This window comes from Diabrotica undecimpunctata, chromosome 1, assembly GCF_040954645.1.
Source record: "Diabrotica undecimpunctata isolate CICGRU chromosome 1, icDiaUnde3, whole genome shotgun sequence".
NCBI lineage: Eukaryota > Metazoa > Arthropoda > Insecta > Coleoptera > Chrysomelidae > Diabrotica > Diabrotica undecimpunctata.
The window spans coordinates 93,074,595-93,146,683 of record NC_092803.1 but is presented as its reverse complement, the minus strand read 5'-3'; the positions used below and the strand labels follow the sequence as shown (position 1 = coordinate 93,146,683).

The 72,089-nt window shown below is 33.6% G+C and overlaps 4 protein-coding genes across 4 annotated transcripts; 1 reads left to right on the top strand and 3 right to left on the bottom strand.

Annotated features, from left to right (window-relative positions):
• Positions 1–19,586: 19,586 nt before the first annotated feature.
• Positions 19,587–20,204, bottom strand: LOC140433737 (uncharacterized). The gene has a single exon (XM_072521715.1). The coding sequence runs from the start codon at positions 20,202–20,204 to the stop codon at positions 19,587–19,589; it is 618 nt and encodes a 205-aa protein (XP_072377816.1).
• Positions 20,205–33,701: 13,497 nt separating this feature from the next.
• Positions 33,702–34,094, top strand: LOC140433727 (uncharacterized). Its single transcript, XM_072521705.1, has one exon. The coding sequence runs from the start codon at positions 33,702–33,704 to the stop codon at positions 34,092–34,094; it is 393 nt and encodes a 130-aa protein (XP_072377806.1).
• A 4,802-nt stretch (positions 34,095–38,896) lies between these two features.
• On the bottom strand, positions 38,897–39,571 carry LOC140433722 (ATP-dependent DNA helicase PIF6-like). The gene has a single exon (XM_072521701.1). The coding sequence runs from the start codon at positions 39,569–39,571 to the stop codon at positions 38,897–38,899; it is 675 nt and encodes a 224-aa protein (XP_072377802.1).
• Positions 39,572–47,444: 7,873 nt separating this feature from the next.
• Positions 47,445–62,422, bottom strand: LOC140433712 (uncharacterized). Its single transcript, XM_072521691.1, has 4 exons — positions 62,411–62,422; positions 62,277–62,363; positions 47,676–48,312; positions 47,445–47,617 (listed from the first exon to the last, which is right to left on the bottom strand). The coding sequence occupies exons 1-4, from the start codon at positions 62,420–62,422 to the stop codon at positions 47,445–47,447; spliced, it is 909 nt and encodes a 302-aa protein (XP_072377792.1).
• Between the last annotated feature and the right edge of the window lie 9,667 nt (positions 62,423–72,089).

The window sequence follows — 72,089 nt, the reverse complement described above, 5'->3', positions numbered from 1 at the left end:
TTAGGCAGAGATATCTTTATAAAATTTAACTTATCCATAAAGGGAAAAAAAGTCTATATTGGAAATCATGAATTAGGTTTTAGTAAGTGTACCCAGATTAATGAAATAAGTATAAATGAAATTGACTTTAAATCACAATTAAATGTTTTATTAAGAAAATATGAGAAAATTTTTGATGATGAATTAGGTAAATATATAGGTGAGCAAGTTCATTTAGAGATGGAAAAAGATGTTAGGCCAATTTTTCAGAAACCACATCAAATCCCTTTTGCATTTAGAGAGAAAGTAACGGCAGAGTTGCTTAAGTTAGAGAAAGAGGGGGTAATAGAGAAAGTAGAAAATGATTTGTGGGGTACACCATTGGTACCTGTACTCAAACCTAATGGTAGGGAAGTAAGGGTATGTGCTAATTATAAAGTAACAATTAACAAATATTTAAAAGACTCGAATTATCCACTTCCTTTAATAGAAGATATTTTTGCTGCTTTGAAAGGTGGGGAAAAGTTCACTAAACTAGATTTTAAAAACGCATATAATCAGTTAGAATTAGATCCTGAAACATCACATTTACTATCTTGGAGTACACCTTATGGAATTTTTAGAGTTAAAAGACTCCCATATGGAACAAAACCAGCTTGTTCTATTTTTCAGTGTATAGTGGAGAAAGTTTTGCAGGGTTGTAAGGGCACAGTCAATTATTTAAATGATGTAGTAGTTACAGGGAAAGATAATAAAGAACATTTAGAGAACTTGGCTGAGGTTCTTAAGAGACTTTTAAAAGCAGGATTTAGGTTAAATTTGAGTAAATGTGAATTTGTTAAAGATCGTATTTTTTATTTAGGACATAAAATTTCAAATAGGGGGCTGGAAACGGATAATAAAAAAGTAGAAGCAATTGTGAAACTGCTAAAACCAAAAAATTTGACGGAGTTAAGATCATTTCTTGGTATGATAAATTATTATTCTAAATTTATTCCAAATTTGGCAGATAGGGTGAATCCATTATATAAACTTCTAGAAAAAAATAGCAAATATTTATGGACAGATAATTGTCAAAATTCATTTGATGCTATTAAGAAGGAGATAACTTCGAGTCATGTGTTAATGCATTTTGATCCAAATAAACCTATTAGACTAGTTTGTGATATTTCAGAATACGGGTTAGGTGCTGCATTATTGCATGTATTGCCAGATGGATCACAACGACCAGTCTGCTTTATATCAAGGGTCTTAAATAAGGCAGAGAGAAATTATGCAATGGTTCATAAAGAAGCCTTAGCAATTGTTTGGGCAGTACAGAAGCTTTATCATTACTTAGCAGGTAGAAAGTTTGAAATTTTGAGTGATCATAAGCCCCTGCAGGCACTTTTTGGTGAGTTTAAAAGTCTCCCGAATATGGCCTTAGCAAGGTTACAGCGTTGGGCATTGTTTCTGTCAGGATTTGATTATGTTTTTAAATGTATTAAAGGAGCTGATAATGTGCAGGCAGATGCTTTGAGTCGACTTCCTCTAGAGAAAACAGTAAACGAAAAAGAGGAAGATGTTGATTATCTACATTTTATAGAAGGGTTGACTCCCATTGATACCCTCAAGGTAAAGGTAGAAACCAGGACAGATCCGGTGTTAGGTCGTTTGTTTAACCATATTAGGTATGGATTCCCAGAGACAGTAGATAAAATAATGAAACCATTTTTAAATAGAAAAGAAGAACTATCTGTGGAGAAGGGGGTGATTATGTGGGGATTTCGAGTAGTAGTGCCAACAAAGTTAAGAAAACAATTGCTGTTAGAGTTGCACAGTACACATGAAGGAATTTCTAAGATGAAAGCAAATGCACGTGCTTATTTTTGGTGGCCAAGTTTAGATACAGACATTGAATCTTATGTAAATAATTGTAAAATTTGTTTAGGGTTTAGAGCAGAACCAAGTAAGCTAAGTTAATATTATGTGAAAAGGGAACATGTATGTTTGAGAGGGTGCATGCTGATTTTCTGGGTCCCATAAGAAATAAAATGATTTTGATAATCATTGATACTTTTACAAAATGGCCAGAAGCATTTATTATGAATAATTTGACCGCTGGGTAGACTATTGAAAAATTTAGAGATTGTTTTGCTCGGTTTGGTTTACCTAAAGTAGTTGTTACAGATAATGGCCCTCAATTTTCATCAGATGAATTTTCAAAATTTTTACATAATAATGGTATTAAACACTCTACATCACCACCATATCATCCAGCAACAAATGGTTTTGCAGAGAATTTTGTTAAGACATTTAAAACCGCTGCTTTGAAAGGATTGAAGGATGATTACAACTGTAATAATTCTTTACAAACTATAATCAGTAAGTTATTGTTTCATTATAGAAATTCAGTACACTGTACTACAGGTGTATCACCCTCCAGTCTTGTATTTAAACATAAAGTTAAAAACCGATTAGATTTGTTATGGACATGTAGTGAGAATCAGAGTTCTAAATTAATTGATAATAAATTAAATAGTAATGGACGAATTGAAACTTTTCAAGTGGGGGATAAAGTCCTTTGTAGAGATTATCGTTATCCTAATCGTAAAACATGGGCAAAAGCAATAATAGATGAACTTTTAGGTGACAGGATATATTTGTGTAAGTTAACACAGGAAGGTTTAATTTGGAAAAGACATTTGGACCAGATTTTGCGAGATAAAGGATCTGATTCTAACTACAATAGTCTTAATGAAACCATTGTAACTGATATAACTAATAATAATAATACAATTAGTAACAGTGTTGGGCCCCTCTCAGCTCTAAGAGAAGGGGAAGTGTTAAAACAAAGTGATATTGAAGCAAGAAATTTTGAAGAGTCTGGTAATGAAGTAGCAAGTGAAGTAGTGGTTAGTGAGGTTAATGAGAAACCAGAGACCAAAGAAAGTGTGACAGCAGTTCCAAGTAGGCCAAAAAGAAATGTAAAACCACCTGTGCGTTTAAACTTATAGTGGGGAGGTATTGTAGTATATTATAATAGAGAAAAAGAAGAGGAACTCATAACGCATGTCAATGTCAATTATATATAAATATTTCGACCGTTAGTTAAAAATATAAGTAATATAAAACCAGGTCTAATCCTTTATATTCTTCCCTCACATCACACTAGTAACCAGATACCTAGACTATTAATTGATGATCTGGAACTGGAAGGTGTGGACACCTTCGTCTACCTGGACTCGCTGCTGACCAAAGACAACAATGTCAGCGAAGAAATTAAAATAAGAATAGTGCTTGCCAATAAGTGCTATTATGGCTTGAGGAAACATATGGCCCCAAAACTACCCAGAAAAATTAAAGTTATCATATATAAAACACTAATAAGGCCAGTGTTAACATACGGGTCTGAAACGTGGTCACTTATACAGAACGACCAAGAATTGCTTAAACGTTTCGAGAGAAAAATTCTAAGGAAAATATATGGAGGAATCCAAGAACATGGATAGGATATGTAATTAGGCGAGATGAAGATGCAACGATCAGAAAAATTTTCGACCGAAGAGGACCAGTGCGAAGACGAGTCAGAGGAAGACCAAAACTTAGGTATCAAGATAACATAGAGGATGATCTAAAATCCATTGGAGTTAAAGCATGGAGAAGAGTTGCCAGAGAAAGGGGCGAATGGAAGATTGTTCTGAAGAAGGCTTTGACTCATAACGAGCTGTAATGCCACTGATGATGATGATTAAATTGCCATTAAAACAAAATTTACTAGATTTGGATTTAGGAGATTCATTTTCTGTAGCATTAAAACGCCTTGAGAACTTAGAAAAAAGATTTAACTCCAATTCTGAACTCTACTGTCAATACCAAAAGTTTTATTGATGAATATTTAGCTCTAAAGCATGCCAAAATAGTAAGTCTGAGTCTGTATGAAATAGTGGTTCTGTATACTTCATGGCTCACCACCTAGTGATACGTGAAGACAAGAAACCCACAAAATTAAGAGTTGTCTTCGATGGTAGCATGAAATCAAAGAAGAAAAAATGCATAAATCATTATTTCTATAATGGTGCTGTAGTCCAAAAAGAGCTCTTTGATATTCTCGTCCTTTTTACAAAACATAAGTATGTCCTTTTGCAGATATTAAACAAATGTACAGAATGGTTTTGGTACATCCAGATCATTGCCAATTACAAAATATTTTGGAAACAATGGAGGAAACAATAAAAATAAAAAACGAGCCTATATCGTTACTCAAATTTAAGGTGCTTCGAGTTGCACAAATGGTACTCAAACAATTTACATATTTTAAATGATATTCCTTAGAATAAACAAAATTTTGATGAAATTAATCTCAGCAAAAACGATTTGACAGTAAAGACGTTGGAATCAACTTATGACACAAAAACAGATAATTTTAAATTGAATTGTCCAAAAGTGGATGTAAATGAATGTGTAACTAAAAGACAAGTTCTGAGTTTTATTTCTAAATTTTATGACCCTTTGGGATTAGTAGGCCCAGTTTTAGTCGCTGCAAAAGTAATTATGCAGAAACTTTGGTTAAATAAGATTAAATGGGATGCCCAGTGGTTTACTTGATAATTGGAAGAATTTTGTTAGAAGTTTAATCAGCATGCCCACAGTAACTGTCCAAAGAAATTTATACTTTACTGGTGCCTTTCATATTGAAATAGTTGGGTTTTGTGACTCCTCCTTGATTGTATATGGAGCTGTAATTTATGCCAGAACTATATTTGGAAATAAAGTACATGTAAATTTGATTTGTTTCAAATCTAGGATTGTTCCTATAAACAAAAAACTAACTGTGCCAAGACTTGAGCTGAACAGTGCTTTGTTGCTTTTAAAATTGTCTCACAAGGTTTTTGAACTATTAGAAGATAAAGTCAGCAATGTATTTCTATGTTCAGATTCAAACATGCTTAAATAAAGTCCGAACCTTTAAAATTGAATCCCTATGTTGCTAATAGAATTTTTAAAATTCAAGAAATGACATCTTAATTTAAATGGTTGTACATAAACACTAAGGAAAATTCAGCAGATTGTCTTTCTCGGAGTTTTAAACCTCATGAACTTAACTCTAACAGCCTTTGGTTTAATGGTCCTAAATTTCTTTCAAATATTGAATTTTTGCATGCTGAAATTCCATTTTCTATTCCAGATCATTTGCCTGAATGTAAGGTTGTCACTTTTGCTAGGGTCAAACCAGAATCTTTTTTCATAAAATTTTCTAGCTTAACAAAACTTCAAAAAAATAGTAGCTTATTGCCTACGATTTGAAAATAATACAAAAAATAAAAATAAAAAGCTTATTGGAAGTTTGACAGTTGCAGAACTGGATAATAGCCTTAAAATCATTATTAAGCATGAACAAAGTTTTCATTTTTTTGAGGAAATAAAATGTCTTACCAACAACACAGCAGTTAAGTCTAATTTAAATTCTTTATGTCCATTCTTGGACTCTGCGAGACTGTTCGATGGCTTAATCTGCAAATAAGCTAACTCCACTTTTTTCGTAATATCGTTTTATTTGTGTATTGCTTTCTTTACCCAGCTATATATCAGTTCACAAACTGCTAATTCCTAATTTTTATCGTAAGCCTTTCAAATAGTCTGCCCAAAAACAAGCTACCTCCATGCATAAGACCCCCACTACGGTAAAAGCGCCAACCGTTAGAAAGTAGTTTAAACGTGGAATCGTGCACAAACGGTTGTTATCAAAACAGTCGCTTTATGCTAATTATGTTTCGGACTGGTGTTCTACATACAATGTATTGCCTGTATCGGTGGCAAAATTTAATAACATTTTAGATACGGAAAACATATCATTATTTCATCCTTAAAAAGACGCCTGCGAAAAATGCGTGTCATATAAATTGGGTTTTGTATCTGAAGATGAATACAAGAAACACACAACAAGAAAAGAGCAGGCTCGTGCTGAAAAAGAAAAGCATAAAAACTGAGAAGCTTACGCATTTGCAGTTAATGTTAAGGCTCTGCTAGAGCACTAAAATCTAATGTATCATCACTGTATTACAAATCTAAAATTAATGTGCATAATTTTTATGCATTGGATTTAAAAACTTAGGAAGCATACCGCTTTTTATGAAATGATACAGAAGGTAAAGTTTCCGCTGGAGAATTTGATTCTGTCATTTCATACTTTCTTATAGAAAAAGTTCTACCACAAATTTTGGACACCACAGACAAAAAAGTAGTAATTTACAGCGACGGATGCGCAGCTTAAAATCGAAACGTTACGGCCTCAAATGCTTTGATAAATGTGGCGATGGCCAGGAACATCGTTATTGAACAGAAGTACCTTGAAGTAGGTCACACATAGATGGAGGTAGATTCTATGCATGCCTCCATGGAAAAAAAAATTCGAAATAAAATTATTAATGTACCTGCTGAATACATTGGTATTTGCCGAAGTGCTCGCAAAAATCCAAAACCATACTACGTTGAATATTTAGCACATTCATTCTTTAAGTCGTTTAATGATGTCAAATTTCTTAAATCCATTCGACCTGGAAAAATGAAGGGGAATCTCGAGGTAATTTTTTTTTCTTCGCCTTTTACAGGTAAGGTAGTAAACATTTTTAATTTTTATTTTCAAGGTTAATGTAATCAGAGCCCTGAAATATACGTATTTTATAAAGTAAATTTTGAAGAAGAATGGTAGTTACTTCCCCAACGGCGTGAAAAAATTACTAATCCAAAGGAGTTTGCTTAGCTGCCAAACTTCCATTCTGATAGATTGCCATTAACCATCAGAAAGTTCCATGATCTTCAAGATCTGAAAACCTCCATCCCAACTGATTATCATTCCTACTACAATAATCTACCTCATAAATAAACATGTTTTTTAACAATCTAAGTTTTTATACCGTAATATTTTATTTTTTCTTGATACTTTTGAATTTAAGTTCATTATATTAATTTGTTTTAAAAGATTTTCAAAAAAAACAGGCTAACTCTTTTTTCTATTTCTTACTGAATATATAAAAAAGCTAACTCCTTTTATGGCGCAAAAAAAAAGATTTAGGTCAAACAAAGTTATTTTTGATTAATTATTATTAACACCAAGCATTAAAATAAAGAATTAAGATTTAGTAATTAACCGTAAGTATAATTATTCATGAACTGAAGGGTTCTATGTTCATCCTGAAAAATTTGCCTAAATGGAGTTGGCTTTTTTGCAGATTAAGCCATCGTGTTCAGAGTTGGTGGTAGACTACATAACTCAAATATTTCGTTTAATAAACAACATCCGTTAATAGTTCCCAAAAACAATCATATCACTGATCTTTTAATTCACAGAGAGCACTTAAGACTTTTACATGCAGGTCAAAAACAAGTTTTAAGTTCATTAAATCAAAATTTTTGGATTGTTAGTGCTACTAAAGAGGTTAAAAAGATTTTGCACAAATGTGTAACCTGCTTCAAATTTAAGGCCAAGTGTAGTGAACAGCTAATGGGATCTCCCCAGAGCAGAGGTTGCGTTCAGCGAGAGTTTTTCAGAATGTTGGTATAGACTTCTGTGGTCCATTCCAAATTAAACAGTCACGTATTAGAAAGTCTGTAATGACAAAAGCATATATAGCATTGTTTTTTTGCTTTTCTGTGAAGGCAATTCATATGGAGTTACTCTCTGATCTAACAACAAATACTTTTTTAGCTTCTTTAAAAAGGTTCATTTCTAGAAAGGGTAAACCATCCAAAATATTTTGTGACAATGGTGCCTTCAAGGGAGCAAACAATCAAATACAAAAACTTCTAAAAGACAATGTCCAGTTAAAAAATTTTTGCCTTGATAAAATTGAATTTTGTCTCATCTCGAGTTATTCTCCAGTATTTGGAGGTCTATGGGAGGCTGGGGTAAAGAGTACAAAACATCATATGAAAAGGGTGATGGGAAATAATATTTTAACATGAGGAGTTCAATACTTTGATTACTCAAGTTGTAGGAATATTAAATTCAAGACCTCTCATGCCAATTAATAGTGATTTAACTGACCTAGACTATCTGACCCCAGGTTACTTCTTAATAGGTGCTCCTTTGACAAGTTTCTCTGAAACTAATTTAACAGAGATTCCTCAAAATAGATTCAAATTTTGGAGGTTGTGTGTTCAAATGCAGCAGCATTTTTGGCAAAAGTGGTACCAAGATTATTTAACGCAACTTCAAAACAGACCTAAATGGAGAACGTCGTTGCCAAATTTACAAGAAGGTATGCTTCTACTTGTTGGAGACTGAAACACCAAAACATATTATGAGGCAAACACCAGTAGGAAGAAGGTCAAAGGGAAGACCCAAACTTAGATACATGGAACAAGTGGAACAGGATCTGAAAACACTTAAGATTACCAACTGGAAAAACAAAGCAAGGAACAGAACAGAATGGCGGAAAATCCTAGAACAAGCCAGGACCCAGAAAGGGTTGTCGAGCTACTGATGATGATGATGATGATGATGGTGCTTCTACTTGTAAAGGAGGACAACGTTGCTTCTTTTAGGTGGCCTATAGCAAGAATTATAAAAACTATCCCTGGTAAAGACGGAAAGGTAAGAGTGGTGGAAGTAAAAACTAAAAAATGGAACATACTTACGCTCTGTCACTAAAATTGCTGTTTTACCCATTAACAATGAATAAATTTATTTTTTTTTTTAAGGGGAAAGGGGTGGAGTATCTAGTTTTGGTATCAAAACCAAGGCCCCCCAGCATGTTGGCGAAATAAATTCTTAACACAGTATATTTTAACATATTTTATGTTTTGTGTGACACAATGTGTTCTATGTTTAACTTGAAATTCCAACGCCTGCGCATTGTTAGAAAAAATAAAAAGTTCGTTATAAAATGTCGGGCAAAAAGGGTGACTTCTGGTCAGTCCAATAAAAAATTGTAATTGTTAGTAGAAAAATATAAATTAAGTTACATAAAAATATTACTGGCTCTTCCCTGTGGGAATCCAATCAGTTTAGCGTCCTCACCAGCGAGACTTCTTTAATGTTATAAAATTCCAACACTATCAACTGAAATAAAGGTTCAATTAAGAAACTACAAGTTACTTGAATGAGAAAATCTGTTTATTAACAACTATAAGAAGAACGAAATAAAAAAAAAGTATATATTGATAATAATTGGAAAGTTATGATTAACAATGTTTTAAATGTCGGTAGAAATCAGTGTGAATTGGTGGAACACTCTTGTCTTCCCAAAGTCTAGTAAGGTCTTTTTTCTTCATTTCAGTTATTGGCAGGCTGCCAGTGTAGTTAAGCCGTTTCTAGTTCTACAATATCCATGCTTTCTGAACTTTTTTTTGTTTTTTTCTTGGTGGTATCAACTGATCTGTACTCCTTTTGTGCAAATGAAGTTTTAAAATAGTATTGAGTACCAGAGCTTTTTTTAAATGAATTTCACAAAAATATCGTTGAAATGAAAAGTATTTCCTTGGACATCTTCATTGAAAATTGTCGCTGTTTTAGTATTTAACTTTTTTTGGTCAAAAAGATCATTATGACATAATTCGTGTCCTTCAAATGGTTATTTGCAATTGCAATTAGGTTCTTGTTTTTTCTAAGCCACCACAATTGTCTGAGTAAAATCTGAATTTCAAATCTTCAGAATCGCTTTTTATAGATGTTTATTCCAAATACATCAGCAGGCAAGAACGAATTTCTATGGCACCTTTACTGCCTTCTCTTTCGTGCAAAACGTAGCTGTGCACATTTCCCAGTCTCTTTTTCTGAAGTTTACATATGTAGAAATGATATGTTGACAGCTTAGATTTATAATAGAAAGCGAAAAGTCTCCTTCTGGTGTAAATAGAGCAGCTTGTAGGTCAAAACAAGCAACTTTATGTAAGTTAGTTACATTCTCTTTGTCAAGTATTTTTAGCTCCCGGTTTAAGTTTTTCTCCTTATGATGGTTATCATAAGCATCTTCTAGGGCTATTTTTTCTTTACTGTCATCTCTTCTATCACCTAAAATGCCCTAAAATAGAAGATTCTCTCTTTGCGAACCGGTTTGTGTAAACTAAAATGGGTTTATTTTTTGTTTAAACCGATAGATGTAAACAAAAAAATCGTCTAAAGTTTTCTACTAAATCGATTATTTGGAATGATACATTAAAATAATATTGATATTATTACTTACGTTACTTTTGCTCGAGATAGGATTAATTCACTTCTTTTTCGATAACCCTTTGGATCTGACATTTTTAAAACAATTATTTTTTTCTTTTATTTAATGTAAGACAACTCCAAAATTCTCACTGATACAGTTTGAAAATATCTAAAATTGTCTGCTATAGTAGCACAACTTAAAAGTGACGTTATTGCATAGAAACTTGATATCGACACGGTTCGACTTACACTGCACAACTAAAAAGGGCCAGTACTGCAAGAAACAATTTATCTCAACCGACAATATGTCATAGCGACACTAATAACGTCTAGCGGACATTTTTGCTATTATAGTTGTGCCAATTTTGTAAATCATAAATAAGGCTTTTTCAAGTCCTCTGGTGACGTTAACTCAATTTTGTCTATTTTTGAGTTAAGCCACTACTGCATACAGCCGATGATATGGCCTTTATGAAGCAACTTTATCATGTCAAGCCTAAGTTTTCTGGGGATAATTATTTTGTCATCAATGAATGCAATGCCAGCTTCAAAATACAGTGAATATCTTATGCCATAGTACTTTTTACATACTTGAACATTTTTTTATTTTGGTCACCCATTGTAATAAAAATCAAAAATTACTGCCAATTCTTCATCCTGACTAGTAGCTAGTCTTGACTCAGATTGCTTTTCCTGGCTCATAGGTAACTCACATATACCATTTCAAACATTTCTGAGTCATGTATATTTATATTTAAACTGGACCTAGATAGCATATCAACAACATGTATGTCTTTCCCAGGAACAAAGATTTTTGATGTAAGCAAAGCCACACCCATTCTACATTATTTTTAAGTAATTGACAAAGAGGCTGAATATGTTCAGCCATATTCGGAACGTACCGTCTATCATAATTAAATGCACCCAAAATTCGTTACAATTCTATTTTACTATGTATTTAGTTTTTCAAGTTTGCAAAGTGATCCCACTCTATCAGGAGCTATTTGCATCCTCTTATGTGAAAAAACTTGTCCCGTAAATTTGACCTCTTTTTGGCAGTATTCAAATTTGTCACTATTCAACTTTGCTCCTACTTTTTTAGCCCTTTCTAATACTTTTTTAACAGTTGTAGTATCATCTTCTTTTGTTATTCCCATAACAATCATATCATCATGACAAATCAATAAATTCTCTATACCTTTAAATTCATCTTCTAGTCCAATCCATATGGCAATATTTTATACCTGAAAATTCCATAAGATGTTGCAAAATATCATTTACATCAATATGAAGTGTATGTGTCATCATCATGGATGATGCCTTATCAAGTTCCAAATGATAATACCCTTCAGAGAGATCAAATACAGAAAATATCTTTTTACCCATCATGTGTCCACAAACATCTTTCAATTTATGTACTACTCTTGGTTTGCGGACTATTTGTTTGTTTAAGTCTAATGGGTCTAAGCATAAACGTAACTTACCATTTTGCTTTACCACAATAACAATGCGATTTAGGCTTGCCCTCGGGTCAATTTCATTAACCTTCATGATTGCCCCTTTTTTTTGTCATCCTATCAAATTCATCTCTTAAATTATCTCTAACTGCAACAGGTACATTTTTAGGTGGATAACTTACTGTTTCAAAATCGTCTACTGTGGTAATCCTATGTTTACCATAAAATTTACCATGACCACGAAAAATATCAGGGTCAGGATTTATAAATTTATTTCTTTCAGCTAATTCTAAAGTATGACAACTCTCAACATTGTTGAACTAATCCCAAATTAATACATAATTTACCACTTAAAAGAACTCGAAACTCAATAATTGTGACGTCCTCATAAACATACTTTAACAAATTTACAACACCTAGGTATTGTTTTAGCCCAAGTACCCTCAAACCCTTTAAGTACATACTGATTATCCCTAATTTTAAACTGTTTATCAATTTTTTTTAAACGTTTAATGGAATTATACTTACACACTTGCACCTGTGTCAAGTTTTACTTTTATTCTTTTATTTTCAATTTCTCTAATTGCATCCCAAATATTTTGACAATTTTCATCTTCATTAACATTTCCTACAAAAATATCAGCTGATCAATCTCTGCTGTCTTCATCTGTAACATCAATATTCTTGACTCTGCACAACTTTGCAAAATGGTTTAAAATCCCACATTTCTTACATTTCTTTCCATACACTGGGCATTCTCTAGCCCCATGAGTTAATTGACATCGTTTCCACTTAAATTTTTCATTAACGTTGGCTTTACTTTTAGAGTTACTATAGTTGCTGTGGCCCTGGGACTTATCTTTATTCCTTTCTTTATGAACTTCTATATCCACATCTATTCTTTCTTTGCGAAATTTCAAATTTTGGTTCTTACTTTCAAAGTTTGTCCATTCTCAATAAAGCTTCTCTAGTAACTGGATATCTGATGCCCATCAATATCTTGTCCCTCAGAGCTTTATCTTCGGCTTTTTGTTCTGGATTAATTTCATTAAAATTACATGTTCGAATAAAATGTCTACAACTAATAAGAAACTGCTCAAATGACTCTCCTTCTTTCTGAACCCTCATGATAGAATTGTATCTTTCAAAAGATTCGTTGATCCTTGGATTAACATATTATTTGTCAATTAGTGACATTATCAAGTCGTACTTATTAGTTTCAGCTTCTGGGATGGCGAATGTGGACATAATTTTGGCAGACTCAGTCCCAATTATATTTCTTAAAATTGACAGTTTTATTTAAACTGCCGTCGATCGGATAGCCAAGCGGGCTGGGCGGCTGGCTTCTCCTTCGCTTCAATGCGAGAGATGTCAGTTCAAATCCCCGGCTCGGTGAATAGCAAACAAAAAGGCTAACGCAGTAGTTTAAAATTCTAAAATGAATCTGCGGCTTAGTCTAGAATATGCTGGTATCTGATCGGCCTATGGTGGAGCAGTACGGCAAGAGATAAGGGCTTGCGGCTAGGTGATACTCCTCCATAGATCCCTACCGGAAGGGCGTGGAACGCCTAAATACCGGGTATATATATATATATATATATATATATATATATATATATATATATATATATATATATATATATATATTTAAACTGCTAACTCTTGTCCTGTTGCTAGTAAATAATCTTAGTAAATAAACTGGTTTGCCAGAACTTCCATACACCATGTTCAAATATATCATCTATTTTGTCACGCAGCCCCTTGCTGCACTATTACACAGATATATATATATATATATATATATATATATATATATATATATATATATATATATATATATATATATATATATATACAGGGTGGTCCTTAAGTAGAAACAGTAGATTCTACACTTTAAAATATTATGATTTAAACCCAATTGCTTTAATAAAATGTTGATATTAAGGAAGATACAGATATTTTATTTTTCGCTATAACTTCCATGATTGTAAACATTTATGTATAAAAATTTACAACTGGGTACTATTATATGTATGATACCCAGTTAAGTGAAAATCTTATTATTATTCATGTTGGTAACAAGATGGCATGACAGAGAGTGACAAGACAGGTTATTAGGTTAGACACAGTTGTTAGGTTAAGTTACTGGCATGTGAAGTTAATATACTTGTTACTTATACAATTACTCAATCTAGTATTTGTTTTATTTATTACACCTTCCATCAGGCTTATACATGGTGTCAGGTGTGATAATCTTTGCGTGGTGTAACCATTTCTTGTTTGGATAGGTACTCAACTGTAACCTTGTATTGTAACACGTGAGTATCATTTTTTGGTATCATCATGGAATCCACGTTTAAGCCACCTGAATCTCTAGTATTAGATGGGAATATATCTGAAAACTGGCGCAAATTTAGCCAAAAGTTTGATCTATTTATGATAGCTACGGACCTAACCTCCAAACCAGAAAGTAAAAAGCTGGCAGTTTTCTTAAGTCTGGTGGGTGACGAGGCATTAGAGCTGTACAATACCTTCACATTTGACGAAAATGAAGACAGAACAGTAACTTGCGTAAAAAAGAAGTTTGAAGAGTATTGTTCACCAAAAAAAAATGTCATATTTGAAAGATTTAAGTTTAATAGTATTAGCCAGCAAGAAGGGCAACTATTTGACTCGTTTGTTACAGAACTACGGAAAGCCATTAAAACAACAGAGTATAGCCAACAAGACCAAATGATCTGAGATAGAATAGTAATGGGCATACACAACAAAGCAACACAAGAAAAACTGCTCAGAGAATCAGAGTTAACGTTAATGAAAGCAGTTGACATATGTCGAGCGATAGAAATAAGTAAAGACCAGTCTAAAATGTTACAAAATGAGTCATTAATAAATGCATTTCAACGACGAGAACCCAGATGTGATCTTGTGTGTACCAGATGTGGATATAATCATTTGAGAGACAATCGATGTCCTGCTTGGGGTAAAACATGTGCTAAGTGTCAAGGCCATAACCATTTTGCAAAAATTTGTAGAGAAGACCATAAAACTAGTGGGAGCAATATGAGAATCAAACCAGAAATTCCAAGAAAGGCGATGAAAGAGCAGAAGAAGAAAGTGCATCAAGTAACAGAAGCTAGTGTAAGTGATGTGCACAGTTCAGGAAGTGAGAGTGAAGGTAGTGAGTATCAGTATTTTGTCAGGTCAGTAAACTCTAAATGTAAACATGAGGTTGGACGAGATATGTGGTCAGCTGATATTTATGTTAACAATAAGCCTGTGTCATTTAAATTAGATACTGGAGCTGAGGTAAGCACATTGCCTTTAAGTATTCTCAAAGAAATAGCCCCAACAGCACATATCCATAAATCTAATATATCATTAGTATTATATGGGGATTCAAAGTTCAAAATTAAAACTGTAGGTAGAGTTACATTAACTTGTGTTATTAAAAATGATAAAAAAGATATATCTTTTGTAGTTGTAGATACAAAAAATCAGATTCCTTTGCTGGGGTTTAAGGAATGTATAGAATTAAATTTAGTCAAACGGGTAGATTCATTAGTAAGTTCTAAATTTAAAAATTTAAATGATTTAGTAACAAAATATGCACATGTGTTTGAAGGTCTAGGAAAATTTCCAACAAAACACCATATAACCTTGAGAGAAGATACCAAACCTCGAATAAGCACCATAAGACAGGTTCCACATGCTTTACGAAAACGTTTAAAAAATAAACTGCATGATCTTGAAGCGCAAGGAGTCATAACAAAGGTAGATAAACCAACAGAGTGGGTTCACCCACTTGTCATTGTGGAAAAGCCAAATGGTGACTTAAGGCTATGTCTTGATCCAAAAGAACTTAATGGGGCCATCAAGAGAGAACATTTTCAAATTCCTTCTGTTGATGAAATTGTAACTCTACTTGGTAGAGGACAGTTCTTCACCGTTTTAGACATGAAGGATGGTTATTGGCAAGTGGAGCTGGATGATGAAAGTGCAGATTTAATGACTTTCGGCACACCATTTGGTAGATATCAATTTAATAGACTGGCTTTCGGTATCTGCTCAGCCCCAGAAGTATTCCAGAAAAAGAATTTTGAAATATTTGGAGATCTTGAAGGCGTAGGCCTTTACTTCGATGATTTAATTGTCACTGGTGCCTCAGAAGCAGAACATGACAGGAACTTAAAAAGGGTTCTTGACTGTGCTACCAAATACAATATAAAGTTCAATAAGTCCAAGTTACAGTTCAAACAAAGTAGTGTTAAATACATGGGTCAGATATTTTCAAAGGATGGTGTGAAAACAAGTGATAAATATATCAAAGCAATCTTAGACATGCCCACACCAGAGTGCAAACAAGATGTTGCAAGATTTTTAGGAATGGTAAAATATGTAGCCAAGTTCGTACCAAGCCTATCAAAAATATCTGCCCCGTTAAGAAACTTGACAAGATTGGATGTAGATTGGCAGTGGTCAAGTGAGCATCAAGATTCACTGGATCAACTAAAGCATATGTTGACTAACTCGCCAATCTTGGCAGTATTTGACCCAAAGAAACCAACAGAAATTGAAACAGATGCATCAAAAGATGGATTGGGGGCATGTTTGTTGCAAGAAGGTAGACCTGTGGCCTTTGCATCAAGGAGCCTTACAAAAACTGAGCAGCAGTATGCTCAAATAGAAAAAGAAACTCTAGCTATTTTATTTGCTGTAAAGAGGTTTCACTACTTTGTCTATGGAGCTTGTGTAAAAGTCCACAGTGATCACAAACCACTGGAATCAATTTTTAAAAAAGATTTACAGTCAATTTCACCAAGAATCCTGAGAATGAGATTAAAATTATTAGATTATGATTTAGTTGTGTCATACAAACCAGGAAAAAGCATGTACATATCTGACACACTATCAAGGGCATTTCTAAAAAACAACAAAAAATCTGTAGATACGGAGATAGAGTTTGCTGTTCATTCAATTGTCAATGATTTACCGCTATCTGAGGAACGAAAAAATCAGTTTCGACAACAGACAATAGCAGACCCCCAACTACAAGTTGTTTTTGATTTTATCATCAGTGGTTGGCCAGAGCAAAAATATAAAATTCCAGAAAATGTCAGACACTTTGCCAAACTTAAGGAGAACCTATTTATAACTAATGACCTTCTTTTTCTAGACAATAAATTAGTTGTTCCTTTTTCATTAAGAAAAGAAGTTCTAGGATTACTTCATGAGGGACATTTAGGCATAGAAAAAACAAAAGCACTAGCACGCCAAATTTATTATTGGCCTGGTATGGCAATGGATATTGAATCATATATAAGGGCATGTAAGAGTTGTGAAAAATTTGCTAGAAAAAACCCAAAACAAACTCTTTTATCATATCCACTACCTAAAAGACCATGGGAGAAGGTTGAGTCCGACATTTTCACATATGCTGGAAAAAGTTACGTAGTTTTATTTGACTCATATTCTAACTGGTTAGAGGTAGGTATTACCCATTAAAGATAAAAGTGCTGATTCAGTAATTGCTGAAATTAAGACAGTTTTTGCACGATTTGGATCACCTGATTTTCTTGTAACTGACAACGTACCATATAATAGTGAAAAATTTAGAAAGTTTAGCAGAAATTGGAACTTTACTTTAATCTTTCGTAGTCCTAATTATCCACGTTCAAATGGATTAGCAGAAAAAGCAGTGTCAATTGCAAAAAACATGTTAAGGAAAACTATAGATGAAAGAAAGCATGCTAACCTTCAGTCAGCATTAATAAATTATAGAAATTATCCATTAAAAGGTATGGGATACTCCCCATCACAACTTCTTAATAACAGAAGATGTAAAACAAAAGTTCCAATTTCAGTTGATTTGTTGCATCCATGTTTGTGTGAAAATGTGGAAATGAAAATGAAAGCTAAAAAAGAATTAAATGAGACAACTTTTAATAAAAATGCAACAATATTGAAGCCATTGAACAGGGACATGGATGTAACAGTCCTTGATCACTGTAATAACACCTGGAAGTCTGCAAAAATCTTGAATCAACATGAATCGCCTAGATCATACATCCTGCAAGATGACAGTGGAAACATTATCAGAAGAAATAGATCTCACATAAGATCATCAGTAAATAAGCATGTTGTAGACTGTGGTGATGATCATCATATGGGTGGCAATGGTGGTATATATCATGAATTGCCAGAAAGTGAGGGTATTGAAACACATCAGGAACATCAAGCAACAGAAGTTTTAATCCCTGATAACAATCATATACTTGAAACATCAAATCATAATAATACTTACTGTACAAGGTCAGGGAGACAAATTAAAAAACCTTGTAAGCTGAACTTATAAGGAAAAAGAAAAGAGGATGTATGATACCCAGTTAAGTGACAATCATATTATTATTCATGTTGGTAACAAGATGGCATGACAGAGAGTGACAAGACAGGTTATTAGGTTAGACACAGTTGTTAGGTTAAGTTACTGGCATGTGAAGTTAATATACTTGTTACTTATACAATTACTCAATCTAGTATTTGTTTTATTTATTACACCTTCCATCAGGCTTATACATTATATATGAGAAATTATAATTTGATGCACACTTTGATGTAACTGATAGAGAGCGCCACTTATGCCACATATGTGGTATAAATTTGCACATAACTTTTTTGCTCTTTAAGTTACCTATATTTGGGATGAAAAATATTAAAGATACATTATTTTAACAAAAAAAGGTATACTTGTTAATAACTTCAAAACTCAACAGTTTTCGAGATAATCGCATTTTAAAAATCAGCTGCATAATTCTGATCTAAGGCAATTACTCCAGGCAACGTAGAAAAAATAGACAAAAACATTAATACTTCTGAATTTTGGTATAAAATACCTTTAACTAAAGTTAATAATTAACGAAATATTAAATAAAATAAATATATCACCAGGATAATTAATAATAGGATTTAACAAAATAACAGAATAATAGGATTTTACATCAAACATTTTACATTTTATGTTAAATTAAAGTCATAATCAAAACATTTTGTTTACAAACCAAACTAAGAAATAGTTAAACTAAATAACATAACTTTTTGTCAAAGTAAGTGTTCGATATGTCCACCATTTTCTTTAATTCATTTGTCAATATATTCCATAAAAGATCGTCTCATATTAAATATCATCATTGGTTCTGATAAAGAAACTGCTGCAGTATTTATTTCTTCCCATAGTTGGTTGTGAATGTTTATTGGATTCTTATAGACACGTTGTTTTAATGCGCCCATACACCAAAATTAAGCGGAATAAATTCGGGGCTACGTGGTGGCTATAATGTATAATGGATGAATATATTATTAATTTATTAAACTGTGATCTCGTTCATTGGTTACTTATATACACACGGAATTATTGAATATTTGTTCTTGTGATTATCTCTTTATTATTTAAATTTACAATTATAAGATACATTCATATTATACCTTTTTTATTGTTCCTAAAAACTAACCATAATACCTAATATATGTTGACGTTGACAGCAGTCATTCATCAGGACTTCCGTCAACCTACACTATGTACCAACCTATACTTAACACTCCTCCTCGATTTGAACTTCAATACATTACTTAGGAGGAAAAATCGCTTAAATCTAAACAATTAAAAAATATATATATCAATATTTTTACAATAATTTTACATCAGTTAAGAAACGCCTGACATCGACCTTAGATGGCAAAATTTTTCTTTAGATAAAGGCTTTGTCAATATATCTGCCAAATTATTTTCTGAGCAAATATAATCAATAATACATATCAGTTGTTTTGAAACTAAATCTTTTATACAATGCTCTTTAATGTCAATGTGCTTGGCACGTTTAGAATTTTCAAAGGACTGACACATTGCTATTGTACTTAAATTATTAATCAAAAGTTTTGATTTACCTTGTACATTAAAGTCAGATAAAATACCTTTTAAGTAAATCAATTCTTGAGCTGAGGTAGCCGCAGCTATGTATTCAGCTTCTGCAGTTGAAAGAGCAACAGTTTTGTTTCTGGGATAACCACGAAACTGGATTCCCACAATAAAATACAATACATCCTGTAATACTTTTCCTGTCAATTTTATTTGATGCCCAATCTGAATCTGAATAACAAACTAGTTCCCATGGTTTCTTTTTATATGTCAATGAAAAATTTTGTGTCTCTTTCAAATAACGCAACACTCTTTTTCCTGCTTTCCAAGTTTGTTGTGAAGGTTTATCAAGTACTCTACTAAGATATGAAACAGCAAACATAATATCCGGTCTAGATGTAGTTGATATGTACATAAGACTACCTATAAGTTTTCTATACGGAACATCAATTACTTCTAGAGTGTTATCTATCTGAAAATTTGTTTCCATTGGCGATGCCGCACCTTTACAATCACTCATACCAAATGAACTCAATATCTTTGATATCATTTTCGGCTGTCCTAATGTGAGATTGCCGCTTTCTCTTGATATTGTTATTCCTAAAAAGTTCTTCACTTCACCCAGATCCTTGGCACAAAAATTGTTTTTCAAAATATCTATTGCTTCTTTTATTTTCTGTTCATGTCCTGTTAATATTATATCGTCAACATAAACAATCATAAATATGTCTTCTCCAATATATAGACAAAAATCGTGTTTTGATCTACTAAATCCATTCTCTGTTACAACTCTATTAAAAGTATGATTCCAGCATTTTGGTGATTCTTTTAAACCATATAATGCTCTATTTAATTTTTTTAACCTTTCCCCTGTCTATTATTAGTCCTTGTGGAGGATAAATATATATCTCTGAATCAAGTTTTCCATTTAAGAAAGCTGTTGGCACATCAAGTTGATAATTTTTCCAGTCTCTTTGCAGTGCATGAGCCAGCATCATTCTCACTGTGCTCATTCTTGCCACAGGTGCATAGGTCGATTTTAGTGGATTCTCCTCCTGTACTCGAAAACCCTTTGCAACCAACCTTGCTTTATGAGTTCCATCATCTTTAATTTTAAAAATCCATCTTGTATCTATAATCTTTTTGTTATCAGGTAAATTAACTGGTGTCCATGTGTTTAGGTTTTCCAATGACTCCAGTTCTTGATTAATTGCATTATTCCACTCTCCATTTTTCTGCGCTTCTTCAAACGTCTCTGGTTCACCGTTCAATGATAGTAAGCAATAAGCTGAATATAATTCATATTCACTTAAACGTTTTGGTAAGTGTACCTCTCTTCCTCTTCTAGTATATATTAGGTCCTCTTCATTATTATCTATTTCATTTCTAATTACTTCTTTGTTTTCATCTAAACTTTCAGAATTTTCTTCATTTTACATTACCTTTATATTCAACTTGTTTTTCATCAAAAATAACATCTGTAGATGTAATTATTTTGTTCTTTTTACAATCCCATAATCTATATCCTGAATTAGAATATCCTACCATTATTGTTGTTGTTGTTCTAATATCAAATTTATTCGGTTTTGGAAAAATTACACTCCATGCTTTAGAACCAAAAACTCTAAGATTAATAATATTATTCTCACCATGCCATATTTGAGATGGTTTTTTACCACCATTAGCTGTTGTAGGACTCCTGTTCAATTCATAAGCTGAACATCTTATTGCTTCACCCCACAAATGTTTGGGCAAGTTAGTTTCTCCTAGTTTTACTCTAACTTTATTTATCAATGTACGATTCATTCTTTCAGATGTACCATTTTGCTGTGGAGTGTATGGTTGAGTATACTGTAACTCAATACCCTTTTGTCTACAAATATTTTTAAAATTTCTTGATGAGAATTCACCCCCATTATCTAGTCTGATACTCTTAGTTTTAACATTATGTTGAGTTTTAATTAAATTTATGAAATCAAGATCATTATTTTCAGCTTCACTTTTATGTTTTAATAATTTAACTACTGTAAAATGTGAGAAATCATCAACTAATACCTGAAAATATTTTTCTCCATCTAAAGTAGGGTTAGCAACCGGCCCTGCTATATCTGAATGTATTAAATCATCAATTCTTTTGCTTTTCTTTTCTTTACTATGAAAGCTTCGTCTTGTACTTTTACCCTGAATACAACTTTCACATGGTTCTTTTGAAAAAGGTAATTGTAAAATTTTTAAGCCTAAATGATTCAAATGCCCTAAGCATCTATGCCAAATGTTTCTATTAAACTCAGTTTTATCTAAAACATTTACATTTAAAGCCACACATTCTATTTCTAACTTAAAAAGATACAAATTATTTACTTTAGGACATTCAACAGTATATGTTTTTCCAATAATAAGCGCACAATCATTTTTAAATAAAACCTTATTACCCTTTCCAGTTAATTGTGAAACAGAAATTAAGTTATGTTTCAAGTTTGGAACAATTAAACCATTAATACTTACTTTTCTTCCCTCACACATTCCTCTAAGTTTACCTTTTTTAGTTGATTTAAATTTGTAACCATCTGCAATTTGTACAAAACTTGTTTTATCCAAATTTGTTACACCAATCATATAGTCCACAAGTTGATCTGACAAAAAATTTTGTGTACAACCTGAATCTAAAACAAAATGTACCTCATTAAGTGTACCACAGTTCATTGCAGGATAAACCGTCTCTTCATTTCGCACTATTTCTTCACTACTAGTAACACCACTGGACATTTTCTGGTTTTCAACATCATCATTAATGGCATTTATCGCAATAAAACCTAATTCTTCTTCTACATAACCTGCATGCTCAGAGTTACTTCTATTTGTATTGGCACCTCTATAAAATCCACGTCTTCTGGAACTACTAATTCCTCTACTCTGGTTTTTAACAATTGAAGTTCTGCTTCTACACTCATATGATTTATGGCCCATTTTACCACATTTGAAGCATTTAATACCACTTACTTTGAATGCTGCCTCATTGTTCATAGTATGTGGTTTGTTTTTATCAAATTTCTTCAGCTCCTCATCCAATAATCTAGATTTAACAAATTCCATAGTTACCTCAGTGTTTAATGTTTCTATTGCTGTAATCACTGATTCATACTTTTCATTAAGGGTTAATAGAAGATGACATACTTTGTCTGATTCATCTATCTTACTACCTAGAACTTCCAGTTCTCTTATAATTCTGTCAAAATTCATAAAATGGTCTTCCAGTTTTTGATCTCTTTTACACTTAAAAGTCAATAGTTTCTTTTTTAATATAAGCTTGGTGAATATACTTTTTCTCTCAAAAACGTCTTCAAGTGCTTTCATCATGTCTTTAGCGGTTTTGGCATCTTTTATAATGGCTAAATGTTTATCTGTAACACATTGAACTATAATCGATTTTGCTTTTGCATCTTCATCTGTAAAATTTTCTCTCTCTGTTGGGTCTATACTTTCAATCACTGGTAATACTTTCTTTTCATTAATTAAGGTCTTTACACGGAATTTCCAATTGTTAAAATTCTCACCTGCGAGAATCGGAAATTGTTGACCTGCAAACATCTTCCAAGGTAATCACGTTTTCTTGATTTATATTTTATTCCTTTATCAAGGAGTTATCTGGGCCCATAACCTATTGAATATTTGCTCTTGTGATTATCTCTTTATTATTTAAATTTACAATTATAAGATACATTCATATTATACCTTTTTTATTGTTCCTAAAAACTAACCATAATACCCACGATACACAGACTACCGGTATGTTCTTGCGCATGAAAGGCGAACGCGTGACGTCATATGGGAACCTTAATTTTCATTCGGCAATGCTAAATCAAGCGGTAATATTGTTCGAATTTTAAAATTATGTACCTATCATCGCTTTTTAAATAAAAAATTGTATTTTATATTCTTTTTCATTTCTTGCATTTCCATTGAACAATACAGATTTTATCTTTTGTCCAATATACATTTACCACAATATATTAAAAAAATAAAACAAAATTAATATAAACATTCACTTTACTTTTGGGTCTGTAAAAATATTTCACATAAAATTGTGTTTTATTTACATACAATTTTATTTACATAGCAGAAAAAGGTTGATTTCAAGTTAAACCAGGTCAGAAATCTAAAAATTTAAAGTAAGAAAATTTTATTAGACTTTGATATACATACATATGTGTATATATATATATATATATATATATGTATATATATATATATATACATATTACTAAGATCTGCTTTCCCTTACTTTTATATTAACTTTTTATGTATTTAATTATTTTAATTAATTATTTAATTAATTATCTAAGTGTCGCAAATCTCAGGGTGTTATTTTATTATACAAAAAAAATCAGCTTAGGTTATACTTATCTTTTCTCGTGGCTTCCAGTATCTCTTAGTTGTTCCTTATCGGGATAAAATAGGAAAAGGAAATAAATAAAAATAACATAAATAAACAAATACAAATATCTTTTATCAAAAGAAATAATATGAAGATTTATCAAATAAATTCCATGGGCTTAACTGTCCCAATGAAAATTGTACCACATAAAATAATTTTAATATACCAAATATTTATCGGTTTGTTTTTTTTTATAACATTGATAAAACAACATAAACAAGAAATTTGGATATTCGTAAAATAATTACACTTCCTATGAAAATTTTGAAATATTGAAATCTTTGTTCATATGTTTTTGTACTCAAAAAGATATAAAATTCTGAATATTATAAAAAGAAACTTTTTAAATTTATTAAGCAAAATTACAACAATAAACAACAATTTGTAACTAAAATAATCCACAATTACTTTAATCGTTTACAGCTTAATATTTTAAAACCTCAATTTAATCACTTTCAACGCCACCAAGTACGAATTTAATGTATCGAAACTACAAACAACACGCGTTCCCGCGTGACGTAGCTGCGCGGCCGAACCAAATTTAGCGACGACAATCGGCATACCGTTTAGTCTGTGTATCGTGCATAATACCTAATATATGTTGACGTTGAGAGCAGTCATTCATCAGGACTTCCGTCAACCTACACTATGTGCCAACCTATACTTAACAGGAATTACCTATAGATGACATTACTTATTTATATGATTACGTTACAGCTTACGAGTAACTATAATTACATCTCGAACAAATGAACTATTATGATTTACTAACGAACTAATATTATGCTGAACTAAATTGCGTGTGTGTTTACTATATTTATAACAATATCGGTTAGGACAACGATGATGTTTTTGTAAAAATTCTGAGTCTTTCAGGTTAGATTTGTAGCAAAAGTATTATGCAACAGGACACATATGTGTTATTCAATACCTGTGCTTTAGTTTCTATTTGTCCTAATAAAAATGGGGAAATTGTAAACATGATGACGACCAACGTCTAAATACGGACACGGCACCTAAAGAAGATGAAATATCTTTTCTCCAATAAGACATTTAGCACCCATAACAAAGCATTTTGTGATGTTACATTATCATCTTTGAGTTGTTTTAACCCTTAATAGGTAATTGTATCCTATGAGATACATTGATGTATTTTTACAGGATTGTATATACAGGGTGGTCCTTAAGTAATTGTACAAAAAGAAACCGTAGATTCTACACTTTAAAATATTACGATTTAAGACAAATTGCTTTAATAAAATGTTGATATTAAGTAAGATACAGGGTGTTAAAGTGGAAATTTAAAATTTAAATTTTCGCTATAACTTTTATGTTTGTGAACATTTATGTATCAAAATTCATAACTGGGTACTATTGAACATCATAAATTATAATTTGGTGCATGCTTTAATGTAGCTGATAGAGGGCGCCACATATGTGGCATACATTTGCACCTTACTTTTTTGTTCTTTAAGTTACCGGTGTGTGTGATATAAAATATTAAAGATACTTTATTTTAACAAAAACAAGGTATACTTGTTAATAACTTCAAAACTCAACAGTTTTCGAGATAATCGCATTTTATCAACTAAAATCAATCATGATTAAATCAACTACATAATTCAGATTTAACGCAATTACTCCAAGCAACTAAAGAAAATTAGACAAAAACATCAATACTTTTAAATTTTGGTATAAAATACCTTTAATAAAGTTAATAGTTAACGAAATATTAAATAAAATAAATATATTAGTAGTGTAATATCTTTATTTATTTATAATTATTTATATTTTATTTATTAATTCTTTACTAATTTATTATATTGTTCTTATTTTAATTTATTAAAACACACGGTAATTTATATCAGTTTATTAAACTACTGTACAATTTATTTGACGAACGTTACAATTAAATCGCGGGCGCGAGTCTTCAAAATTAACTGTCTCTTCCAAATAAAATGTCCTGTTATATACGCCAGTACCGTTAAACTACAAACGTCGACAGCCCTCTCGACTAGCGGCGAAACGGTAACGGCAAACTGGTATTTTCATATCGGCTCGTCTCCAGAAGGTTCGAACTGTTGTTTTTATAACATCGTGTGTCAGGTAGGCATTACCTAGAAAATACTCGAATGAATAAGCATATTAGTAATAAACATGTTTACCGTTTTGGGTCAGAATTTATCGTAACATTGCCCCCCTCTTAAAAGATGGTTCCTCCTGTAACCTTGTCGGGGCTGGAACCGGAACGGTATGCTGGTATCGGCAACTGGACCCTCTTTTATAACTTCCAGTTGTATAAAAATGACAAGGGACGGTTTTCTCTCCGCACCAGTAACTATGCGGATTGCAACAGACTAACACCTGGACTTCGGTGTCTTTAAAGATCTCCTCCACCATATTTCGGATAACCCTCCAATCTAATTGGCGGCACTCCAACTTTGGCATGGCTAACTTTTGCACGTCGGACTCTAGTACGTGCTCTCTCAATTGAAGTAAGACTTCCCATACATCTCGGTAGGTAGGTTGATCACGGGCAGTGTCTTTTGTTACCAGGTAAAAAAGGTAACGTGATGCATCTTGGAGTTTCAAGGTTTTACCGGGAGCTGGCACTTGGCATTCTGCAACTCGACCAAACTTCCTTCGAAAGACTGATGCCAACCCTGGTGCGTCTTTGATATTAGCCGGGATGGTAAGGGCCAGCGAGTAGTCATTGGGGAGCGCGAGTAGATCTTGCTTTTCTTCAGTGGTAACACGATGTCTTGCTTTACCGGTACCTCCATAGGCACCCATGAATTCCTCAAACGTGAGGTCAGACACATCTTGGACTTGGTTTACTTCCACTTCTTCATCTACGTCGTGGTCACCTTCGAAAGACGCCAGCCGGTTATGGTGTACTATCATCGGCTTTCCCTTCGGAATCTTGCTTATTCGGTAGATGACATCGTTGATCTTCTCCATAATTAGGTATGGGCCTTCCCAAAACTGCTGCAATTTGGGAGAACAACCTTTTCGCTTCTTGGGATTATAGAGCCAGACTTTGTCGTTCTTCTTAAAGCAACCCTTTTCGGCTTGTGCCGTTTTCTTTATTCTGTCGCTAGCGATCTGAAGGTGGGAACGGACCAACTCATGTACATCGTCCATTTTTCTTCGTAATTTGATCACATAATCTTCACCTGCTACATCTTCTCCAGGTCGACACCCAAACTCTAGATCACAAGGTAGTCGCATTTCGCGTCCGAATAGGACTCTGGCTGGTGCCTGGCCTGTTGATTCGTTAACAGAAGATCTGTAGGCCATTGTGAAGAACGGAAGATATTGGTCCCAGTCTCGCTGATAATCGGACACCATCTTTGTCAAATACTTGCCAACTGTCCTATTCATTCGTTCTACCATACCATCTGATTGCGGATGATGCTGTAGTTCTTGTTTTCTTCATGCCTAGTCTATCACATATTCCTTGGAATAGATCATTTTCGAAGTTCCTGCCTTGGTCACTATGGATCTCCAAAGGCACTCCAAATCGGCTGATATATTCTTGGATCAACTTATCTGCAACGGTGGCGGCCTTCTGGTCTGGAAGTGCGTAAATCTCGACCCACTTAGTAAAGTAATCCATTACTACCAACATGTACTTGCCTTTATTTTCACTTTCTGGAAATGGCCCAGCGATGTCCAAAGCTATTCTTTCAAACGGGCTTCCAACATTATATTGTCTCATAGGAGCTCTCCTTTTTCGGTAAGGCCCGTTACTCGTAGCACAAATAGTACATTTCTTACACCAGTCTTTTACGTCGTCGGAACTGTTCATCCAATAAAACCGTTCCCGAATTCGCTAAAGGGTTTTCTTTACACCAAAATGCCCTCCTGATGGACTGTCGTGTAACTGACGAAGTACTTCGGCTATTCTGCTCTTTGGAATCACCAACTGTCTTTTCTTCTCTGAACCGTCATCATTTTCCAGGACTCGTTTGAGCAAGTCATCTTCCATGATAAATGAGTCCCACTGGGCCCAATACGTCTTAACTACTGAGCATAGGTTTGATATTTCTTGCCAAGGTGGTCAACGGTTTTCCTCTTTCCATTTTCGAATTTTCTGTATAACTGGATCCCTTTCTTGTTCTTCTCTGATCTTAGTAGGCGTCCAGTCGTCGTTGACCATCGTTGTTCCTAGCACTGCTGCTTCCTTGGATTCCGTTTTGTTGCAGTGGGAACACTCTGCTGGGCATGGCCTTCTGGAAAGAGAATCAGCGTTTCTGTGGCTAACTCCGGCCCGGTGCTCAATCTTGAAATCGTATTCTTGGAGTCGTTCGATCCATCTGGCTATCTGACCCTCTGGATTCTTAAACTGCATCAACCACTTAAGGGCGGCATGGTCGGTTCGGATTAAAAACTTTCTTCCGTAAAGGTATTGATAAAAGTGCTCTACTGATTTCACTACTGCTAGAAGTTCTCTTCTCGTGACACAATAATTCCGCTCAGGTTTTGAGAGAACTTTACTAAAATATCCAAGGACTCTTTCCTGTCCTCCTTGAATCTGAGACAGCACTCCTCCCATTCCCACATTACTTGCATCTGTATCTAAGATGAACTCTCCTTCTGGCAGTGGATACCCTAAAATTGGTGCTGTGATTAAATGCTTTTTTAAGGTCTCAAAGGCATTTTAGCAGTCTGTATTCCAGCGGTATTCTCTTGTTTCCTCTGAAAGTCGCTTTAATGGTTTAGCGATATCTGCAAACTTCTTAATAAACCTCCGGTAGTAAGTACATAGTCCCAGAAAACTTCTCACTTGATGTTTGTCAGTTGGTTTTGGCCATTCCTTAATTGGAATCGATTTTTCCCTTATCTACGGCCACTCCTTTTTTACTGACTATATGACCCAGATAATTGACTTTACCTTGAAATAGCTGGCACTTCTTGGGGTGCCATTTAACATCAATTGGGCAGCTTTAAGTCGATTAAAAACGTTTTCTAAATTCCTCAAATGATCTTCAAATGTCTCCCCCAAGACGATTATGTCATCTAAATAAACCAGGCATGTTTTCCAAGATAACCCTCTCAACACATTTTCCATAAGCCTCTCAAATGTCGCAGGAGCATTACAGAGTCCAAATGGCATAACGTTGAATTGCCACAATCCAGATCCTGTGGTAAAGGCTGTCTTTTCTTTATCTACTGGGTCCATTTCTACCTGCCAGTATCCAGACTTCAAATCCAAAGTAGAAAACAATTTACTTCCAGCCAATGTGTCCAATGTGTCATCGATCCGAGGCAGAGGATAACTATCTTTCTTGGTACCGTTGTTCAGCAAACGGTAATCCACACAGAACCTCGTCAATCCGTCTTTCTTCTTAACGAGGACCACCGGGGAGACCCATGGGCTCGTAGAGGGTTCTATCACCCCGTCTTTCTTCATTTCCTGAACAATCGTGAACAATCGTTTCGGCTTCCTCTCTTTTCGCCTGTGGTAATCGTCGAGCTGTTTTACGAATTGGCTTAGCATAACCAGTATCAATTTTATGCTTAACAACGGTAGTTCTTCCCGTCTTTCCTCCTTTCGGTACGGAAATATCACGATACTGCCGAAGAAATTCCCTTAATTTCCTTTTCTCAATCTGATTCAGAGACTGTCCTGCAACTGCAACCATTTGGTCGAATTTGTCGTTAGAATTATCAGATGTTGTCGCCTGACGGATTATGGATGTCACAGGTACACAAGTTCCTACTTTTGTCTCTTTCTTTATGGTCACTGGGTAGTCATTGACATTGATAAGCCTCACAGGAATTTCCTTAGCCGAAGTCACCAATTCCTTTCCAACTATGATTCCACGGCCAACCTCGTGGTTCCAAGGCTCCATCATAACAGGTCTCCCTTCGTCCACAATTCCCTGTAGCCGCGCTACTATGATCGTTTCGCTTCTCGCAGGCACGACTGTATCTTCTTTAATGGCTGCTTGCACAGTGTTGTCATTATGTGGATGGAGAAATACCTCCTCGTTGCCAACTTTGATTACCTTATTCTTAAAATCCAATTGGAATCCATGCATATTCATTACGTCCATTCCTAATATAACATCCTCTTCGATGTCAGCAACTATAACAGTATGGACAAACTTTTCTGTTCCAATTCCCAATTGTACCTGGATTTCTCCATGAATGTTGGCATTTTCACCTGTAGCGGTCCGAAGTCGCAACCTCGTTGGTAACAGTTTCTTACGGCTGTTTATAACTGTCGGGCGTATAATGGTTCTGGTCGCTCCGGTATCCACCAACAACGTATGCTTTTTACCATTTATTTCTCCATCTACATATACACTACCTTCACGACATTTCAAAGAAGCTATTAGTATGAGAGGGTCTTTGGAAACGTTCTGGGTCGAAGCTGCCCCCCTAAGGCCGACCCGTTCTAGTTTTCCTGATGGTGAGTTTCTTGATTTGCGTCGTACCTAGGGTGTTTACAGGAGCTTCGTACGTGTCCTATTTCGCCACAATTCCAGCATCTGATGGTCTTCGTTTTCTTGTATGTCATGCTTTTCATCATATTAACGAGCTGGTCAAGTTTATCTTCATCTCCTTCCTCTTTTACAGTCCTAACTTTACTGTACCCGCCAGAGGCCTGCGTAGCTGACTCGTATTCGAGGGCGGCGGATAAGACATCAACCAGCGTCTTGTGACGAGCTAATCGCAGTGTTCTCTGCATTTCATGATCACGAAGACCATCAATAAACGTTTGAACGGCCAATTTTTTCATCATGTCTTCGGGAGCTGTTGGATAAGCGTATCGTACTAATCTGACAATATCTACCTCGTATTCTTGAAGAGCCTCATCTTTCTTCTGTCGACGATTTTTGTGCTGCGACTGATATACATGCTCCAAATGTTGTGGCCATATCGCATATTTAACCTCTTCTTGAGTTGTTCGAAATCATCGGTCTCCTCTACGGCTATGGTCTGAAGCACATCTAAGGCATCTCCTCGAAGAGCGATAGTCAGGTTTACAGCCTTTTCTTTTTCATTCCATTCGCTCTTGCAGCTGATTCGAACTGTTTCAAGTAGTTGTTCCATGATGATTTTCCGTCGAAAGTTGGGAGTTTAACATGAACAGAACCTCCACTTCCTTCAAATTTCGGCCGTGTCTCCAACTTACATTTTGTTTCGTCTTCTTTTGTCTCTGCTGTAATTGGATTGTTTCCTCTCTCTGCTGTCCCTGTTTCCTCCAGCTTCTTTTCCATCTCTTTGTCTTCTAATGATGCGATGTCACCAGAAACTTTCGAAATCGACGAGAGGACAGCATCTTCAAATATATAATTATCTGGGTCCAATCCTTCTTCTAGCAAAGCGATCTTTAGTCGTTGGACTAACTCAGCCTTTTTTCCGGTAGAAGCTAATTCTCTGTCCTCGAGATGTCTTCTTAAATTCGTCACTGTGAGCTCATAAATCGTAGTCATTTTCACAATTTTACTTCTAACACCACTGTAATATCTTTATTTATTTATAATTATTTATATTTTATTTATTAATTCTTTACTATTTATTATATTGTTCTTATTTTAATTTATTAAAACGCACGGTAATTTATATCAGTTTATTAAACTACTGCACAATTTATTTGACGAACGTTACAATTAAATCGCGGGCGCGAGTTTTCAAAATTAACTGTCTCTTCCAAATAAAATGTCCTGTTATATACGCCAGTACCGTTAAACTAGAAACGTCGACAGCCCTCTCGACTAGCGGCGAAACGGTAACGGCAAACTGGTATTTTCACATCGGCTCGTCTCCAGAAGGTTCGAACTGTTGTTTTTATAACATCGTGTGTCACGTAGGCATTACCTAGGAAATACTCGAATGAATAAGCATATTAGTAATAAACATGTTTACCGTTTTGGGTCAGAATGTATCGTAACAGTAGGATAGAATAGTAGGATTTGACAAAATAACTGAGTAATTGGATTTTAAATCAAACATTTTACATTTGTATAAAATTAAAGTCATAATCAAAATATTTTATTTATAAACCAAATTACGAAATAGTTAAACTAAATAACATTAAACTTTTTGTCAAAGTAAGTGTTCGATATGTCCACCATTTTCTTTAATTCATTTGTCAATACATTCCATAAAAAATCGTCTCATATCAAATAGCATCATTGGTTCTAAAGAAGCTGCTGCAGTATTTATAATAAGTATTATAAGTATAATGATAAGTATTCTTCTGGGATTTTTATGCATTAAGTAATTATATTAATATCTCATCACATGACCAAGATATGACTACCACGAACAATCCAACGTTCATTAAAGTTGTATTTAAACTCTATTCAACGAGAAGAGATAGTGCGCCAAAACAACAAGGCGTTGCCAAATTTGCCAGGTCCGGATTTAACGTTTGCTAATACATACTTTTTTAAACATATTTTTTTGGTAAATCGGAAATCCAAAATTAATAATATGTTGTACTTATCTGGATTCATCTTGTTGGTTTTATGCAAAAGAAATTTTTCCATTTTAAAAATAAATAGCAATTTGTAACACGCTCCTATTTACAATGAAATAAAACACCGCCACTGTTAACACTGACATAATCAGTTACTGTTTGATTTTGTTTGAACCAACAAATACTGTCGTTAGCAAATTCTTGCGTGTATAAACTCGCTATAAGTTCAGTTGATAAAATAGCTTTCGTGGTAATAATTGTACATTTCGGCGCGTTTAATCGAACTTAGTGGGTGTTTATTTATGCTTTCTATTGTTTGCTTTTATATTTATTTTTTTACACTGTTTACAGTCTGCTGTTTAATTTTCAGTTTTACAAACAATGTCGAGTTCTACAGATTCTGCCGAGGAATTAACTCGGCGTTAACTAAAAAAGCGTTCAAAATTACGTGCATTTAGTAGTACGGAAAAAAGCGTTATATATAATATTTATAAATCGACAACGGAATCGCGTCCTGAAGCTTTAATATCGGAAATAGTTAAACAAACTGCTTCTACCAGCGGAGTAGGCGAAGCTTCTGTGTACAGAATTATTAGGGAACAGAAAAGTACAGGAGGATTTTCTTCACCGAAAAAGAACAAACCCAGAAAAAGCATACTTCACAAAATAGACGATTTTGATAAAACTGCTATTCGTCGAATTGTACATCAATTTTTTTTTCGCAACGAAATACCAACTATAGACAAAGTTCTTGCAGCTGTTAACGACGACGAAAACTTTTTAAACGCAGTACTTTCCATAAATTTCTAAAATCATTAGATTTTAAATACGTACGTAGGGGTAGAAACAGTGCTTTATTAGAACGAAAAGAGATTATTTTATGGAGGCGAAATTTTTTTAAATCCATTAAAAAATTTCGGGAGGAAAACAGGAAAATTTATTATTTAGATGAAACGTGGGTAAATGCAGGACATACAAAATCTCATGTGTGGGTTGACGAAATGGTGAAATCTTCCAGGCAGGCGTTTTTGTCAGGTCTCAAAAATCCATCTGGCAAAGGAAAAAGACTGATTCTTACACATATTGGGAGTGAAACAGGTTTTGTAGAAGGTGGCCTATGGACGTTTGAATCAAAAAAGAGTGGCGACTATCACGAGGAAATGAACTCAGACGGTTTTGAAAAGTGGTTTGCAAATATTTTACCCCTTTTAGAAGACAACTGTGTCATAGTTCTCGATAATGCTCCTTACCATTCGCTAAAAAGTGAGAAAGTACCGACTACAGCATGGATAAAGCAAAAAATAAAAGACTGGTTACGATAAAAAAATATCGACTTCGATGAGGACATGCTTAAAGTTGAACTCTTACAATTAGTGGCACCGCGTAAGGCTGAATATAACAAATATGTTATCGATGAACTCGCAAAAGCTCAAAATAAAACCGTTTTACGTTTGCCACCCTACCATTGTGAGCTCAATCCTATTGAGCTGATTTGGGCTGATGCTAAAAATTTTGTTGCTGCCAACAACAAGACTTTCAAATTTGCAGATGTCAAAATCCTTTTAAATGATGCCCTTAACAACATTGCCCAGGAGAAATGGAAAAACTGTGTGAAGCATGTGCAGAATACAGTAGAAAAAAAGTTCTGGGAACTTGATCATATTATTGAGGTCATGGTTGAACCGTTAATTATAGAAATTGGTAGTAATGGTGATAGTGATAGTTCAAGTTCTTCCTAATTGTTTTTAACGACAACAAGGTAAGCCATCTTAGTAGCCACGTTTTTTTTCCCAAGTTAGCTATAAAACGGAAGGCGAACGATTTTTTTGGCATGTAAGCCTCGTTTGTTTGTATTTATTTTCATAATTATCCCACTAATCTCAATTAATATTTATAAATCTTTTTTATAAGAATAATGCATAACATACATTTTCCTCAAGTTTGTTTTATTATAATTTTACCAGACTGATTAACGGAAATAGAAATAAGTGCACAAAATATAAAGGGTTTGAAAAAAAAAGTTATTTTAAATGTCATTCCATATGCATTGCAAAATGTATGTGCTCATTTATCATAATTGTCAACAAATGGATTTAAAATCTATGTAGCACAATAAAATATAACAAATTGGCAACAGCGCAATAACAGAAGTATCGTCTAACTGTGGCTATACTATAAATTCAATAGGATTGTCAGGGCAGACATTTTGTAGTTCGTTAACACTCGGTGGTAAGCGGCTATATATTTATTTCTTCATTAGCACACAAAACCACTTCTCAATTATCATTTTTGACGGTTACATCTGTTGGAAGTCCGAACTAGAGAAGGTACACTCGCCTTGTTGCGAAATTTATTATTTAGTACCGCTTGCAGCTTATCCGTGCCATTGAGGTATAGCCTGAATGCCAATAGAGAGGCAGGCGGACACCGTTATTTCTTTTCGAAAGTAATATTCTTAATGCAATACGGCAACATTGTGAAAACTCACCCACAAATAACCATTAAATCTGGTGGGTGGTAGTATTTCATGAGCGTACCGTCGGGTAACATCATAGCATCAAAATCAACGTGCAGTACATCTGTTAATAAACAAAATAAAAAATGGTGGTTATCTGTGAGAGAAGAGCAAATGATAAAATCGGTTTAGGAGGGATTTGCGTAGAAGATATCCAGATATGCTTATAGAGGACGTCGCGGCATTGTCTGGAGATTTAACGAAAGTATCGGCTCGTACGGTTTTCCGAATAATTCAAGGTAACAAACCTATCCAAAAACCAATCCATAAAGGACGTGCAAAAATTGTATTGGACGATAGTACAAAAAGTATAATCCGAAAAAAAGTTCATGGATTTTATTTTAGGAACGAACTGCCCACGTTAAAGGCTATTCAACGAGAAGTTAATGCAGACGCAGATGATACTTTAAATAAAATATCCATGAGAGTATTACAAAGAACTTTACATGAAATGGACTTTCGGTATGTGAAGAGAAATCGGAAAAGTTTGTTGATCGAGAGAGACGAATTAGTGATATGGCGGAGAAAATTTTTGCAAAAAATTCGTGATTTTAGACGACTTGGTAAAAAAAATTATTCATCATCATCATCATCACTGGCTCGACAACCCTTTTTGGGTCTCGGCCTGTTCCAGGATTCTTCTCCATTTTGATCTGTTTCGTGCTTTTTTTCTCCAGTTTTTTATTTTTAAGGTTGTTATATCATTTTCTATTTGTTCTAAGTATCTCAGTTTCGGTCTTCCTCTTGTTCTTTTTCCTACTGGCATCTGTTTGAATATTTTGTTTGGTATTTCGCCTTCTTCCATTCTTTCTACATGTCCTATCCAACGCAGCCGTCCTATTTTAATGAATGTGATAATATCCGGATCCTGGTATATTTTGTATAGTTCAGAGTTGTATCGTCTTCGCCATATTCCGTTTTCTTTTGTGCCCTTATATATGTGTCGCAAAATTTTTCTTTCGAAGGTGGCTAACAACGTTTCCTCTCTATTAGTGAGTGTCCAGGTTTCTGAGCCATATGTGAGTACCGGTCTTATTAGGGTTTTATATATTTGGTATTTTGTCTTTCTTGCGACGTTATCTGATCTGAAAAAAATTTATTATACGGACGAAACGTGGTTGAATGAGGGTCATATGAAATCCAAAGTATGGCAAGACTTGAATATTAACAGTGCACGACAGGCTTTCATTGAGGGACATTCAACCGGCTTAAAAGCACCCTCGGGCGAAGGAAGACGTCTCATTATAACGCACATTGGAAGTGATTCAGGTTTTTTACAAGATGGTTTAAATGTGTTTACCTCAATCAAAACGGGCGATTATCATGAGGATATGAATTCGGATGTGTTTGAAAAGTGGTTTTCGTCTATACTGAAACTTGTAGATCCTGGTTCGGTAATTATAATGGACAATGCACCTTATCACAGCCGTCGTATGGAAAAAATACCGACTTCTGCATCTCGAAAAGCAGATATAATAGATTGGTTGAGAAGTAAAAATATAGATTTTGATGAATCCATAATAAAGGTTCAATTACTTGATATAGTGCGCAAACATAAGAGGGTTATTCTTACGTTAGTTATTCTTACGTTTACTACTAAAAGTTTCGTTTATATTTTTAAGTTATTTTCTTGTTTGTTATGAATTTAAGATATTTATAAATGATAGGTTTTGTTTATTACAAATTATTACGAACCACAAGTATATTCGTGACATTTCATTATTATAAGGGAGAACGTTTTGGATTTAAAATATATTATAATTTAGCACCTCGACACCGTAAGGTACAAAAGTACACAATTAATTGTTAAGACGTAATATTTTGAATATAATATATTTACATAACATTTTAACAAAATATATTTAACATAAATTAACAATTTTACCGTGGACGCAAAAATATTTTTATGTGCAAGTTTCCTATTATTTTCCTTATTTTAAAAATATACACGCCACCATTGAACTACACGCGTATCTCATCTCGGACCCCTCGAGGATCTATCATTTCTAAGCGATAACCTGACAATCCTATTGAATTTATAGTATAGGGATGCATCTTTATCGTTCGACTTCTCTTCAAATACTAATTTAATGGAAGTTACAGCAGTACAGCTGTGTACAGTGTTGTCAGTTGATTTAGTATTAGTATTTAATTTAAAAATACAAACAAAAAATTGTATAATGAATATCTATTCTCAAGTTTATGACATATGGGATGAGAAAAACATTTGCCGACTTTGTATGTGCATTGAATCAAAAATGTTCTATTATTTAAAAATATATATTCATAAATATCACTTAATTTTCCTAATACAGATCTGAAATAGGCGGAGAGAGATCTAAACTCCAGCCAATTAAAACGTTTATAACCCTACACGCGTATATTTCGTTGTTTACTGGCACTATCGCTTCTCGGTGGATAGAGTTTAAGTATTTTCTCACTGCCCTCTCTTTATAATGTGGTGGTGTACCATCTTGCATAAACCACATATTTCACCTTAAGTTTGATGACAATTCTTCCAATAAATCAAATAAATCATTTTATAAAAAATGTAAATAAATCTCACCATTCAAATTACAAGGTAATTCGCATGTCCGTAAAAAATAACTACCGATTGTTCCAAACCATACGTTTACTTAAAATTCATGTTTAAAATGCATATCGTATGATTTGGTACCATTTGTAATTATTTTTTATGGACATGCGAATTACCTTGTAATTTGAATGGTGAGATTTATTTACATTTTTTATAAAATGATTTTATTGATTGGTACACCACCACATTATAGAGAAAAGTGCAGTGAGAACATAATTAAATACAACTTTCCTGAACGTTGGATTGTTCGTGGTAGTCATATTCCTTGGTCATGTGGTGAGATATTAATATAATTATTTAATTCATAAAAATCCCAAACGAATACTTTATTATTATATTATGTTTATTATATATTATTCTTATAATACTTATTATAAATACTGCAGCAGTTTCTTTAGGACCAATGATGCTATTTAATATGAGACGATCTTTTATGGAATTTATTGACAAAAGAATTAAAGAAAATGGTGGACATATCGAACACTTAGTTTGACAAAAAGTTTAATGTTATTAAGTTTAAGTATTTCTTAATTTGGTTTATTAATAAAATATTTTGATTATGACTTTAATTTAATACAAAACGTAAAATGTTTGATCTAAAATCCAATTATTCTGTTATTTTGTCAAATCCTTCTATTCTATCCTGCTAATATATTTATTTTATTTAATATTTCGTTAACTATTTACTTTATTGAAGGTATTTTATACCAAAATTCAGAAGTATTGATATTTTTGTCTAATTTTCTTTCGTTGCCTGGAGTAATTGCGTTAAATCTGAATTATGTAGTTGATTTGTAAAATGCGATTATCTCGAGAACTGTTGAATTTTGAAGTTATTAACACGTATACTTTTTTTGGTAAAATAATGTATCTTTAATATTTTTTATAACATACACTGGGGTAACTTAAAAAGCAAAAAAGTTAAGTGCAAATGTATGCCACATATATGGCATATGTGGCGCCCTCTATCAGCTACATTAAAGTATGCATCAGATTATAATTTCTGATGATCAATAGTACCCAGTTATGAATTTTTATACATAAATTAAAATTAAAATTAAAATTTTTTAATTTCCACTTTAACACCCTGTATCTTTCTTAATATCAACATTTTATTAAAGCAATTTGACTTAAATCGCAATATTTTAAAGTGTAGAATCTATGGTTTCTTTTTGTACAATTACTTAAGGACCACCCTGTATATATATATATTATATATATATATATATATATATATATATATATATATATATATATATATATATATATATATATATATATATATATATATATATATACTAGCTGACCCGGCAAACGCTGTTTGCCTTATAAATTATTTCTAGTTACTAGATAAATTCTAGTGTAGACAAAAAGTTCCTTATGAGCATGCTACGTACAATTGCCCGTGTGAAAACATGGTGTACTCAAATCTAAGCCACAATGGACATCGTTTGGCCTTGGGATTTGTTGATTGTCATTGCAAATGCCAATCTAATCGGAAACTGAATTCGTTTGAATTGAATTGACACATCTTTAGGTGTGATAGGAATCCGTGGTATTAATATATTTTCACCTTTGAACTTGCCATTTAAAATGCTGGCTTCGATAACGTTTTTCATCAATTTTCGAATGACTAATTGCGTACCGTTGCACAGCCGTGGCGGGTTTAAATTACGAAGCAAGATAATTGGAGATCTAGCTTTCAATTGTAAATTATGCGATGGTATGCCTGGCAAATCCAGTGAGTTCAAAAATTCTGTGTGAAAATTGACAGCTTCGCTGGCATCGCAAACTGTATCAATAGATTTGTATGATACCAAGTTCCCTGACAACAACTGTTGTATCTTCAAATTTAAATTGTTGACGTCTGCATTTTTTGCTGCTAAAAGAGCTCTTTCTGCAAGCCACTCATGATTTATGTACTGTGTGTGTACATCAGGAAATATTTGTTCAATGAGAGTATCTTGCGAATCAGCGATTGTGCAGAAATCGGTCGGTATTTTTACGTATCCAGTTTCATCTGTAGCAACTTTTCCATCACCGATATCTAAGAGTTGTTTTGAGAATGTTTCAGCGGATGGATCTTGAAGCATTTGAACGGGCATATTTACTTTCAAATGTACTTTTTCAACATTACGCCACAACGGAGATGATTTTAAGCAAGCGTTGATCTCATCAGCGTATGTTGAACGTGGAATGACGGGAAGTGTTTGTCTGAAAGCACCAACAGAGTGCCGCCAAATAGTTTGTCGTTGTTTTTAATATCTTTCAATGTCCTGTTTAACGCCTCAATCGAATGTTTGTGTGCCATAGTACATTCATCCCAGATAATAATTTTACACTGTTTTAGCACGGTAGCCATGGATAATTGTTTTTTAATGTTACACACTGCGTCAGGGTTATTTTGAATATTTAGTGGCAGCTTAAATACTGAATGAGCTGTTCTGCCTCCATCCAATAAAGTTGCCGCAATGCCCGATGATGCAAAGGCCAATGCGATGCCATTATTTGATCGTATTTCAGCAAGAATTAGTGAAATAAGGAATGTTTTGCCAGTTCCACCCGGTGCATCCAAAAAGAAGAACCCACCTTGTCCTGCTGAAACTGCGAGCAAAATGCGGTCATAAATGGTTCTTTGTTCGTCATTCATTAGTGGGATGGATAGTGGAAAACATTATAATTATAATTACAGCCAGGATTATAGCGAAAATATTAGTTTTATAAAAAAAAATTGAAACAATAGTTGCAAAAAATTCAAATAATTATATAAAAAAAGTATACTTACAACACAAAAGCCGTTGTTGGTTGGAGCTCGTTACACGTGTTGAGTACTTTTAAGGTTATGTAAATCACTTGTTTAAATAAAACTTCATTAACTGATCTAATCGTGCCGAATACACTTAAAATTAATAATTTTATTATTATGAATAAAATAGTAATAATTAATAGTTATTATGAGAGTTACACAGAAATAGAAAATTGATAATTGTGAACGGTACTACTACACTTGATGCATAAACAATAATCATGGATGGCCGAAAACTGTGTAAGGAGTGAGAGAAGTCTTGTGTGAGTGAAACAGGAGACCGGCTTCGGCGGCTTCAGTTTATGGTATAGTGTGGCATTTCACTCACCAGTAAAGGTGCGGCAAATTTAAAGAATCTAAGATTGGTAACACTAAGCATATATCAGGATTAAACTTTAATAATAAAAATAAATGTTTATTTTCTTAAAAACAACCCTTATCACTTAGGGGTATGAAAAATAGATAGTAGCCGATTCTCAGACCTATTGAATGCGCATATGAAATTTGGTAAAGATCGGTAAAGCCGTTTCGGAGGAGTACGGTAACTAACATTGTGACAGGGAAATTTTATATATTATAAAAATAGGGGTTGATGATAAAAAAGTTAAAGTTTAGGGTTGTATGGATTTTTTAATGCAACATTATAAAAAAACAAAAATAAAAAATTTCGTCGAAAAATTTAAAAAAAAATTAAGGGTGAACAACCCTTATCACTTAGGGGTATAAAAATAGATAGTAGCCGATTCTCAGACCTATTAAATGCGCATATAAAATTTGGTAAAGATCAGTAAAGCCGTTTCGGAGGAGTACGGTAACTAACATTGTGACAGGGAAATTTTATATATTAGATATATATATATATATATATACATGTATGTATGTATGTATGTATATATATACATATATGTATATATATATATATATATATATATATATATATATATATATACATATATGTATATATATATACATATATATTGTTATATGTGAGTCCGGCAGGGGAATAAGAGAAACTGTGGAAAAGACTATGGGTCGATAGTGAGGTTAGGTGATGGAACGCCCTGGGTCTACGGATCCATCCATAATATATGTTTGTAACCACTGTATCTTTTAATAAATAGTTTTGTACAATAGTCGGTGCCTCCTTAAATACATAACATATTTGGCGACGAGTCACAGAAAGAATCCACGCAAAAGTCGAAAAATGTCGTTAATTGGATACATTGAGCAGTTCAATCCTGCGAAAAGTGATATCACCTCTTATATAGAGAGACTTGAGCAGTTGTTTATATGTAATGTATGAAAAAGACAAGGAAGTTCCATTATTGATTTCTTTAATTGGCGGAGAGACCTACAGTGTCTTAAAAGACTTATTAGCACCAGAGGTACCAAGTTCAAAAACATTTGAGGAGTTAAAAAGCGTTCTGATTGAACATTATAGTCCAAAGCGGTTAGTTATCGCTGAAAGGTATAAATTTTACAATACAAATTAAGAGCCTCAGGAGGATATTAAAAGTTTTGTGTCAAAACTGAAAACTGTTGCTCAATATTGTAAATTTGGGCAATTTTTGAAAGAATGTCTCAGAGACAGGTTTGTATGTGGTGTACGATCAGTCCAAATAAGACGTAAACTTCTGGCAGAAGACAACATTTCCTTTGAAAGAGCTTATGAGATAGCCTTGTCAATAGAACTTACAGAAGGTCAAGTTAGAAGGATGGAACAGGAAAATGTAGCGGCAATAGAAGGGAAGTTAGATAAAGTAATGTTCAGAAAGAGGGAAGCTACAGTGAAGAAAGATGATGGCCATCAAACTGGTAGAAGTAATGTCCAACCCAAGTCATGCTTTAGATGTGGTAGAAAACATGACTCATCAAAATGTCCAGCCAAAGCATGGCAATGTTTCAGTTGTAAGAAAATGGGACATACAAGTGCAGTATGTCGTTCGAAAGTTAGTTTGTTAGAAAAAGATGATATACAGGATGAAATTGAGGAGAAAAATTCATTATTTCTAGATTTCTTGTCTTCATTGGAACCTGAAAATTCAGCTCCAGAGAAAATAGTATTAGAAGTAGAAGGTAATTCAATTTTATTTGACATTGATACAGGTGCATGTCGTACAGTAATTCATATAAAGGACTTTAAAAAGTTTTTATCAGCTTTAAATATTTATTCTGTTAAGTATTGTTTAAAGGTATTAACTGGCGAGGGAGTAAAAATTGTGGGAGAAACTGATGTATTAGTAAAACATAAAAACAATACTATAAAATTACCTATTGTCATTTTAGAAAGTAAACATAATTTTACTCCACTGTTGGGTAGGAATTGGTTAAATGTATTGCATCCTAATTGGAGACAAATAGTTAACTGTTCACATAATGAATTTGTTAGTCAGCTGGAATTGGAAAACCTTGAAACTTCAAGTTTAATTTCACAATTAAAAAGGGAATTTAAATCAGATTTTGATGAGAATAATAATTTATTCATTAAGGGCTTTGAAATTGATTTAACATTAAAAGAAAATGCGTAACCCATTTTTCATAGGGCCTATGATATGCCATTTGCCCTAAAAGATAAAGTTTAATTGGAAATAAAAAAACTAGTGGAGTTAGGAATTTTAGAAAAAGTCAGTTACAGTAACTGGGCTAGTCCCATAGTAGTAGTTCCAAAAAAATTGTCTGAGGAACTAAGAATTTGTGTAGATTTTAAAAAAACATTAAACAAAGTCTTAGATAGTGATCATTGCGCATTACCATTACCAGAAAATATCTTCGCATGTCTAAGCAGACATAAATACTTTACGGTTTTAGATTTAAAAGGTGCTTATCAACAGCTAAAGGTCAGTAAAAATACACAAAAAATGTTAGTAATAAACACCCATATAGGTTTGTTTGCCTTCACTAGACTAACTTATGGTATCAGCTCTGCACCAGGTATTTTTCAGTCGGTGATGGATAGTATTTTGGCAGGGGTACAAAATACTAAATGTTACTTAGATGATATTCTAGTATATGGTGAGTCACTTATAGATTGTTATGAGAATGTCAGAAAAGTGTTGAAACGTTTACATGACTATGATGTAAAAATTAATGTAAATAAGTGTAAATTTTTCGAAACTAAAGTAGAATTTTTAGGTCATATTATAGATGCCAAAGGAATACATCCTACTGAAGAAAAAATACTAGCAATTAACTCAGCTCCAACACCAAAGAATAAAACTGAATTAAAGTCATATTTAGGTTTGCTAAACTACTATGGAAAGTTTATCCCGATGTTGTCTTCCAAATTAAAACCATTATACAAACTGTGTCAAAATAATATTAATTTCAGTAGTAGCTGGTCACCTGAATGTGATAAAGTATTTCAAGAAAGTAAAAAGTGGTTAACATCTAATAGTGTTATTACTCATTATGATTCATCTCTTCCAATTTATGTCACATGTAATGCAAGTAGTTATGGTGTCGGTTGTGTCTTAAGTCATAAAATTGGCCATGTAGAGAAACCTGTCATGTTTGCATCAAGTACACTGTCTAGTATAGAAAAAAAGTATAGTAATTTGGAAAGGGAAGCCCTTGCTATTATGTTTGCTTTAAATAAATTTCATAAATATCTTTATGGTCGTAAATTTATACTGATTACAGATCATCAGCCATTACAGTTTATCTTTGGAAAAAATAAAGGAATTCCAATTTCAGCGGCTGCAAGAATTACAAGATGGACTATCACTCTGTCAGGATATCAGTACGATATTCAGTACAAAAAGGGGGCAGCAATTAACAATGCTGATGGTTTATCACGTTTACCCTGTAGTGATAATACAAAAATTACAGACTATTTGTATTCTTTTAGTTTGGTAGATCAAATGCCTTTAAACGCGTGTCATATTGCAAATGAAACAAACAAAGATTTGTTGTTATTAAAAGTAAAAGATTTCATTTTATCAGGTTGGCCTAGGAAAGTGAGTGATGAATCTTTGAAACCATACTTTAAACGTAGAAATGAATTGTCAATGAATTGTATATATATATAGATTTCTTTGTTAAATTTAAGTACACATTTTTAATTTTAATCAATCAGAAATCAAAATGGTTAGATGTAAAATTAATGTCAAATGGTACAGAGGCATCAGAAACTATATCAAAATTAAGAGATATGTTTACTGTAATTGGTCTTCCTGTCGAATTAGTCTCAGACAATGGACCTCCTTTCAATTCCAGTGAATTTGTGGCATTTTGTCAAGCAAATGGAATTAAACCATTGACGACACCTCCATATCACCCTCAAAGTAATGGTGCTGCGGAGCGTAGTGTTCAAATAGTAAAGAAAAATTTGGAAAAAGCCCTGTTGACTAGTAAGAGAGAGGAGATTAATAAACGATTGGTTATTCAGAAAATTCAAAACTTTTTATTCTCTTATAGAACAACTCCTTCAACAGCTACAGGGATTAATAAACGATTGGTTATTCAGAAAATTCAAAACTTTTTATTCTCTTATAGAACAACTCCTTCAACAGCTACAGGGATTTCTCCAAGTGAAAGTATTCAATCCAGTATCCATCTATCCCAATTAAAAATGGGCATACATGGTATAAAGTAAATGAAAGTGTCTATATTAAAAACAAACAAACAAAATTATGGCAGAAAGGAAAGATTATGAAAATTTTAAGTTACTGTACTTATCTAGTATGTAGTAATGGTGTAATAAAATTTACACACGCAAATGATATGAGAAAAGACAGAGGTGAAGATAGAATCCCAGATTCTAACGAAGCTCAAGCAGAACCTCCTATACACTAGTGGCCAAAATTCTGGAAACTTTTCAAAAATTTTATTTTTGTTATCAGCATTTCTCTTTTTCACAAAAAGTGTGACAGGGAAATTTTATATATTAGATATATATAAGGTAATTGACCCTATAATTGACACCTTAAGACATAAAACCGTTTAGAACTAGGTTATAATAGTGATCCCAAATTTGACAGCAAAATTTTGATTTTGTTCATAAATTTGACATGAAATTGTACCCAATTTTGACAGTGTCCCAAAAGTTGACAGTGGGTTGTATCTATATTTGACATACATTTACAATTTTCAAAATTAATTGTCAGAAGTCTCAGTACTTACTTACTTAGGGAATATAAAATTGATAATAATAATTGTGTCAGGTGATAAGTATATACACTTTTTTTACTGAAAATAAAATTTTTATTCTCAATAACAACGTACAAATGATACCTACATACTTAGGTATCTACATATTTTAGGTAAGTATAGGTACCTAAGTAGAGAAAAGCCATCTTTTTATGTCACGAAACTACAATATTTTCCGATTTCTGGTATGGAATAAATACCTCTATTATTTATTGGTGTTGGAATATTTATTTTTTCTACAATGTCTTCTGCAGAATACCAAAGTTCGTCTGGCTCTGATGGCCACTTCCAATAATTCAGTCCACTTGCCACCATAGCACTAACAAAAAAACCATTGTAATTTGAAATTTTCTTGACCTTTCCCGGGAATTTTTCACCCTCATAGCGAACTATAACGTAGTCGGTCACATTAATTTCAGATTTTGGAGTAGTTTCCTTCTTTTCGACACCGACTGAATTATCTTCAGTATTTTTTCCATTTAAAAAAATATTCTTCTTCACAAATTCAACTGCACTAGGTCTATAAAGTTTCTTTACTGATCTTTTCTCCTTTTCTTCTTGAAGTTGAAGTTTTTTCTCCTCTCGCTTTCTTTTTCTATCTAGAATTGCATTCTCTTTCTCAGTCTTCTCGTTTTCCTTTTTCAAATAATATTCTTTCCACTGTTCTGAGGAACATACACTTGGAACTTTTTCTTTGACAACTCTTCCTGATTTTTTGTTTGTACTTCCATCTGGCCAAAACAAAATAGATTTAAAGGGGGAGGGTATCAATAGAGCATCCTTATTATTCTTTAAAAACATGTTCTTATTTTCCTTTGCTTCGTCTATCTCTTCTTTATCGTTATTTTTGACGATTTCTTTCTCTATTGTTTCAACTCCCTTAACTGTTATTTCATCGCTTGCGTGCTCGCTACATTTCTCACTATTATCCAAAGTTATATTTGTCTTTTCTTTTTCTTTCCAATTTGTTTCTCTTACTGTAGTTGTCTCATCACTTAGTTGCTCGCTACATTTAATTTTCCCATCAGCCTCGAAAATCGTTTCTTCTTCTCTTTTGTTTCCTACTATTTCTATTATTTTGGTTACATTCTCATTATCCGTTTGCTCCACATATTTGCTACCGTTTTCCAAAACTACATCTTCTCCCTCTATCACTCTATCTATACTAACGATAGTCTCATAGTGTGGTGCTTGTTCTTCACCTTTCTTACTAGGATCTAAAATAATAGTATCTTCTTCATCTAATGTTGTTACATTTGCCTCTCCACTTTCCTTGATGACTGCTTCATTTTCTCCGTTATCTAAAATTTCTTGTTCCTCTGTTTCAATATCTACATCTTCCCAATTTATGTCCTCCAACAAAACATCATGTGCAACCTCTATTATTATATCCTTCGAGACCTCTCCTTCAGGGTGCTTGTTTGCTTGTACCTTTTCATTCAGATTCTTCCAAAGAAAAAATAAGTTTGTATCTTCTACTTTTCCATTCCATTTAGCCAATTTCACCTTAGCTCGAAAACTCTCAAGTAGATTTTTGTCTAGAAAAGATTCTATGACCCTTAAAGCACCTATTAAATCATCTTTAACAACTTTATTTGATTTCAAGTGGCATGTATCTTGTACATCTGAGAGAGTTGATGCAATTTCATTTCTCAACACTTTTGAGAAATCGACACTATTAACGTCGAATGGATATAATCCACATTTCCTAAACGCATTTTTCAGTATTTTCTCTTGTCCAGAACCAAGAACTTTCTGCAAAACTTTATTAAGCATTGGCGCAAAATCTTCTTTTTTAAGGGTTTGTTTTTTATTTTCTAGTCTCCAAGCATGAACTTCATTTTGCCACCCACTTTTTAATGGATGAAAAACGCCCACATCCATAGGTTGTAAAATGTGAGTGGCGTTAGACAGAAGACTTATCAGTATGATATTCTTTTCGGAACAAAAGGCACTTAAATTGTAGGTTAAGTGGGACTTATGCCCATCAACAAATAGAACAACTGGAAATGGGACGTCATTTTTTAACAACCAGTTGTAAAAATTATTGGAAATGAATTCAAAGAAACTGTCATCCAGCCAGAGTCCGAGCGTCCTATTGCCCAGTGGGGTTGTGGGCACTTTAATATTATATTCTTAGGGATCCGTTCATAGCTAAGCATTATCATCGGCGGAGCTACTTCATCTGCAGCATTGCCTAAAAAACATGAAAATTTAGTAGAGAAAAGTGTTACCTATTATTTAAGATACTTTACCTGTTATTAGTGTAGTGATACATTCCTTGTCATTTGCATTTGAATAGCTGTATACTATTTTTGATCCTTTTTTAGTAAGAACTTTTTTGCCCTTTGGCGACAAGAAAAAGGCTGTTTCATCAGCGTTAAATATTTGTCTGGGATTGGTGATTTCAATGTTATTTGCAACAAAATATTCATTGATTTCCTCAAACCACTTTCGGATATTTGTTTCCGAGACAGCAGACCTAGAGCTTGTTAGGTTTTGGGTCATTCGTTGACGTAATTCCGGATGTCGCTGCAAAAATCCTTCAAACCAATGTCTACTAGGTCTACCATTTGTAAAATTATTAGGCCTCTTCAACACAAGCAAGGCAACACTGTCTAATAATTGGTCTTTTGTTACGGGAAAACCGGTTTTAGCAACATTTATTATCCAATCCTTTAATAGACTTTCTTCGCCTTCAGTTAATACAGTGCTTACTCCACTTTTGCATCCCATAGGAAATTTTCCTGACACTTTGTACATCAAAGTGATACGTGGCACATTAAATTGTTTAGCTGCTGAAGCACAAGACATTCCATTTTTACAGGCTTCTACAGCTCTACTCAGATCCTTCTGAGAATATTTTCTATAAATATTTCCCTTGTTAGGCATCTAAAAATAAGAGTTATCTTAGTTATCCTTACTTATTAACAAAATAATGCTAAATTAATTCAATTTTTCATAAAGCAACTTTCGTGTACCTATTTTTGACACCCTTGATCTTAAATTTGACTGGGGTGTCAGATTTAGGTTTTTAAAACATTGGTAATGAAATATACCAAAAAAGGATAACTATACGCAATTTCTGTGAGATGGATACAGAAAACGAACATATGATATTAATAGTTGGGTGTCCCTAAATTTGACACCTACATGTCAAATTTATAGCACTTTACCAGAAGATGTCCTAAAATTTGACACCCTAAAAAATAGCTGACATATTGGAAATTTTAGAGCATTTTTAATGAAAAATTGATTTTTAGACTCTATAAATGTTATATCAAGCAACAAAACCTTCCTTGCAACAGTAGCAACATTGTAGAACACATTTGAAAAGTAACTTGATTTTCACTCACCTTAATTTATTCACCACATCAAAACACAAGAGACGCTATTGCACCGTGTGCATGCACATTACAACTGTTGTTTTGGCGCGTTTTTTACCAACTGAGTAAGAAAGTCGGGGTGATTGATTTCAGAACAAATGAAAGATGGCGTTACTACCACAAATCTACTGAATTGCGGATCCATTTTCTTAATTTTTAGCTTTATTGATAAAACCTGTCAAATATACGGACAGTATCAATTATAGGGTCAGTTACCTTATATATATATATATATATATATATATATATATATATATATATATATATATATATATATATATATATATATATATATATATATATATATATATATATATATATATATATATATATATATGTATGTATATATATATACATATATGTATATATATACATATATATTGTTATATATGAGTCCGGCAGGGGAATAAGAGACACTGTGAAAAAGACTAGGGGTCGATAGTGAGGTTAGGTGATGGAACGCCCTGGGTCTACGGATCCATCCATAATATATGTTTGTAACCACTGTATCTTTTAATAAATAGTTTTGTACAATAGTCGGTGCCTCCTTAAATACATAACATATATATATATATATATATATATATATATATATATATATATATATATATATATATATATATATACATATATATATATATATATATATATATATATATATATATATATATGTATATATATATATATATATATATATATATGTATATATATATATATATATATATATGTATATATATATATATATATATATATATATATATATAGATCTAGCGGTTAATGAGGGCTCCGTACTAAAACGGTATTATACTAACTCCAGGCGAATATACACCGTGTATATTATTATCTGGGTAGCGCTTTATGTGGACTCCGACCAACACGTCGGATTAAGTGGCCTCCGTAATAGGTTAAAACACTTTTGGGATCCGTATATATTTCTTCTCGTACACAACTAAACTCCTCCGATGTTGCCAATAATTTGATTAATCGTAGATTTTTAAATTTTACAGCAGGTACGTTTTGGAACTTCAAATTTATTTAAATATCAATCAATTTAGTCATCGAGAAATTTCACAAATGGGTACTTGGTTAATGTAGTTAAATATTTTTTGGTGTTAATTTATGTTACTTGCTTTAATTATAGATAAACTGAAATTAGTGTCTATTATAAACTTTGAAAAGGCAAGTGTCCATTTTTATTTACTAGTATTTTTTAAATGCATTGGAACTGAAACATTTATTATATAAATGTACGTTCCGATGTTTCGATTGCTACAGTGTATGACTTACAATATTAGTTTCATCAAGCAGTAAAATTTAAATTATAATAATTTATAAATTAATCTTAAAATTCTAATTTTTTACTGTCTAATTTAAATATTTCGATTTTTTAATGTAGCGAATTCAATATACTACTATACTTTAGATACATATAAACACATGGATACACTTATGGCAGATTCTAGCAAACAGTAGTGAGTCATTACCCAGATATAATATTTCTGTGTCTTATGGTAACTTAATTTTAGCCAACATATCTATTACAATTACATATAATATGTTCGGTCTTATCGTTTTAAATACTTTGTCGCTTGTGCAAACTATCATTATTTTCAATTTTAAATCATTGTTTTTTGTATCTTGCGTTGTCAGGCATATAATTTTTAATTTAGAAGTACATGTATGTATAATATTCTTTTTTCTGTCATTTGGTTTAAATATAGTACACTTACATTCTTCTTGCTTATTTATTTTTATTCGTAATACTTATAAAGTATGTAATAACGTACCCGTTGTTGCAAAAATCAACAACGGGTACGAAAGATATCAGGTATCAGGGGTAGTATTTGTCAATCTAAATGCCGCTTACGACATATTAAATTAGAGCACATTTCTCCAAAAATTCTATGACATCCTCTTAGATAAAAACATAACTTGTTTTATCCACGATCTAGATTAAATTGCTCTCTTCTATTGATTCGCTTGTATTTGTTTTTCATTTTGTTGGTTTTAAGTAAAACATTTTTCGTGTTCTTTTCACTTTGTTGAAGATGTCGCAGAGAGAGATCGGAGAGAGTTTCTTATGAGATCAATATCATTAGCATATGCTAGGAGTGCTTGGTACCTTGGGCCATTAATGGATTGCATTTTAAATAGGCGAATTCTATTTTAGTAAGCTGTTCTTTAATTTTTTTAATATTTGAATTGAGAATCTGTATATTATTCGACTGTTTTATTACACAGTGTTTCTTGTGTTATAGAATATAGTGCTGTTTAATAATAATAAAGTTCAAGCAACAATTCATATATGCAATAACTAGGTACTCATATCTCTGCTCCCCGATACCAGGTAGCAGTCCCGAAAACATTAAAACTGCTACACTCATGCTTCCTATTATCCAACGATTAGCCAGTCCAGGACTATACGCCTTATCATGGTACTGATATTGCTGCTGTCCCTTATAAGTGAATAAAATATGCAAAGAAGGTTTTGGCAATTTTATAGGATTTTGTATGTTAGAATATTATTTCTCCGAGAAAGTGAAAAATATCTATTTGCTATACGGTTTTAATCTATAGATGAAATATTAGAATGCTATAGAATAATGCTATTAGCAGCAAATAATATGGCAGATAATATGCTGGAATTAGCAGTAGCATGTACTAACAAATGAAAAGAACGAACGATGGGAACAAGCATGCACAGAGATAGAAAGATATATCGAAGGAACGAGAAATTCAGAATCATGGCGAATATTAAAAGCACTTCAACGAAATAAGACAGAGAAAACCCAGAAAGAGAGGAAGACCCCGAAGGTCATTCAGAGATGAAATCGACGAGGCTATGGAGAAAAGAACCCTGCGAGATGGAGACTGGAATGACAGGGAAAATTGGAGAAAACGGTTGAGTGAAGGAAGACAGTGAAAACTGTGAAAATCCTTAGTAGTAGTAGTAGTAGTATGTACTAACAGTGGCCATACCTAGTCCACTGTTAGTACATGCTTTTAGAAGAGAGAAAGCCAACTTATCAAATTCAAAAGCAGACAAAATCAATTCCAAATATGGATCGTAAGCCAATCCCTTATGTAAAGACTCTAAAGTAATAATTAGTGAAACTGTAAGCCAACAGCATAAAGTGCTAGTACTAGATATACATGTAAAATATGAAATAAAACCAAAATATCAAGGAGAGTCACAAAAACAATTAACTGACGTTAACAAACGACAAAGTAGTTCAATTTAGAACAGAAATAAAAAAAAAGAATGTGTTGGAACATGGAAAAAGGTCATAATGAAATTTAAAGAAATTATTAAAGAGGGTGCAACTAAAATACTTGGAAAAATCTCAGGAAATTGACTTAAAAATTGGTAAATATAGGTAGTTAGACGATGTTTCAGACAATATAAAAGAAAAGAGAAGGTTATATAAGGAGGGGCAAGAAAATATATCAGACTAAGATTATCAAAAGTATCAAAGAGATAAAGAAAAAGCAAAAGTAGCGGTAGCACAATCTAAGGTAGCAGCGTATGAAAAGCTGTACAATAAACTGAATACTAAGAAAAAAACATATAAAATTGCTTAAAGTGGAGCAAAGAAAACCAAAGATTTTAATCAGATTTAATGTATACGAGATAAATACAATAAACTATTTATGCAAGAAATGGATGTAAAAAATCGCTGGAAGGAGTTATTTGACGGCCAATTAAACGAAGAGTTTGACAAAGCATCTCAACATGACGACGGCGGAAGCAATTCAAGAGCTACATAAGATGAAAGAAAAGGCCTAGGTCCTGATGACATCCCTGGATATACATATAATCAATATTAAGAAAATCAGAAACAAGTTGGCTAACAGGACTATTTAATAGAATTTTGAAAGTAAGGCGAATACCGGATGAATGGAGAAGTAGCATTTTGGTACCTGTATACAAAAACAAAGTAGATGTTAAACTCTGTACAAACTATAGAGCCCTAAAACTACCCTGTCGTACCATGAAACTGTGGGAGAGAATAATTGATAGTAGGATACAGGAAGAAACAGAAATATTAGGAAATCAGTTTAAATCCATGCAAGGCAAATCAACAACGGATGCAATTTTTATCATAAGGCAAGTAATGGAAAACTAATGTTATAAATGTAATGTAATAAAAGAGCTGATTCCAAACCGATAATTGTTATTCAGAGATAAAAAGTATCCTATGATTAATTGAATATATAGAATTATCGATATAACTAAGTGAGAAACTTGTTGAGAAATACGTTTTAGAAAAAAGAATTGTGCTAGTCTTTTTTGACATAGCTTAGGCCTTTGCTAAAGTATAGCATAAGAGTTTAACCTACAAAGTAGTATACCTATTAGAGCCTAAACTAAAGGAGTTCAAATTAATTCACGTCAAGTTTATACATTTGAAAATCTAAAACGTTCATTTTACAAAAAAACGATGTCTAAATACCTTATGCATCTTCCACAATTACATGAGAATTGTACTTGAGACTTCTATATAGTATATGTTAAAAAAAAAGGAAGGAACTAAGTTATCAGAAAATGTATCCGCAACTCCTATAGTCATTAACTTGGTACTGATATCTCTGCTCCCCGATTTCAGTAAGCAGTCACCAAACCATTAAAACTGCTACATCCATGCTTCCTATTATCCAACGATTAGCCAGTCCAGGACTATATGCATTATTATGGTACTGATATTGCTGCTGCCCCTCATGGTAGTACAATAGCAGTAGATCCTCTCCTCTGTTTTTTTACAATTTCGTTCTCAATTTCACTGAGCCTGGAACGTCTTTTGTTTTTGATCTGGTCAGTTCTTGCTAACAGTACGCTACATAAGTGGGACTTAAACTGTAACAAAGGCAACTGGTTTTTTTTTAATTTCAAAGTAATCGCAATCACGACGATACAACAACCAGCTGTTAACAACAGCTAAATCCAGAAGGTGAAAAAATATTTTTAGATACCACTTTTTAGATCTTATGTCTGTTCGGTAAAGAGCAATTAGTGAATCCATAAGATCGACACCTCCCATAAATTTATTATAAAATTGCACTGAATTTGGACAGCATACAATAGTTCTTGATTTTTGTTTCTTATCCCACCTCTTGACTAACGAAGTAGGCTCAGAACCAACAAATGTACTAAGCAAATGAACCGGTTTATTATCCTCTGTTGATTCCCTTGTATTTGGTTTTCATTTCGTTGATTTTAAGTGAAACATTTTTCGTGCTCTCTTCACTTTATTGAAGTTTGTGGACGGGAGAGTTTCTTATTAGAGTTATGAGACCTATATCATTACCATATGCTAGGAGTGCTTTGTTCCTTGGGCCGTTATTGGATTACATTTTAAATAGGCGTTATTTCTATTTTAGTAAGCTGTTCATTAATTTTTTGAATATTTGAATCGAGAATCTGTATTTTATTCGACTGTTTTATAACACAGAGTTTCTTGGAGCATATTTTGATTTTTGATTTCCCGTATTACAAGGATTTTGCTGGATATCGACATATTGAACCTATTGGTATGTACATGTTTTCATAACCAACGTTCAAAAATTTTTTTTACTGTAAATTCATGATTATTTTACTAGGAAATATAGTGTTGTTTAATAATAATAAAGTTCAAGCAACAATTCCTATATGCATTAACTCGGTAATGATAATTCTGCTCCCCGATACCAGGTAGCAGCCCCGAAAACATTACCAGTTTAGAACTATACGCCTTATTATGGTACTGATATTGCTGCTGCACCTCATAATTGAATAGAATATGCAAGGAAGGTTTTGACAATTTAATAGGATTTTGTGTGTTAGAATATTATTTCTCCAAGAAAGTGAAGAATATCTATTTGCTATCCGGATTTGATCCATAAATTAAATAATATAATGCCATAAAATAATGCTAGTAGCAGCAAAAAAAAGCGGTCTAATAGTCACTAATGAGAAAATCAAATAAATGTTCTTTAACATACAAAAGAGAGGAGATCTAGAGTAGGGCATAACGGAACAATAAAGCCATATAATTTTGAAAGATTGCAGCGTCTTAGATATCATAGGTAATGTTGTTACATAAAAAATAAAAAGGAATATTCAGGTAGCTAACTGATGTATATGTATATATAACCCTCTTTTAAATCCAGAAGTCTAATTCGAATCTCTAAAATCAGGATATATAAAATTGTGATCAAACCAGTGCTAATGCTAGACCAGGATTGCTAGAAAGGCCATCAGAGGTATTTTCCGACTTACAGAGGTCCGAGTACTAACCAATACTGAACAGAACTAATTCCAAGGTCAAAAACATATATAAAGATAGCAACGTCGTACAAGAAACTAAATCTCAATGCTAAAGTTGCGCTGGCTTTATCCAAAGACTCTATAAAAACTGCATTGCCAAGTTAAATTGGGAGGATGCCTCAAGAGAAAAAATGCCCTTAGGACTTCCACAAATGAAGGGGGAGGTAACATATGGTCATATTTAGGAATAATGAGACTCTCTACCGACCCATCATATTTATCAACACCTGCTATCCTACCTACAATCAATACTTATCTGTTGTGAACTATCAAATCAATTACATGTAATCAAACGAACTAGGCTTAAAAACAAAATTATCCTAGGAAAGGCACTTTGGAAATCTTGACATAAATCTTAAAATCTTTTGAATTGGGTATGTATATGTATTACCATAGAAAATAAAAGCAAGAGAACTATAATTATGAAACAAAAAGATTACGAAATGAAAAGATTATATAAATCCCTTATATTTACACAGACTGTTTTACAAAAGGTGAACAAATGAGCATAAAAACACAGCTGTTTTAAAAACCTAATATTATTAGACGAATTTAGGATCAATTTCACTCAAAATATGATATGCTAAAATATGATACATTTAAAAAGGCAATGACTTTTACAGCTGATTGCCACATAAATATCAATGTTACCCAAATATGATGATTTTGCCACAGCATATGAATATTGTCTCATACTGTTATATAGCAATTTGTTGTCACATTTTAACCTGTTTATTTCCTTATTATCCATATATGAGTTGTAAACCGATATTACAAGCTCATTTACTTTTCACAAAGAGACTATATATTAAGTAAAGTTATTATTAAACAAATCTGACTCGAAATATCGTCTAAAAGTAACAGTATGTAAAATTTAAATTTTTATTGAAAAGTAAAAGATTATTCATTTTATGGAGTTCAAAGTAGAAGCCTTCACGAAATTTGTAGTAACAATAAGACCACCCCAATCGAGCGTACTCTCGGTAGTGAATAATTACTTAATCGGTTAATTCTTCAATCACCCGTTCAATATGATTTTTGTCAAATCGGTCCTTTTTAGGACCAACTATTCTAATTATGTCTATAAATATTAAGGACATATCTACAGATAAAGACACTCTACTTTACTTAAGCTTATCAGACATATGCGCTTAACACAAATGTGACGTATTTCTACTGCAGGAAGCAAATAGGGGGCCAAACCTACGGTATCTGGTATTAAGCTGATCGCTGAAAATAACGAAATAAACATAATAAATGCCGGCAAAGAAGCAAAGAAAAACTTAAAATGAGAGAGGACAAAACCAGTCAGCTGAGGAAACCTTTCAACGATGTTGAGTTTGGATCATGAGGAGTGGTATTTTTCAATCTAAATTCTGCCTACGACACCTTAAATTAAAGAACGTTTCTTCAAAATCTATGTGATATCCCCTTAGGTAATAAACTCACTTGTATTATTCACGTATGCCTACATAATAGAAGATTTTCCGTATCATTCAATGGTAAGAATAGAAGATGAAGATGGAGAACGTAGAAGAACGGTTTCCTTTGGGGTACCGTAATGGCCCCTACACTGTATAACATTTACACAACCCATACCAGTAAAGACTAGAACTTTTATTATGTAGACGATACATCAATTGTTGCACAAACAAAAACTTTTTTTTCTGAAGTAGAGAAAAATCTAATTCATATCTTAAACACAACAAAAATAGATTATATATCAATTTTAAGCCAAACCCTGGAAAAAGTCAGGTGTGCTCCTTCAATGTCCCTAACAGAGACGCTTTCACAAATTTGAACATATACCTGAACCAATAGTGTTATGAAATCCTTAAACACACTTTGTAATTCACAGAACTTTAAAAGTGAAACTGGAACAAAACCATGAAGTGGAGAGTTAGCCCTAGACTCCAGCACAGATCAGAGGTAATGTAAGTCGATAAAACCTCACCAGCTCCAGGGGGTCATGTAAGATGCCCCCATTTTCAATTTTTAGTTTTTATTAATCAACAAAGTTAACAGTCTATTGCATTTACCTTTATAAATACCATGAGGATTGTTTTTAATACTGATGTCCTTTCAATGTTTTTATGTGGCCATACAATGTTTTTTAACAACTTTTTATTAAACTGATGATGGAATGATTCAATTCCAAAAAGATCCTTAAAATAAAAATTTTAAGCTTTTAATAAGCATTTTTTATACCTTAATACACACTAACACCACGTGCTTTGTATTCAACAGGTATACTAGCCACTCCTGGATATCTCCACTTCATGGTTTTGTTCCAGTTTCACTTTTTTTTATATCTTAATACACACGAACACCACGTGCTTTGTCACAGAACTTTGTTTAAAACTAAATAACAAACTAGAACCAGAAAAATAATATTCTATGCGAACTTGTCAGCTAAAAATGGGAAGCACATCCTTCCACTCTTAAAACGTAGACGCTTGAACTCTATGCTTCTGCTGCCGAATATTCCTTGCTTGTATGGGTGATATCAATACATACTTAACACGTAGATTTAGCTATAAATTAGTCAGCCAAATTCAGCGGATATTAAGACTCACATCCATGCATAAGCTCTACAATATCGTAGTTATCAATCCACCTAATATCCGAATATAAGTGGCTAGAGAACAAAAGAAACAAAGTCTAGATTCGTAACATCCACTCCACGAATAACAACCCATTTTATGACTAGAATCGAGGAAAAACTGGCTAGTTCAACACATCTGCAAGATATACAAAAAAATAAGCTGCTTCCTCCATCTGAACCCTCGAAAGGAAGTTCCTTATGGTAGTTATCTTCCTTAAATCTGCCAGGAGGACTCTTGCCTGCAAACACCGGTTAAGCTGTGTGAATCTGGGGTAATACAAGATTCATTACACTTTCTTAGTTGACTTTGCCATTCAAATCGCTTTTTTCTGAAGGTTTATTTATTTGAACTGAACATGTAAATTACAGTCAGCAAGCTATTACTTATAAAGATCATTGACACTAACTACACTTATATTGACTACATATTACCCCTTAATAGGAGATAAAACATTCAGAAGTATGTAATATGGGTGAAGTGGTATAATTCTTGTTAGATAAATTAAGCATTCTTCCCTTTTTTGTGCACTACTATCCATTTTTACACAAAAATATCTATTTTAGCACTTAAATATTTATTTTGAGATAACCTTCTATCCAGAATTATATGTAGTACACAGATAAAACCAGAAATAAAATAATAAAAAATCTGTATACAAGATATCATAAAACAATGGATGAAATAAAAGTTCTTATTTATCGAATTCTTAAATAAAACGTATAATAAACGTATAATAAAACGAAGACATACTCACGTTAACAAAATACATTAGGAAATTTCCACATATGAAAAAAATCCAATTTGGTAACGAAATCCTTTTGTATCTATAAAGCTATTTTTAGAAAAGCACGTACCTACCAAAAACAGGTAGTTAATAGTATACATATCTGTTACACACTGTAATGCGTATGAATGATAACAAAAATAAGGAGTCCATATAAACCGTTCAGACTATACGCGAGAAGTATACAGCTTAATGGCAGAGTTGCCAAACTATCAGAGCTTACTTAAACCGACATACTTATAGTTCCAATATACAGTGAAAAAGATCTGAACGACCCCTATAAGCTATACACGTGCAACTAAGCAATATACATTCATGATACAGGGGTACTTAAGGGCTCCATAAAATTTTTAAAAATTATGAAACTAAACATGTTGACGAATCGACAGAGCCAATATTATGGAATGGTTAAGTGAGCTCCGTATATCGGTGTCCACTTGACTACGGAGCTCACTTGAACCTGAATTTTAACATGGGCGGAGTCCACTTTATGCCGTAGATATATATATATATATATATATATATATATATATATATATATATATATATATATATATATATATATATATATATTAAAATTAGAGCTAAGATTAATACTAGCTCTAAATTTAATTGTACTAACCGTGGAAATCTTTCCGAACATTTTATATATATATATATATATATATATATATATATATATATATATATATATATATCCTGCTATCATCATTTTGGCATCGATTATGCTTTTATCATTAATTTAGCATCGTCTTGAAAAGTAGCATCTGTATATCGACGCTACTTTACAAGACCTTAATAACTTTTTTCCTGAACTTGTTAAAAGAAATTTAATTATCTCAATAGTTAGAGATTTTATGCCTTGTTGGTATTGGTACTTTAAAATATCCGCTTCCTTTTTTTATCCCTTACTGAGTTATATAAGTTTATTCCAGAAGATGCTCGAGACTAAAATGATGGTACAGTGAAAATATTATATATATTTAGTTGTCTTTTACCGTTTTGTCGCTGCCGGTATATACATGAAAATGTATATAGCGGCAGCGACAATGTATATAATGTATTCCTAATAACACACGTACGTCCAGTAGACGTCCGTAGTACGTCCCTCACTGACTTTAAGGACATCCCCGAACGTCCGCTTTGATCCCAAGGACGTCCTATATTGGTCCGAATGTGGCTGTGTCAAACGTCCTATGGACGTCCAATTAACATCCATAATACGTCAGGTGGACTTACTTGACAGACTTTTATGATGTCTCTCGGACGTCTATTTTAGCGCTGAGGATGTAAATTTAGAAGTCAACGCCATTGTATAAAGTACTAAAAGTGGCGTCATCCTGTGTATATTAAGAATATATTTTGAGAAATAAAACGTAAATGTTTAAAGGAACTTACATTTATTATTACATATATTTATATTTATCTATTAATAACAAATGGAACAAATTTACTGTCAAAATTATACAAAAATGCAACATTTACAGATTTACAGGCACAAAATTACAGATAATAGTAAAATATACATGAATAAAATAAATAAAGTACCTACACATTTATAAAAAGTATCATTTTGCATTTTAGTGCTTCAAATAGTACCTAAAGCTATTGATACAGAAGTTTCAGACCATACCTATATTTGAACCATAATTAATTCTGCGGTAAGGAACATGGAAATGGGAATTCTGACACAGTGAATGGGGAGGAATATGAAAACAAACTAGCTGAAATAATTCAGGAGATTGGTTATTTTATGAACAAGCTTAAAAATAAAGATTGAAAGGTAACTCTTCTGGTAAGAGAATCCAGATTCAAGAAATTAATCATACCAGAATAAGAATATGGTCTACACAATTTACAAGAACAGTAGATGCTTGTAGACAAATCAGTATAAATCTAATCAACATAAAAAATGTTTCTTATTGCAATTATAACATAATCAGTGTAAATTAGTAGAAGTTGAATGACCAGACAGGAAACCATGGTGATCAGTATGAAACTGATTCTTCAAGTTTACTGTCAAAAAATCAGTCAGTAAAGCCTCAAAAATTTTAGGAATAGCAGAAAGAATTATAAGAAATTATAATAATTATAATATTTAATTATATTATAATATTTATATGTCGATCGGATTAGCCAAGCGGGCTGGGCGGCTGGCTTCTCCTTCGCTTTAATGCGAGAGATGTCAGTTCGATCCCCAGCTCGGTGTGCAGAAAACAAAAAGGCTAACGCAGCAGTTTAAAATTCTAAAATGAATCTGCGGCTTAGTCTAGAATATGCTGGTATCTGATCGGCCTATGGTGGAGCAGTACGGCAAGAGATAAGGGCTTGCGGCTAGGTGATACTCCTCCATAGATCCCTACCGGAAGGGCGTCGAACGCCTAAATACCGGGTATATATATATATATATATATATATATATATATATATATATATATATATATATATATATATATATATATAGAAAGAATTATAATGAAACGATAATTAAAAATCAATGATTTAGGGATGAAATCAATAAATAAACTGTGATGGAAAGTCACCCTCAGTCATAGATTTATTAAAAATAAGCCATAGAGGCCTACATAAAAAGAATGCGCAATTCCTTAAAAACAAGTTAGGATATTACGTCTGGACCAAGACCTTTATTGGCATAAAGAAACTGTAGGCATGCTAGAATGTCACAAATTTTAATAGTTAAAGAGTGAATATGGCTGTGACTGATATAGGTTCTTTGACTACACTTGTCTTGACAAGAGAAAGAAGGATTGTGCATACTGCTAAAGAAATTGGCAAAATTGTTAAAAATGATTGTGACTCACTAAAAATAGAATCATTTAACTTCCCTTATCCCTTCCCATTCTGATTTCCCTTACAATTGTGTGGTCAGCAATTAAAAGCAGACAAGTAAATTTTTGAGTACAAGTATGAAAAAGATCAATACTTAACATAGAAGTTTGTCTGTTTTATTTCAGCTATAGATAAATTTTTAGGTATCTATTTTTAATAAATAAAAATGTCTCAAAACTTGACTGTCTCTTTCTGTCCACCAACCACACAATTTAACCATTACAAAATTAATCATATTTGCTAATGCAACATACAAATTAAATTTTAGTTATATTTTTATTTCTGCAGCCTCTCCTTTAGATCTCTTCAGATATTTCATTATTAAGTTTCAATTTCCTTCCCCATGGCAGCACTGGTTTTTGGAGTTTTTCCAAGCAGCATCTGAAAACAAAATTAATGTACATTCATAAATTGAACAAACTAATTTCAGATTTAGTCATTAAGCTTTGCTTATTGTGAATGAATCATCATTCAAAAGCGTAAAATTAATCACAAAATTTCAAGTGATGTAGTTTTAATGAATCTCGCCTGAACTAGAAAAATACCAACCCAGCCATTGGTATTTATTTCTAATGATCAAATGAGCAGTAATTACACCTAAAAAACAAAAATAACAGTGTATAAATAAAATATACGGCCAACAACAAACCTTCATCTCATATCTCTAGCTGTAGTTCTTAAAGCAATCTCATAGCCAGACCTGAACATTTGTAGAGTTGGTAAATTTTGCCATCTAAGTTACATATAAGACACAGTTAATGATATGCTTCATCAGCTGTATGTGGCCACTTAGGTGATAGTGTAAATTCAGGACATGTAAATGTACATTGATTTATGTTTACAAGTTACAAACCTTTTAAAATCATAGCTATATCTGTGTCTTCAAAAGCTTTATATTGCTTTTTCTCTAGCCAGCTATATTTTACTTGAATTTTATTGCGGATCAACTTCTTAAAGCTTCTCCTAACAAGTTCGTTTATGGTATCCTCACCAATTTTGGAAAGCTCATTATCCTAAAATATAAATCAATATGTACCAGTAATCTAACTATCCCACAGACTTGATCATCCATGCTTAATTATTTTAGCTTAAACTATCTAATAAAAAACAGCCTCTGTTACAAAATCAATCAAACATTCATAATTTGCATCTTTTGGTTTCTCATAAATATGGTAAATGCCTATTAAACCTATAATTTTTGGATATACAAACAAATTACACAAAATAGGATAACACTGACTACTAGAACTCTTTTTCAGTGGGATTTCCTCAAAATTTACAAAAATTTCTATAACATCGTTTTTTTGCATGAAGATAAACACACGTTTGAAATTTGAATCATATGGAGTAGAGTGGAAATATTTTCCAGGGAAAACGCCCTTAAATTTAAGTTCTCTGGGTGAAGCAAAGTTTCTAGGCTGAAGGCAAATGAGAAAGATCAGGAACTTCTTTATGAATTTTTAATAAATCACCAGGTATTTTAAAGGGCAAAGTACAGTTGCATAATTTATTAGAAAAATTAAAAACATCTCGGTAAGGTTCTCCAGAATTCTCGTTACAACTATGTTTGCATCCTTCTTCAGTTTCATTGAAAGAAGAGCTTTGTAAAGGATCTAAACCAGAATGGTCGTCCACGTGGTCCATTTGGATTATTTTGGTTACTTAACATGAAGTTGATACAAAGTTTAAATTAAAAGTATTGTAATCTGAACTATTTGAACTGAAACTCTCATCAAAATGATCAGTTAGGGAATCCGAAGAAAGGTTTGAAGAAGATGGAATATCGTTGTTATTAATATTTTCAACAATATTCTTCACGTTTTTCGTAACCATCTTCTGTTGATGAGGCTTAGAAACAAATCGTTTTCTTTTAAACAACAAATCTTAGATAGAATTACACTTAACTTTTTGTAATAAAATAAAAAAACCAGACTCGGAAGTAACCTAGCAAATGGTACCCAATCTTTAAAAATACAATATAACCAAGCAAGCATCAAAAAGTTGCTAATTCACACCATTTGCATTGTATATTGCTGAAATAGAATCCTTTTATTTCTTTTAAGCATTAATAATATTATAATTAAATTGTGCCATTTGTTTAAATAGTGTTACGATAAAAATATGACTCATATTTAACTTGTAAACATTTTATTATTCTAACAAGTATTTTCTAGTAGGTTCTCCGATCCGCTAAAAACCTGTCCGCCGTTCCATCCTATTCGAGAAGGGGCAGCACAGGTCGCCGTCCGAATTCGAGGGAACTCCAGAATAACGGCTATTTTATATATATATATATATATATATATATATATATATATATATATATATATATATATATATATATATATATATATATAAAATCACAAAAGTGTCATCGACGTATCTAAACCATACTCTTGGCCTGTATGCTGAGTCCATTACCCTCTTCTCTAAATGCTCCATGAAAAGGTAGGCTACGACCGGGCTTAGTGGGCTTCCCATTGCTACTCCATCTATCTGTTCATAAATCTGGTCTTCCCATGAAAAGTAGGTGGTAGTGAGGCAAATACGGTATAATTCCACCATATCCTTGGAAACTAGTCTCTCAATTAAATTCATAAGCCCGGTCGTAGCCAACCTTTTCATTAAGCATTTAGAGAAGAGGGTAATGGACTCAGCATACAGGCCAAGAGTATGGTTTAAATACATCGAAGACACTTTTGTGATTTGGGGTCACGGAGTAGAAAAACTGAACGATTTCCTGTCCCATATAAACTGTCCTCCGGAGGCGTGTCAGCCGGGAGCTGACAGCCGTGCCGGACGCATCAAAGAATTTGGATATCGGTCAAAATACTTGGGAATTCCAAGTTTGGCCAAATCCAAATTTCTAATTAATTCGATGCAGGAAAATTCCACTTTCGCTACGTAAAACAAAGGATTTGTTTTACATAAAAGCAGGTAGATTTTCTCTCATCGATCAGTCGAGCTTGCCTCTTCTACTGTAGACCTAGTCGGTGCTATTATTGTTCCTACTAAGTTATTGTTTTAGTTTCTGATTCCCTATATACCATTTTTTTATTTTAGCATTATTGTATATTCAGACCTTTTCAGGTTAGAATATTACATTAATCTATATTTGTTCATGTACTGATTGTTTGATATTTTGGTCTCTTGGTCGTTTACTTTCGTAAGGTCTCCAATGTTGTATTGTAGTATTCCAACGTTGGTCTTTTTGTCTAGCAGTGTGGCCCGCGAAGCTCCATTTAAGTTTGGGAATTTTTGTTGCTATGTCCTCGACTTTTATTTTGGATCTTACCTAGTCGTTCCTCTTTTTATCTGATAGTCGTATACCTAATATTGTTCTTTCTGTTGTGGCTAGTTTATTCATGTTTGCCTTGGTTAGGGTCCAGGTTTAACATCCATATGTCATGATAGGAAGGATGCATTGGTTGAACACTTTGCTCCTCAAGTATTGGGGTAATTTGCGGTTCTTAAGTATCCAACTAAGTTTTCCAAATCCTGCTTATGCTAGTCTTGCTCTTCTAGTAATTTCCGCACTTTGGTTCTCTTTGTCAAGTCTCAGGATTTGGCCTAGGTAGATATATTCCTGGATTTGTTCTATCTCACTGCCATTTATAGTTATACGTCTGGGGTCATCTGTGTTTGTCATTATTTTTGTTTTTTTCATATTCATTTTTAGGCCGACGTATTGGGAGCTGGCTGCTATCATAATTTGCAGTTCCTCGAATGTGCTCGCTATAATCACTATGTCGTCAGCGAATCTGAGGTGGTTTAACTTGTTGCCATTAACGTTAATGCCATAGGTTGACCAATTTGTAGTTTTAAAGACGTCTTCTAGGGCTAGGTTGAAAAGCTTTGGCGATATTACGTCTCCTCTCTTAATGAGGATGGGATTTGTATTTTCCTCTAGTTGTACTATCATAGTTGCATTTTCATATATGTTTTGTATTAGTTGCCTATATCTCGAATCTATTCTACAATTATTAATAGCTTGTTCTATGGCCCACATCTCGATACTATCAAACGCCTTTTCATAGTCGACGAAGGCAAGAAATATGGGTAGTTGGTATTCATTTGCCTTCTCTATCAATGTTCTCATTGTCAGCAGATGGTCTGATGTACTATATCCTTTGCGGAAGCCAGCCTATTCAACCGGTTGGTAATTGTCCATTTTGTAGGTTAACCGGTTGTTAATAATTCTCATAAATAGTTTGTATACTTGACTGAGCAACGATATAGGTCTATAATTCTGTAGATCACATTTGTCCCCTTTTTTGTGTAAGAGTATTACTAGAGTCTCGTTCCAGACATCTATTAAATAGCTCTGTTAGTACAGGGATTGTTAATGTCTTACTTGTTTTCAAGAGCTCGGCAATTATACCGTTGTGTCCTGGAGCTTTATTATTTTTTAGTTCTTTTAAAGCTCTTTCTATTTCGAATCCCTTTATATTTGGTAGTACTTCTGATCCCACGTTTTTTATTTTTCTTTTGACGTTCTCCTTTGTTGTTTCATTAGGCTGGCCTTGCGAGCTGTACAAGGATGTGTAGAAGTCTTCGACAATATTTGTTATTTTATATTTGTCCTTCTCTACCTTATTGTTGGCGTCTTTAATTTTGATGATTTTTTGAACTCCCAGTGCGATAAATTAACCCGTTTTCTGCTAGCGTAACCGTATGGTCACACTAAATGGCCCCTTTTAAATATACAATATTTAACACATACAGCGATATATGCAACTAGTAATACGACCACGCGGACTAGAGATATCTATGTCACGAATGACATACCCGGTACCTGATCTATTCGCTGGCAAAGTCGTGTTATAGTTGTTGTTTGTTGGTGTTACAACGAGAAAGCATCAAAATGGACGTTCGCTTTGAGTAAGTAATATTTTTTAATCTTATTTTTAAAGAAACCAAAAATATTTTTGAACAAATGGGATCTAGAGACATGTGTTTAAGACATATTTATATAATTTATCACAAAAGTATTGTATCAAATGCGGTAGAGCTTCTAATATTTGTTTGTGACCATAACGTCACACAGGGATAATATGTGATAATTAATAGGTTTTCTGTTTTTTTCTCTTTAGACGTGGTTTTACATTACAAGAAGCATTGACCATGTTATATGATGACAAAAATATAGAAAATGGTGAAACATTGGTGTTTATTTCTCCTCCAGATGTTCATGAGGATACGGATGAAGATTCCGGCGACGAAAACGATGGTGGTTTAGTTGACAATTTGTCTCATAGACAGTTATTAGCGCCAGCTGAAGTTCGAATAAATCGTATCGAAAATATGGAACAAGGAGAGAAAGACTCTGTGGATGAAATAAAGACAACAGAACCTGATGAACAGGTGAGTCAAATAAATAAGGGAAAAAATAAAAAAATGTAGAATTTCTAAAAAAACTGATATCAAGCAATGGATAGAGGCAGATTTAATACATAATAAAAAATTTAAAAACAATGATCAAGTATTTTGGGAAACATAGCTGTAAACATTTTATCAAAGGTAAGCCAATACGCTTTGGCTATAAAACTTGGTGTTTGAATTCTGAAGACAGTTATTTGATTCATTTTCAGTTATATCAAGGTAAACAGATTTCAACTGATAACAGTTATGTAGAAAAATTTGGAAGTGCAACAGCTCCTTTACTTCAAATGCTTAACGATCTACCAAATAAGATGCCAAATTACCATATTTATACTGATAATCTATTTCCGAGTTTCAATTTACTTGCAGAATTAAAACTAAGGGGATATGACTGTACTGGAACAATAAGACAAAATAGAATTCCCAAGTGTTGCCCTTTGCCGGACAACAAAGTAATGGCTACTAAAACTAGAGGTTCTGTTGATAATGTTATATCTAAAAATGACGGAATTATCTTGGTCAAATGGATGGATAATGCTGTAGTTACGGCTGCAACAACTTGCTACGGCATCAATCCTCAGAGTTACGTCAAGAGATACTCTGAGCAACAGAAGAAAATTATTCGAGTACAAAGGCCTTTGATTATTGCAAAATATAATACATTCATGGGTGGCAAGGATAGAATGGATGAAGATGCGGCACGATACAGAATTGCCATCAGAAGTAAAAAGTGGTATTGGTCTCTTTTTACTTGGCTTGTTGACGTATGCCTACATAACGCCTGGGTGCTTTATAAGAAGTCCTCAAAGGAAAGAAAAAAAACACCTAATATAGTTTTCCGCCGAGAAATTGCACAGATGTATTTGCGGAAATATGGAGTACCGCCTAGACGTTCTGGTAAGCATTCAGTCAGTAGGAATAGTCTGTCCATGAATAGAGTGTCCGACAATCTACGATATGACAAAATTGACCATCTTGTTGTTCCAGTTCCTAACGGCAAAAGACGTAGGTGTGCAGGAGAAGGATGTTGTTCTGTGATACGTACACAGTGTAAAAAATGTAATTTAGGACTTTGCATTGAGTGTTTTGAAATTTTTCATACACAGTAGTAAATACATAATGTATATATAGGTAACCTCCCTGTGTGACCATATGGTCACAGCGTTTTTTTCTTATGTTTATAAAAAAAATTAATAAAAACATATTTTTACGTTTATTTAGTCTCATTCCATTATCATCTGCAGTTATATTTATGAAAAAATATATTTATTGATATTCTGGTAGAAAATGGGTTAAATAAAGACTTTAATAAACTAAGTGTTAGAACATTTTTTTATAATAAATAAAGTTATTAAATTAGATTAATAAAAATAGTTCATTGGTGTCAAAGTGAAATATAAAATAAATTGTGAAAATGCCTACGATTTATGAGCTCACAGTTACGAATTTAAGAAGACATCTTGAGAACAGAGAATTAGCTTCTACCAGAAAAAAAGGCTGATTTAGTCCAACGACTAAAAAACGCTTTAGAGGAAGAGGGTTTGGACCCAGAAACTTATATATTTGAAGAAAAACATGCTGCTGTCATCTCGTCGATTTTGAAAGTTTTCTTTAGAAAACAAAGTTTCTAACGAGATTTCTTCTCTGGAAAACAAAGTGTCTGCTAACATCTCTAAAGTCACTTCTGAGATGGCTGCCCTCGACGATAGAATGTCTTCGTTAAAAAATCAAGTTGCTGCCGATATGTTGGCCTTCGAAGAAAAAATTAAAGAGATGGAAAGAAAGATGGAGGAAACAGGGACAGCATAGAGAGGAAACAATCCAATTACAGTAGAGACACAAGAAGACGAGACGAAATGTAAGTTGTTCATGTTATTCGATAGAAAATCGTCATGGAACAACTACATGAAACAGTTCGAATCAGCTGCAAGAGCAAATGGATGGTCTGAAAAAGAAAAGGCTGTAAACCTGACTATCGCTCTTTGAGGAGATGCCTTAGATGTGCTTCAGATCATAGCCGCAGAGGAGTCGGGTGATTTCGAACAACTTAAGAAGAGGTTAAATATGCGATATGGCCACGAATATTTGGAGCATGTATATAAGTCGCAGCTTAAAAATGAAAGACAGAAGAAAGATGAGGCTCCCGAAAACATGATGGAAAAATTGGCCGTTCAAACATTTATTGATGTTCTTCGTGATCATTAAATGCAGAAAACACTGCGATTAGCTCGTCACAAGACGCTGGTTAATATCTTATCCGCCGCCCTCGAATACGAGTCAGCTACGCATGCCTCTGGCGGGTACAGTAAAGTTGGGACTGTAAAAGAGGAAGGAGATGAAGATAAACTTGACCAGCTCGTTAATATGATGAAAAGTATTACATACAAGAAAACAAAGACCATAAGATGCTGGAATTGTGGCGAAATAGGACACGTACAAAGTTCATATAAGCACCCTAGGTACGACGCAAATCAAGAAACCCACCATCAGGAAAAATAGAACGGGTCGGGCTTAGGAGGGCATCTTCGACCCGGAACTTTTCCAAGGACCCTCTCATACTAATAGCTTCTTTGAAATGTCGTGAGGATAGTGTATATGTAGATGGAGAAATAAATGGTAAAAGGGATACGTGGTTGGTGGATCCATTCCGGAGCGACCAGAACCATTATACGCCCGACAGTTATAAACAGCCGTAAGAAACTGTTACCAACGAGGTTACGACTTCGGACCGCTACAGGTGAAAATGCCAACATTCATGGAGAAATCCAGGTACAATCAGGAATTGTAGCAGAAAAGTTCGTCCATACTGTTATAGTTGCTGACATCGAAGAGGATATTATATTAGGACTGGACGTAATGAATATGCACGGATTCCAATTGAATTTTAAGAATAAGGTAATCGAAGTTGGTAACGAGGAAGTATTTCTTCATCTACATGATGACAACACTGTGCAAACAGCCGTTAAAGAAGATACAGTCGTACCTGCGAGAAGTGAAACGATCATAGTAGCGCGGTTACAGGGAATTGTGGACGAAGGGACACCTGTTATAATGGAGCCTTGGAATCATGACGACGAGGTTGGCCGAGGAATCATAATTGTAAAGAAATTGGTGGCTTCGGCTAAAGAAATACCTGTGAGGCTTATCAATGTCAATGACTACCCATTAGCCATCAAGAAAGAGACAAAAGTAGGAACTTGTGTACCTGTGACATCCATAATCCGTCAGACGACAACATCCGACAATTCCAACGACAAATTCGACCAAATGGTTGCAGTTGCTGGACAATCTCTAAATCAGATGGAGAAAAGAAAAATTAAGGAAATTTCTTCGGCGGTATCGTGATATTTTCGTACCGAAAGGAAGAAAGACGGGAAGAACTACCATTGTTAAGCATAAAATTGATACTGGTAATGCTAAGTCAATTCGTCAAACAGCTCGACGAATACCACAGGCGAAAAGAAAGAAAGCTGAAACGATTGTTCAGGAAATGAAGAAAGACGGGGTGATAGAACCTTCTACGAGCCCATTGGTCTCTCCGGTGGTCCTGGTTAAGAAAAAAGACGAAACGATGAGGTTCTGTGTAGATTACCGTTTGCTGAACAACGTTACCAAGAAATATAGTTATCCTCTGGCTCGGATCGACGACACATTGGCTGGAAGTAAATTATTTTCTACTTTGGATTTGACGTCCGGAGTCGGAGTTAGCCACAGAAACGCTGATTCTCTTACCAGAAGGCTAAGCCCAGCAGAGTGTTCCCACTGCAACAAAACGGAATCCAAGGAAGCAGCAGTGCTAAGAACAACGATGGTCAACGACGACTGGACGCCTACTAAGATAAGGGAAGAACAAGAGAGAGATCCAGTTGTACGGTGAGACTCATTTATCATGGAAGATAGTTTGCTCAAACGAGTACTGGAAATGATGACGGTTCAGATAAGAGAAGATAGTTGGTGATCCCAAAGAGCAGAATAGCCGAAGTACTTCGTCAGTTACACGACAGTCCATCAGGAGGGCATTTCGGTGTAAAGAAAACCCTTTAGCGAATTCGGGAACGGTTTTATTGGATGAACAGTTTTGACGACGTAAAAGACTGGTGTAAGAAATGTACTATTTGTGCTACGAGTAACTGGCTTTACCGAAAAATTAGAGCTCCTATGAGACAATATAATGTTAGAAGCCCATTTAAAAGAATAGCTTTGGACATCGCTGGGCCATTTCCAGAAAGTGAAAATGGAGGCAAATACATGTTGGTAGTAATGGATTACTTCACTAAGTGGGTCGAGATTTACGCACTTCCAGACCAGAAGGCCGTCACCATTATAGATAAGTTGATCCAAGAATATATCAGCCGATTTGGAGTGCCTTTGGAGATCCATAGTGACCAAGGAAGGAACTTCTAAAGCGATCTATTCCAAGGAATCTGTGATAGACTAGGCATGAAGAAAACAAGAACTACAGCGAGACTGGGACCAATATCTTCCGTTCTTCACAATGGCCTACAGATCTGCTGTTAACGACTCAACAGGCCAGACCCCTGCCAGAGTCCTATTCGGACGCGAGATGCGACTACCTTGTGATCTAGAGTTTGGGTGTCGACCTGGAGAAGATGTAGCAGGTGAAGATTATGTAATCGAATTACAAAGAAGAATGGAAGATGTACAGGAGTTGCTCAGTTCCCACCTTTAGATCGCTACCGACCGAATGAAGAAACGGTACGATACGCAAGCCGAAAAGGGGTGCTTTAAGAAGAACGATAAAGTCTGGCTCTATAATCCCAAGAAGCGAAAAGGTTGTTCTCCCAAATTGCAGCAGTTTTGGGAAGGTCCATACCTCACTATGGAAAAGATCAACGATGTCATCTACCGAATAAGCAAGATTCCGAGAGGAAAGCCGATGATAGAACACCATAACCGGCTGGCGTCTTTCGAAGGTGACCACGACGTAGATGAAGAAGCGGAAGTAAACCAAGTCCAAGATGTGTCTGACCTCACGTTTGAAGAATCCATGGGGGCCTATGGAGGTACCGGTAAAGCAAGACATGGTGCTACCACAGCTTCCCGATGACTACTCACTGGCCCTTACCATCCCGGCCAGTATCAAAGACGCACCCGGGTTGGCATCCGTCTTTTGAAGGAAGTTCGGTCGAGTTGCAGAGCTTCAATGCTAAGTGCCGGCTCCCGGGAAAGTCTTGAAACTCCAAGATGCATCACGTTATCTTTTCTACCTGGTAAAAAAAGACACTGCCGTGACCAACCTACCTACCGAAATGTATGGGAAGCCTTACTTTAATTGAGAGAGCACGTACTAGAGTCCGACGTGCAAAAGTTAGCCATGCCAAAGTTAGAGTGCCGCC

Bases quoted from the DNA above. Each gene is read 5' to 3' on its own strand.
- LOC140433737 (XM_072521715.1), bottom strand. From the start codon at position 20,204: ATGATTGTTTATGTTGACGATATAATATTAACAGGACATGAACAGAAA.
- LOC140433727 (XM_072521705.1), top strand. From the start codon at position 33,702: ATGCTTAAAGTTGAACTCTTACAATTAGTGGCACCGCGTAAGGCTGAA.
- LOC140433722 (XM_072521701.1), bottom strand. From the start codon at position 39,571: ATGCCCGTTCAAATGCTTCAAGATCCATCCGCTGAAACATTCTCAAAA.
- LOC140433712 (XM_072521691.1), bottom strand. The intron at 48,313-62,276 runs GTAAAATATAGC...TCTTATTTTTAG, and splicing joins TGATCCGCAATAAAATTCAA to ATGCCTAACAAGGGAAATAT. The intron at 47,618-47,675 runs GTAAAGTATCTT...CATGTTTTTTAG, and splicing joins TATCACTACACTAATAACAG to GCAATGCTGCAGATGAAGTA.